This window comes from Lagenorhynchus albirostris, chromosome 11, assembly GCF_949774975.1.
Source record: "Lagenorhynchus albirostris chromosome 11, mLagAlb1.1, whole genome shotgun sequence".
In the NCBI taxonomy this organism is placed as follows: domain Eukaryota; kingdom Metazoa; phylum Chordata; class Mammalia; order Artiodactyla; family Delphinidae; genus Lagenorhynchus; species Lagenorhynchus albirostris.
In genome coordinates this window covers 99,790,833-99,861,654 of record NC_083105.1, presented here as the reverse complement: position 1 = coordinate 99,861,654, position 70,822 = coordinate 99,790,833, and the positions used below count along the sequence as shown (strand labels likewise).

General features: G+C 50.8%; 1 protein-coding gene across 1 annotated transcript; it reads left to right on the top strand.

The window, feature by feature from the left end:
• Positions 1 to 36,070: 36,070 nt before the first annotated feature.
• CCND2 (cyclin D2) lies at positions 36,071 to 66,919 on the top strand. The gene is made up of 6 exons (XM_060167166.1): positions 36,071 to 36,098; positions 39,356 to 39,590; positions 41,353 to 41,568; positions 44,122 to 44,281; positions 52,731 to 52,879; positions 61,582 to 66,919. The coding sequence occupies exons 1-6, from the start codon at positions 36,091 to 36,093 to the stop codon at positions 61,729 to 61,731; spliced, it is 918 nt and encodes a 305-aa protein (XP_060023149.1). The 5' UTR covers positions 36,071 to 36,090; the 3' UTR covers positions 61,732 to 66,919.
• Positions 66,920 to 70,822: the final 3,903 nt, after the last annotated feature.

The following is a 70,822-nucleotide window of genomic DNA, read 5'->3' as shown; positions in this document are numbered from 1 at the left end:
CCCCTCGCCTTCCCCACCTACATAGGGTAAGTGACCTCACCGGCCCCCAGATAAATGTCCACTCTCTTTGGGGCCATCTCACTCGGTGGCCCTCCCCGCTGCTTGGCCTCTCTCATCCTAAGCTGCCTCCTCTGCTGGGCGCCAGGCCCAACGTCTAGCCACTCTCTTTCTCTTTATCTTCCTTCTCCTTTATCTGGCATTGTTTCTTTCTCTGCCCACCTCTGTCAGACGCTGGCCTTGTCCTTCCTCACCCCTCTTCCTCACTCCCTCGGCCTCCCAGACTGAAAGGAAGATCCTTTAAGGAAAGCAGATCGGCTCCTGACACACCAGAGGACCTGGGAAACAGACCCAAAGGACATGAGGCTTTGGGGTCTGAAACCAACTGGCAGAAACTTACACGTGTTCATCAGACCTGATGGGACCTTGGAGTAAAGTCACTGGTCAGAGTCCCGGAAGCCGGGGCCGGACATGCGAACTGTGGCCTCGCTAGCGTCTTAAACGGTGGCCTAAATGGCTTTGATTATGCGCCCCGGTCAGTTTTTTAAATTGAGCAGTGCCTTCAATATATGCATACCTACCTACTTCTAAGTCCTACATTAAATGAAATCGTCAATTGTGGCAAAGAACGCTAGTGGTCTCCCATGAACCATTTTCCATTCTTCTACGGTATTGAAACCCCTAAATTTTAGCTGGACACATAGCCATCCACAATGAAGACTGTACTTTCCATGCCCGAGAAGTTAGGCTTAGCCATGTGGATGAAGTTCTGGCCAATGGAACTGGAGGGGAGGGGACGGCTAAATTCGGGACCCTGCCCCCCTCCCCCCCACTTCCCACAGGCTGCCCCCGGAGCACGGACTTGGTAACAAGCCATCCTGGACTTTGTGGAGAAGAAGGATAAGATCTAGCAAAGGCGAGGCAACAGAGGAGGAGCCTGGAACTCTGGACAGCCTGATGGAGCACAGAACTCTTACCAGCCTGGGCCATCTGCCTCTGGACACTTCCACTTAACCTGAGTCCTGCTGTCATGCACCTGAACCTACTATGTTGTCCTTTTATAATAACGTTGTGTACATCATTTTACGTACACAAATATACGCTATGAGAAGGATGATAATTTTGACTTTTATTTTTATTTATTATTATTATTATTGGCTGCTTTGGGTCTTCGCTGCTGTGCGTGGGCTTCTCATTGCAGTGGCCTCTCTTGTTGCAGAGCACAGGCTCTAGGCGCGCGGGCTTCAGTAGTTGTGGCTCGTGGGCTCTAGAGCACAGGCTCAGTGGTTGTGGCGCACGGGCTTAGTTGCTCCACGGCATGTGGGATCTTCCCGGGCCAGGGCTTGAACCCGAGTCTCCTGCATTGGCAGGCGGATTCTTAACCACTGCGCCACCAGGAAAGTCCCGAACTTTCTATTTTAGAAAAAGTTTAGACTTACAGAAAATTTGTAAAGACAGTTCACAGAGTTCCCATATACCCCTATTAGTTAGCTTCTCCTATTACTAAGACCTTCCATAGTAATGGGATTTATGAACAAATACTGATACACGATTACTTTAAAGCCCTTGCTTTACAATGGTATTTTTTGCGGTTGTTATTGGTTACACCGCGTAGCGTGCGGAGTCTTAGTTCCCCGACCAGGGATTGAACCCGCTCTACCTGCAGTGGAAGTGTGGAGTCCTAACCACTGGACCGCCAGGGAAGTCCCACAATAGTATTTTTTAAATAAATAGAAGTTTACCATTTTCTCCCTAACCCACACCCCCTGTGTCTGGGCGCCCCAGGAGGGGGACCATTGTTTAGGCCATCCCCTCTGAGTCCCCTCACTAGTCACACAGCTCAGGAATAAGGCCCTGAGAGGGGACACCAGGTGGAGGGAGGCCAAGAGTGTGAGGACTGAGCACACGCTGAAAAATGGAGCGATCAGCGGCACGAAGGATCAGTCCAGAAAGCGTCTTGGAAGTTGGGTTTGGCAGGGGGTGACAGGGACTGATGGAGAGAAGGGTCTGGCATTTCCAAAGCAGAGACCAGCCCAAGTGCAGACTGACCCCAGGGGTGGCAGGCGCAGAGGCAGATGGGGTGGTAGTGAGGTAGAATCTGATTTGCATAAGGAACGTGGCCTGGGCAGCAGTGCAGAGCTGGGCTGAGTCAGGGAGGTGGGTGATGGACTCCTGCCCTGGGTCTCGGGTACTTTCCTTCTCCAAGAGCCTGTCTGAATGAGATATCATCTCACACCAGTCAGAATGGCCATCATCAAAAAATCTAGAAACAATAAATGCTGGAGAGGGTGTGGAGAAAAGGGAACCCTCTTACACTGTTGGTGGGAATGTAAATTGATACAGCCACTGTGGAGAACAGTATGGAGATTCCTTAAAAAGCTACAAATAGAACTACCATATGACCCAGCAATCCCACTACTGGGCATATACCCTGAGAAAACCATAATTCAAAAAGAGTCATGTACCAAAATGTTCATTGCAGCTCTATTTACAATAGCCCAGAGATGGAAACAACCTAAGTGTCCATCATCGGATGAATGGATAAAGAAGATGTGGCACATATATGCAATGGAATATTACTCAGCCTTAAAAAGAGACGAAATTGAGCTATTTGTAATGAGGTGGATGGACCTAGAGTCTGTCATACAGAGTGAAGTAAGTCAGAAAGAGAAAGACAAATACCGTATGCTAACACATATATATGGAATTTAAGAAAAAAAAAATGTCATGAAAAACCTAGGGGTGAAACAGGAATAAAGACACAGACTTACTAGAGAATGGACTTGAGGCTATGGGGAGGGGGAAGGGTAAACGGTGACAAAGCGATAAAGAGGCATGGACATATATACACTACCAAACGTAAGGTAGATAGCTAGTGGGAAGCAGCCGCATAGCACAGGGAGATCAGCTCGGTGCTTTGTGACCGCCTGGAGGGGTGGGATAGGGAGGGTGGGAGGGAGGGAGACGCAAGCGGGAAGAGATACGGGAACATATGTATATATATAACTGATTCATTTTGTTGTGAAGCTGAAACTAACATACCATTGTAAAGCAATTATACTCCAATAAAGAAAAAAAAAAAAAAAAGAGCCTGTCTGTATTGTTTTGAACCCAAGGCTCTGTCTGTTCTGCTGAACTCTGTGTGTCCTGGTTCCCCATTGAGACAGTGGGGTTTTCCTTGACCCTTGGGAATCCATGTATCTGGAGGGCGGCCACAATCTTGGAGAAAAATCACAGCAAAACCCCCCTTTTCAGGACAGGCCACGAGAGAAGAGCTATTGGCAGAATCAAGGCCTATTCTGACACATATACAAGGAATGTGCCCACGGCATACACCACACATCCCTTACTGATGGCTTCTGTTCAAATTCCGATTCCCAGGTTTTCTGTGACTGTGCAGGGAAGAGGCCTGTGGACTGGGGGAGGTCAGGAAGCAGAGATCCTGCGGTCCCCTGCATCTGGAGAGAAATGAGCCCATGGACTTGTGCCCGGTGGCCCAGCACCCTGGCCTTCAGCTAGGCCTGGGTTATAGAAACAGGCACAGAACAAGGTCACAGATAGTCACAGGTGGAAGGAGCGTAGGACACACGATATGGTACTGAAACGACTTCTTTCTAGCCTGTGCGCAGCCCTGAGGATGGGACTGGGTCCCTTCCTTCTGCATTTCCACGTCCAGCTCAGGGTCCGGTGTGCAATGCGTGTGCTGAATGAGTTGTCCATGCAAACACACTAATCTTGGTCACAACAGAACCAGCAGGGGCTTGAGTAGCCTGAGCTTTGGGTCTTATTATTCTTTTCACCGCACCAAGTTACCGAATTGCTCCTGGACCTCGGTCTGGCTGCGTTTTGTTCTGCCAGCCACTGTGCTCCTGCACCCCACGTACAACCACACCTGCTCCTCTGGTGTTTCACCCGGGCCGATGTGCTTACAGAGCTCACAGAGAGCGCCGTGGCCACAGGGCCGTTGCACAGCCAGCTGGTTAGCTTCAACCAGGCTGAACCCCTGGCTCTAGCAGCCTTCTTAGAGAAAGGAAGGTGCACACGGGGACAGACAGTGTTGCTTAAGCCCTTGACACTCAGTGGGGCTATAGTGCCCGGAGGATAAAAGCCAAAATCTTTAGGGTAGAATTAGTGTCCTCCATAGTTTTTATGGAGCCCCCGTCTCTCCAACACCGACTTCCACACTCTCACTCTAATCCTCACTCTAATCCCCCACCTCCCCAAACATCCACGGCTCGGTCATTTACTATTTGCCATTCCTCACACTCAGCGTTTCTTGTCCCCAGACCGTGGCTCAAATCCTGCTGTGTCTGGGAGTGCCACCCCCCGTCTCTCCCTACCAAAATCCCACTGTCCTCCAAATTCTGAATCAAATCCCTCCTTCTCTCAGCTTTCCCGATTCCCTGCCCACCTGCTGGGATGGGGAGTCTCCCCATCCTCTACGTTCCCAGGGCCCCATTCATCCCCCAGTGCTACAGTTAGTTTTATATGTGCGTCCAGCCAGAGACTCTGAGCTGTGGGGAGTATGGAGGCTGGGACCTTGGTTTCCTGTCTCTTTCACCCTCATCTCTACACCGAACCCAGGAGATGCTCTTGGTATATCCTATGCTGAGGGTGGGGGAGAGTGGCCAGCAGACTCCTCTCTGTGTTGGAAAGGCAGAGCTTCCTTATTTGTCCACACTCTGAATCAGACCATCACAAACGGGCCATCTCCCCTTTAAGCTAGGAGAGGCCATTACTGTGTGCAGGAGGCGATGTTGGATCTTGGGGACCATGAGATCAAGCAGAGATGATGTGAATCATCCTGACCCATGGCCGGAGGATCAGACCCAGGGGGAGAAGCCTGCTTGGAACCCGGCTAGAGGAAGTGGCCAGTCCCACCCTTGGGAAGGACCACCCATATTGCCAAATGGGCAGGGGGACAGAGTTACGGTTTCCCAGGAGGCTCAATGGACCCAGAAGAGAAGCGGAAGCCAGGCCAGAGATCATTGCGAACCCACCCGGCCCCTCTTCCTATCCCATGGCTCTGCTCTCTTGGCCACTAGAGACGGGCAGGAGTGACAGCCTAAGGAAGAGACCTTGGGCAAGAGGGTCTCCCCTTTCTGGAATCTCCTTCAATACCCTTGTGAAGATGGGCTCCAAATCTCCCACCCGAAATTTTATTTTTAACCTGGAACAAAGCATAGAGAGCTAGCATCCTTTGTAAACGTGTCCACCCGGCACAAACACATGGTTTGTCAAATGAATGTTTAAAACTGCTTCCTCTTTGGAAGGGTCTCCCCACAGCAGGTCATGAGGATTCTTGTCTGTCAGGCAGGGTTTGGGGCACCACCTCCCCTCACCCCCCGTCTACCTCTTCCTTCCTCAGAGGCTCTCCAGAGAAGCACCCCGTGGCCCTCAGAAAGTCACGGGGCTCAGAGCATTGGCACAGCTAGCTCCCAGCAGTGGCTTTATCCCAGCATCCTTCATGCCACCCCTCCCCCACTTCCTCTGTGCCTCCCCACCACACATGCCGTTGGGATCCTCACATGGAAGGTTCTTTGCAGCTCCACGGGTTCCGCAAGCAGCTGCTACTCCCCTCACCTCCTGAGTGCCAGTGATCTTCACCTGACGCAGCCATGACCCTTGGACGTGGAACCAGCATCATCAAATTCACCTTCCTCTTATCCTTCCAAGGGGGGTGGGGTGGACGGGCTTCCGTGAAGCACGCAGGCTACCCAGCGCCCACCCACCAAGCAACGCTCTACCAAGAGCAAGGAAACAGCCTGGGATTGCACTCTCCCTGCTTCCCTGGGAAGGGCCAGCTCGCTGCCTGTGGACGACACCAGCTTTCCTGCTATCACCCCTCATCTGTCAGATCGGAGCCCTAGAGCACCCCCACTAGCCTATGGAAGCTAAGGAAGAACTGGCTGCAATAACACAAAGTCAGGAAGAATCTCAAACCCCTTCCGCTGGGCTTTGGAGAACTAGGTGATCCTTTCCTTGCAGCTGATTTTCCTGAATCTATTGAATATTAAAATGTGTGGTACTCAGCTCTACCATCCGGGGGGTACCCCGTGGAGGGGACTTTCCAGTTTTTTCCGTGGACACAAATGTGCTCTCTCTCTCTCTCTCCCTCTCTCTCTCTCTCCCTACCACCTCTATCTGACCCCCCCCCCAGCGTGTCCCAGTGTCCCGGTGTCCCAGTGACTGGTGTCACAAAGCAGGCCATGAGATGGAGGTCACAGAAACATTTGCCTGAGGTGTGACCGGTGCCCCTCAGGGCTCTGGGCTTCCACGGTCAGCCCTCCGGACACAGTTTTACCCTCCTAGACACTGGGTAGCAGTTTTTAGATCCTGGCCTGTGACGTCAACGGGCCTCTCATAAAAAGGTCCATGTCCCTTCTGCAGGACACAACATTTTAAGACTGATTTAAATAGCACATAACATGGCTTTCAAAACCAAAATGTACAGTAGTGTCTACCTGGGGCCACTGAGCCAAGGTCGTTGGCGTCACTGGCCCAAGGAGTCCCCAGTACTTGTTTCAGTCCCTCCGCTGGCCAATTGCACCCCAGCCCTACTCCCCCCTGGGGTCCTGGGGGGATGGCTTTGCTTCTCTGGGCCTCAGGTTATTCATCCTGGAAAGGAGCAGGATGGGCCAGTTTTCCCTCCAGAAGGAAAACTCAGTAATGATGAGAGGAATGACGATGCTAGGTCTACCGTGTGCTTGCTCTGTACCCTCCATCTCTTTCCTTTAATACACACACACACACGCCTGTATAACTCTAGCTGGTAAAGGGCTTCACCCTCAAGCCTCTTCCCCATCACTCACCTCATTTAAGTTTCACAAACAGTCGATTTTGCCCCCGAGCCCATCCACACTGGCATCCCCACCCCTGCCGTTAGTGGTTCAGCCCCTCCTGGCGTTTTCCTGAAGACTTCCCATCTCCGCTGCGGTTCGCCCAGCCCGCAATCCCACAGCTTCCAGACAGAGCCCGGACCTTTGGGGAAGCTTAGAACGCCCTGCGCACAGGCTGCCAGGTAGGCGCCACCGGCGTTTATTATTGCGCGTAATTGTCCTGTTATCCTGCCTTTTTTACAGATGAGGAAACTGAGGCTCCGAGAGGTAAAGGCTGTTGCACGTTTAGCTGGTCAGGGGTGCAGCCGTGAGCGGAAGCCAACTCTTGCTGGCTCCAAAGCTGTCCCCTTCCTTGCCGGCCGCTTCTCACTCCCCTCAGTCACTTACACTCCCTGGAGGCGCCATGATGTTTAAAGCCTCTGGTCTCTTACAGGATGTTCTTTCGGGCTAGTGCGATACTCACACGTCTGCCCAGGAAACTCCTATTATGCTCCACGTTCTTGCTGAGGCACGTTATCCTCTGTGAAATCTCCCCAGACCTCTTTCCGGACGTAGCATCCCCTCCTCTGGTTAATGCTGTCCCTTTCATCCCTCTGTTACTCCATCCATTTCATCACACAGTCATCTTTTTTTTTTAATTATTTATTTTTTTAAAGAACTCTTTATTTTTTTTTAATTTTTTTTTTTTTTTTCCTTGCGGCACGTGGGCCTCTCACCGCCGCGGCCTCTCCCGCTACGGAGCACAGGCTCCGGACGCGCAGGCTCCGGACGCGCAGGCTCAGCCGCCATGGCTCACGGGCCCAGCCGCTCCGCGGCATGTGGGATCCTCCCGGACCGCGGACCGGGGCACGAACCCGTGTCCCCTGCATCGGCAGGCGGACTCTCAACCACTGCGCCACCAGGGAAGCCCCTTTTTTTTAATTTAAAAAAAATTTTTTGTCCGTTCCACATGGCACGGGAGATCTTAGTTCCCCGACCAGGGATCGAACCCGCGTCCCGTGCATTGGAAACGTGGAGTCCTAACCACTGGACCTCCGGGGAAGTCCCACACAGCCGTCATTGAACCACCTGTCAGCCTCCTCTCTGCCTCTGTGAGCATTTGAGGGTGGGGACCAGGTTTTGTTTGTCATTGGACCCCTAGCCCCAGGGAGTACGTGAGCTCACACATACTGAACAGTTTTCCAAGTGCTAAGTGCTTTACATGGACTGTCTTACTGAACTTTCCCAATGACCCTAGAAGATATCATCTTCTCCCTTTTACAGATGAGGAAGTTGAAAGTGAGGGAGCGGTGGCACCTGTCAGATTTTAATCGTGGAAATGTATGGTTGCGGAGGTACCGGGGGATTCGTCCTGAAGCTGGGTTTCGCCATGCATTGTTTTCACTTTACACATTGTGTGTTTGGGGGTGGGTATGGCAATGACGAGGACTGACGCCCTCCCTGGGTGCCACTTCTAGAGGGAATCGGCCGTGTGCCCAAGGTCACATGGCTGGGAAGTAGCAGAGTCAGGATTTGAACCCTGGTTGGAGGGTCGGAGGACCCCTGAGATGGGTGCCGGGGGCCGTTTAGTCCGAGGTCACCAGGTAATGAGGCATTAGTGTGGAGTTTACAAGAAGAAACCCAAAGGACTCAATTTTTTCTAGCTTATAGATTAATAGGGGAAATAAGTCATTAAAACGTACATAGTGACACCTACAAAAAGGACACACCCAGCAGGTACACAAAACTAGCAACTGGGCAGAAATCTGAGCGTGGAGCTGAGCTGCTATGGGGTGAGGGGAGCGCAGTGAGTGGCTTGGTTTCTGCGTAAAAGGGCGTATGAATCAAAGTTTTCAAGAGGAAGAGGAGCCGGGCTGTCCTGCAGCGCTGGCCCTACCTACCCTGTGGGTTCCGGCTTCCTGACACACGCAGATGGGGCTCAGAGCCAGTGGTCTCAAGAACCCTCCCAGCCACGCTCATTTATGATTCTGGTTTTGTTTTCAAAGCAGAGAAAATACTGAACACACACAGCACTCAGACTCTCCTCAATTCCTGTGATTTTTAAAAGATTTCTTGGAGAACAGCCCCTCAGACATTTCCACGTGGGTCGTCTGTCTTGAGACTTGTTTGTGGCCAGGTCTCATGAGGAGTCACCTTATGATGCGCGTTGAGGAAGGGGAAGTAGGATTGAGGGCATGGTCTAGGGGGGATCTCTGTACACCAGGAGCAGCACGTGAGTCCGTGGTCTTTTCAGGAGATTGTAGCCAAGCAACAAGCATCTTCCACTGGAGGAACACGCAGCCCAGACAGGCAGGCTGGACTCAGTCCCCCATCTGGTCTCGATGGGCAGTGCACACCTGGAGAGTACTCAGACCTCTCCAGCATCCCACACGCAGGCTCTCCAAGCCCCACCCTGCCCCCACTCAGAGCGCCCCCGCCCCCCCGCTACCATTTGGCCGTGCTGGGAGCAGGCGGCAGTGCCCAGGCCTGGCAGGCCTGGCACAGGAAGGGCTCCGACCCCACCCCACCCAGCTCTCTACCCTCCAGCTGTCGCTCCCCCTCCAAGCCCACCATTTGGCAGGTGTGGCCAACTCCCACCCCAGTCCGGTCCAGCAGGCATGGCTTAAGCTTCCACAGAAGCTCTGCCTTTCCTGGGGTTTGGAGCAGCCCGGCAAGCAGGGAGGTGGGTGTTTTCACCAGCCACGGTTCCAAATGCTGCTGGCTTCAGCACCCCCTCTCCTCCCACGGCTTCTGGCAGGGCATGGTCACTGCCACGACAGGGCCCTGGCAAATCCTGGCAGGAGAGGGTGGGTGGCCCATTGTTTGTTTCTATTCCTCACCCGTCGCTCTCTGAAACCCAGAATAGCAACCATCACACTTAAGGGTCACTTTCAACCTCGTCAAGGACTTTCTAAATTTTATTCCACTTGATCCCCATGAGTTCCCCAGGAGGTAAGCAGGATAATTCAGATAAACCCCTTTTGGCCAAAGGAGAAGCAGAGACCAGAGCGGGGTGAAATGACTTGCCCAAGGTCTCACGGCTGGTTCGCTGGCATGGAAGCCGTGGAGCCTTCCCCAGGCCACATTGCCACTGCCACACCCTTTCCAGGTGGCACGACATACTCCCAGAGGTCACGGTGAAAATGTCTTTGCACTTTTCACAGCCTCCCTTTTGCATAAAAGAACCTGGAGGTGTAGGGAGCTCTTGCGGGGCAGCGGTGGGAAAGGACATCACTCTTGGGCAGCCTCACCACGTCTGGGGCCCAGAACCCACCCTCCGTTTTCTCCCCAACTTGCTGGAGACATGTGCTTTGTGATCAGTTCTGTATCCTGGGCAAATCTTTTGATCGACATGAAAAGCCCCAAAGAAAGATGCTTTGTCTGTGTTTTTCCATAGGAGTAATGTAAGCTTCAGAGAGTAAAGGAAATTAGAAAACTTGGGAAGGAGGAGGGCAGAGGAGGAAGAGATGCGCACGCGTGTGGCTGCAGACAGGAGTTTCTGGGCTTTGCTCCATTCGTGCCCACCTCTTGGTAGTTTCTCGTGTGGTGGACTTACTAACTTGACCCCGCCTGGCTTGAGAAGAGAACCCTCCAAAGGCAAGAGGCTCATTCCTGAATCCACAGAACCAAAGTTGTGGGTCTAGCCCATCCCTAAACTCCCCCAGTGGTGAGTCTGAACCCTGCTCTTACAAGTTTCCAGAGAAGGAGGTATCTTGATCAATTCCCAGGTCTCTAGGCGCTACTTAGAGTCTAACCTAAATCCTTCCTGCTGCATTTTTAAAAGACCTTCGGATCTCTGCAGAGGAGAGAGCAGGCAGGGTAGCAACAGGCAGGAAATGAAATCATGAGGCTGGTCATTTCCCTCTTTTCTTTCCTCTCCACTCCCCTCCTCCTTGCCCATCCCCCCACTACCCTCACCCTGGGGGCTGCTTGTCATATGTTTCCACTGTGATGAGCAGCTCCCGTGTGGACAGTTCCTTTATGTGTTATAGATTTTTGCTGTGAGCCTTCGGGCTTCTCCTTGCAGCCCTGACAAGGGAAATCCCATAATGAAGGATTTCACAGAGCTCGCGGGCTGAGAGAGGCTTTTCTCTCCATCTGTCATCTTACTTCACGCCCTGACCTTTCTGTTCCCATGCAGGGCGGTACCAGGAAGAAGCTTGGGCTGGGGAGTGAATGTCTGGGTTGGGCCGCGGACTGGGCAGTAAGTGAACCAAAGCAAGTAAGCTGGGGTCGGATGACCTTGAAAGGGTGCATTAAGGACCAGAGCACATCCTTCAGGGGTGTGGATGGAGGAGGGTGGGGTGAGGAGAAGGGTTTAGAGGAAGGAGAGAGGCTCTGGTGAGAAGGAGGTCCTCCGTAGAAGTGGGACCACGGAACAGCCTAGGAGCCCCTGGCCAGACACCCAGGGAAGCCACTTTTGCCAAAGAAGCCAAGGCTTTGGGCTCCCCCAAGTCCGGGTTTAAATGCCGCCTCCACCCCTTGCTTGCTAGGACCTTGGGCCAGTCCGTTACCTTCCCCAAGGTTCATTTTCCTCATCTGAAAGTCAGGGGTGGGGACTCAAGACATCACTGGCAGATGGAAGAGGCCACTGTCTGGAGCTCAGCCTGGCCCCTGCAGGCGGGCAGCGTGTAAGCAAGGATGCTGGGCACGCTTTGGGGGAGGATAGAACCTCAACACCTCCACCTGGAAGATCATAGAAACCAGAAACCCCAGTCATGGCCTCCGTGCAGACAGAATACCCAAAACCCACCCCCTTCAACGGGGCCTCGGCCCCGGACAAGCAGCGGTGGGAAAGCAGCTCAGGGCTTTGATGACAGTGAAAAGGCCACCTTCCAACCAACTTTCCCATGTCGGGTCCAGACGGAGGCTGAAAAAAACCCGTCTCCAAGGCTCCACCACCAAATACCCGCCCGGCCCTCTGCTTTGCAAAGGCCAAAGCCTTCGAGATGCACAAGGATCGTGATTGTCTGCAATGCTGGTAACATTTCATCTTTCCAAGGACCTTGTTCATTTATCAGGGTTCTTAAAACCCTTTTGTTCCTAAGCTCGTGGTGAGCACAGAAAACATTCTATCTAATATCAGAGCACAGCTGTTCCCTGACAGACAGACTTGGGGAGAAAACCCTTAAAAAAAAAGAAGGGGGGGTTATCCCATCAGGGACAGAAACATGGGAGAAGCAGCTGGAGCAGCGGCTGCCTGACAAGGATACGCTGCGGGGGGACCTTTGAGAAAGTCGCCCCCAGCGACCGTGGGCCCCCGGGCTCTCAGCACCGAGACAGAGGCCAGGTCCCAAGTCGGGGCTCCACCTCCCGTAGGGTTCCTGGCAGTCGCACCCAAGGACCCAGCCAGGGCCCCTAAAAATGTTTGAAGTAGGTGTGGAGCCTTGAGTAACATCTTCTTAAGGGCCAGTGTGGCTGGAAAAAAAAAGCCTAGTGGAAAACTCTGTCCATCCAAGGCCACAGACAACCAGGAAATATTTTCTAAAAAGGGCTTTGATTGCTCCTGAAAGCCCAAGACAGAGTAAGCAGGACCAGGCTAAGGCGGGGACGCTGTGACCTTAGCCGTTGGCCGGGGGAGGTGGGACAGGTCCAGAGTCTAGGATTTATTTTCAGCTCTTAATGATTTAGTCGGAAGTCGTATAAAATTTCATGAATTCGGACAAAACAAAAATCACATCCGCACTGATGAAATGTCTGAAGAGTCGAAGTTGCCTTAAACGGCATTTTATTTCATACATCAAAGCCATATTCTAAAAGGGAAAACTGATAAAGTTCATCAAGGTGACTTTCAACACTGAAAATTACAGTTGCCTTGTAATCGATACTAGTATATTACAGGTGGTGTCATATATTAGTATACGACAGAGTTTAAATGCTGGTGCTGGGTGACCTTGAGGAAATGTCTCAGCCTCTCTGTGCCTGGGATTCCTCAGTGGAATGAGAACGAAGGCACCTACTTTACAGGGTTCCTGTGAAGGCTACAGGAGGTTCTCTAAAAAAAAAGTGTCTCAAAGAGGGTGAGAATCTCTTGAGCCTCTCCTTTTAAAAGGAGAAGCTAGAAGTTTAATGAGCTGGAGGTTATCATGGTGCTTTGCTGTTTTCAGGAATCAGGTGGTCTCTGCTGGACCACTCATTGGATCCCATAACATCTCCAGACATGAAGGTCATGGGTCAAAGAAGCTAAGGAAGTATAAAGGCATAGATAACTGTGATCTATAATTATCATAAAGTATTTTTCTTATGTAATGTATTCCCTCTCATTCAGCAAACATCCTCATGCAAGAACTTTGAATGAGCAGCTGATCATTCTGCCCGATACCTGCAACCCAACCTTCCGCTGGGTCCTTATTCTAACAAATCAATTGCGAAAGAGTGACAGACAGACAATCGGGGAAATTGGATATTAAGGAATTATCGTTCACTTTTTTTAGTTGTGATCACTGTATTGTACATATATACGTATGTATGAGACGGTTCTTCTGTGGGTACACTTGGAGTGTTTACAGATGAAATTGCGTGATATTTGGATTTGCTTTAAAATCATCTGTGCAGCAGGGGAATCTGGGGCGAGGTATGCATAAAAGAAGATTGGCCGTATGTTAATAATTGTAGAAGCTGGGTGAGAGCACATGGGAGTTATTTATATTATATTCTCTACCTTTATGTTTGAAAATTTTCCATGAAAACAGGAAAAAGCAATACCAAAAATACCCAGAAGGGGATCGATGATTACGCATCCATGACAGCAGCTGAGGACCAGGTAGAGAGTCCTAACCAGGGACGGTCGGGTAGTCGGGATGCAAAGAAGGGGCCCAGTCATGGGAGAAAGCTGGAAACTGGATGGCCTGCCGCAGACAAAGCCTTGAGGCGCCACCACGTCACTTAATTTCTCCAGGTCGCTGTGGCATCTCCTTTAAACGGAGGAGATAAGACCCAAGTGCCCTTTTTAGCTTGAACGTGATATGATTTTTGAGGATTTCAAAATCAAGTACACTTCGCCAGATTTCCTGAATGCAACAGACAGCTCTCACTTTCACGTGAGTGAAGCCATTTAAAATGTGTCCGAATTGCTCTCAGTTTAAAGATGCACGGTGGGAGAGTGTCTAGCTCAGCAAGAAATCTTTTGGTAAAGTGTGTACCTTCTTCCCCAATTTATTGGCTTCTGATGTACTTGTTACAGTAAAAGGTCCATTGGCCAAAGCCCACAGAGTTTGGAGAAGTTCTTCCAAACTCCATTTCTGGCAGCTGAAGGATAATTTTTTTTTTTTTTGCAGTACGTGGGCCTCTCCCGTTGCGGAGCACAGGCTCCGGACGCGCAGGCTCAGCGGCCATGGCTCACGGGCCCAGCCGCTCTGTGGCATGTGGGATCCTCCCGGACCGGGGCACGAACCCGTGTCCCCTGCATCGGCAGGCGGACTCTCAACCACTGCGCCACCAGGGAAGCCCCTGAAGGATAATTTGGAAAAAAATCCTTTAGGTTTCAATTCTTGTTACAAAAAACCTCTCAAAGCCAGGCTTTCCTAGCTTAGCCAGCGCGGAGGAACAAATGCCGCCTTCTTGGTGATCTTGGCGAGAGGCTTCTTCTGGCTCGAGGTCACCACCAGGCACCAGGTCTGACTGCCCAGGACAGAGAGGGTAGAGACCAAGTCCAGTCTACACGGATGCCCGGGCATCTTCTGGAAGGTAAATTTTCAACATCAATCCTGTAGGAGCCAGTTTTGTCATATGTCCTCCTACAAGTGGAGGACAGAAGAAAAGGACGGCAGTTAATAAAATGTTTTGGATTTTGGCTGCGTCACTCAGTCAACTGATGTGCGCTGTCTTCCTGAAAGCCTCACGTTTCTCTTTGCTACTATAGACTGTTCCCCCGCAGCACTTCTGATGCCAAATCTGTGGGTTTTATCCCCCAACCAACCAACTCTCCAACTCTCTGGACACCAACTGGGTGTCTGACAGTTCGATACAACTCTGACTGTGACCACCTAGACTTAGCGCACACCCCGAAGGTGAACAAGACTTCCCCACCTCAGATGCCGGTCACAAGTCCCAGGTTGCCACTGGGACTCCTGACCAATCGGCCATAAATTCAGGGGTTCCCACGACCCCCTCCTCGGGTTTGATCATTGCTAGAACAGCTCACAGAACTCAGGAACAGTTTACTTGCTATTACCGGTTTATTATAAAGGATATTATGAAGGATACAAATGGACAGCCAGAAGAAGAGGTACAGAGGGTGAGGTCTGGAAGGAACCCAGGCACAGGACCTTCTGTCCCCTTGGAGCTGAGATGCACCACCTTCCCAGGCGTGATTGATTACATCATTGGCCACTGGTGATGAACTCAGTCTCCAGCCCCCTCCCCTCCCAGGAGGCAGGGGGATGGGACCCAAAGTTCCAACCCCCTAACCATGACCTTGGTCTTCTTGGTGACCAGCCTCCATCCTGAAGCTCTCGAGGAACCCACCAAGAGTGGCCTCATCGGAACAAAAGACACTCTTATCACTCAGGAAATTCCAAGGGAGTTAGGAGCTCTGTGTCAGCAATCAGGGACAGAGAACAAATACATATATTTTTATTGTGTCACGGTCACCTTGAAGACTTGGAATAAAATTTTCTAGGACTCTGCCTGCAAGCCTCTCACTTCTCCCAAGAAGTACCTGATTTTTGTCTAGCAAGGGCTCAACGCTATTTTCTCCTCTCAAAAGCACCCGAACTCACGGATTACCAGAAAAGCAGACTAGATACGTCTTTGAACAATCAATTAGCCAATGTTTCTTGAGCAACTACTCCGCAGAGGCACTCACTAGGAGCTATAGGAGGTACCAAGAAGGTCCTTGATGTGGTCTTGTTGAGGACAAGTTGGACGCAAATCCCAGACTCTCATGCCTGACTGGGGTTTCGACACTGTGGTCCAGGGCCAGCTGGCTCCTTAGCTACCGAGGACTGGGGCCTCGGGTTCCTCCTCTGTAATACGGCAATAAGAACACCGACTCGTAGGGCTGTTGGGAGGATTAAATGAGATAATCCCTGGACACAGTGCCTGGTACATGCTAGGTGCTCCGTTAACTGTCTTGTGAGCCTTTGAGAGATGCATTCGTGCAAGAAGCTGCTATGGCCAGGAGACACTGTACCAGAGAGGCAGCAAGACATCAGTGCCCAAGGCCAGCTGGATGGTAGGGAGGGTACGTTTGCTGTAAGAACGGGGTTTCTAGGGAGAGAGGTCCCGGGACTGACCAGGCTGGCTTACAGAGTATCTGAGGCTTTTATCACCGGAACGTCTGGTCTGAACCTCAGCCCACTGGGGACCCCTGTTCTGAATGAACGTGGACTGGCCTGGACCTCAGAGTACCTAGGCTTTATACCCCTGGAACAGAACTGGGAATTCTACGGGTTGGTCAGGAAGGGCTTCATGGAGGAGGTGCCCGTGCAGCCAAGGCTTCAAAGATGGGTAGGGTTTCAGAAGGCAGAGACATGAAGAGGTCAGCTTCAGGGTGGCCCATGTCCTGTCTCTAGAGGCCCCTCCTCTGGGCAAGGTCCACCCTCTGCCAGGGTTGCCAGGTTGAATTCCTCTTTCTCCCTGAAATCCCACTGGTGCTGCCCAAACAGAAACCTACTTTTTCGTGGCTGGCTCTTGGGAGAGCTGCTCCCCACGTCCCCTCGTCCACAGAACAGCCCTTCTCAGATCTGAAGGCTGAGGTCGTGCCAGCCCTTCCCCCAGGCTTTCTCTTCTCCCGAGGACCATGTTCTGCTGGTCTCCTCGAAGCCACGACTCGTTTTGGTGCGCTGCCCAGCTCAGGGGTGCCAACCCGCCAGTGGGCTTTGAGGTCTTCCCTGGCAAAACCCCAGGCTTGTGGCTGCTGTCTCATCACCCTCCCCACTGCCCTCCATCTCCAGAGCTGCAGGGGCTTGGCCATCCCTGGCACCCCTTCGCAGTGCAGCTCAGAGACTCTATTCTCAGAACCCTGGCATCCCACCCCCGGCCCTCGCAGAAGATTTCAAGGGAAAAACAAAACCCAAACTGAGGAATGTCTTCCTATTTCATCACAAAATATAAGCAGTGAAGCATAATCTCAGCTCTGCCACTTACCAGCAGGGTGAGCCTGGGCAAATGACATACCCGTTCCGTGCCTCAGTTTCCCCATCTGTTAAACAGGGATAATAGCGCCCCTGCACGGTGTTGTTGTGAGGACTGAACAAGTTACTATAAAAGAAGTATTTGAACGGTGTCTTGTGCAGAGTGAAGGCCCTATTAGTATACAGTCTGGTTGTGACCGTGTGGTTAAGAGAGCAGAGAACTGAATCAGGCATCCCTGGAGATATCACTTAACCTCTCTGAGCCCCAGTTTCTTCATCTTCTTTTTTTTTTTGCGGTACGTGGGCCTCTCACTGCTGTGGCCTCTCCCGTTGCGGAGCACAGGCTCCGGACGTGCAGGCTCAGTGGCCATGGCTCACGGGCCCAGCCGCTCCATGGCATGTGGGATCCTCCCGGACCGGGGCACGAACCCGTGTCCCCTGCATCGGCAGGCGGACTCTCAACCACTGCGCCACCAGGGAAGCCCTCTTCATCTTCTTAAAATGAGGATAATCACAGCACCTACTTCACTTGACTGTTGGAGGACCAAAGAGATGCTGCCCGCTAATGGTTTTATGTTAGCGCCATAAATGACATGTAGTAAGTCAGATAAAGGTTTATAGCATAAAAACAAAGAGAAGAAGAATCTTGAAGGAAAGAAAAAAAGAAAGGATGATCAACCCTGGCTAGAAAAGTAATGACGAAACTCAAGAGAGATGTAAAAAATGCCTGCAACTCAGCCCCCCTCCTCCCCCAAGGGAGTGGCCTCATCCCCTACATCCTTACATCCCCTCGCTGGGCTGAGCCAGGGGTCTTGAAGTAAAACCAGGGTTCAATGAACAGCATGTTTAAGCATGCCTGCCCAACGCCCAGGAAACCAGGGGAGTAAAAAGAATCCTTCGAAGGATTTTCCTGTACCTGGTCAACACACAGACCTCCTCCATCTGGGACAGCGGCTGCTGTGGGTGCCACAGAGAGTGTGGACCTGCCACGTGGCTTTGAGTACTGTGGTCAGGAACCCGGGCTTTGCTTTTGAAAGACTGTGGTTCAAGTCCATGATTCTGTCAGTTACTGGTTAAGGAATTTGGGCACATTTCTTCCTCCTTTCTAGCCTCAGTTTCTACCTTCCTAAAGTGGGAATTATGAAAAGTACCTCACCGTGGAGCAACGAGAAGTAAACGAATTCTTCCTAAGATGCCCAGCACGCTGTCTGGTAGCTGTTAAGTGCTTCATGAATTTCTGGATTTCTCAAACCCCTGAAGATGGCAGGGCATTCCATTCAGGAAGTATTTTTGGGGAAAATCTGCTCTCTTCTTAATTTTTCCGGTTGGGGGTCAGGAGAAGAAGTGTGTGGCCATGGCCCTCACCCCCGGAATGCTTCTGTACAGCCAGCGTCACTGACGTGTGTGCCCATGCTGCTTCAGGGTCACGGTCCCCCTCTGGCTGCAACTGTCATTTCCATCACTATCAACACAGCTCCTTCTGCAGAGATGTGAGCACGCTGACGTTTCTTCTGGCCGATGGCTTCTCTCTGGCCTGTGATTGGTACCCCCGAGATTCCACTGCGGTCCAGGCATGCCAGCTATGTCAGCGTGACTTCAGCTGTGTGTGTCTGACATCCACATGGCCCCGTAGAAGGCAGGCTCCAGCAGAAGGTTATTTGGAACGCTGCTGAATGTTTGATGGCTGTCAGGTTATCATTTGGGGGTTAGGCCATTAAAGTCACATCTAATGTTTTATGGAACAAAGGAGATAAACTGCCTGCTGAAATTCATGGGGCATGGAGAGAATTTTTACGGATGCAGACACAGCAGCAGCTAAAAGTAGGAGGGTTCCCCCCCCCCAAAACTTTGTAGTTTCAGGACTTCCCTGGTGGCGCAGTGGATAAGACTCCGTGCTCCCAGTACAGGGGGCCCGGGTTTGATCCCTGGTCAGAGAACTAGATCCCACATGCATGCCGCAACTAAGAGTTCGCATACCACAACTAAGGAGCCGGTGAGTCACAACTAAGGAGCTCGCAAACCAAAACTAAGACCCGGTGCAACCAAATAAATAACTATTTTTAAAAAACAACAACTTTGTAGTTTGTCTTCCACGTGGCTATTTCACTTGAATTCAAAGCAGAGACAACCCCCCAAAGTGAAGCGGAGAGATGCTGCAGTAAGAGATTCACTAAAACTGGGGCTGCGGGGTCACTTAGAAAGAATGTGGACCCATCTGTCTGGTTCCCATCATCCCATCAGAGAGCTGTCTGCTCAACCTTCAGCACGCATCTTGAACAGAACTCCTTTTCCGGCAAACTGAAATCCCTCCTGGGTGCCTTTCAGTCCATGCCTGCGACATCCTTCTATCCCTGCGCTGCCTGGAGGTGGTCTGTGCTTGTGTGCTCCGGCCACAGCAGTCAGTTCTTGGCCCTCTGAGAAAGCGGGCACTTTAGTTCCTGGGCTATGTCTCCTTTGCTCAAAGCATCCTTCCCCTCCATCCCCACCGTTATTCATCCAACCAAATGGCCTAATGAAGAATCCAACCAAATGGTAGGCACATTTTAAGACCATGATAGGAAGATGGGCAGACCAAGCATCAGAGCCTTCCCATCCTCCACGACTGGACTCAAGTGCCACCTCCTCCATGCAGCCTTCCCAGTCATCCACTCAACTGAGCCCCTCAGTCTCCCTCTTCCTGCACTTCCGTAACACTGAGGGGATTCCTATCTGCCTCACTCTTATATTAAAAGGAAAGCTATGTGTGTACATGTCTGCTCCCCTATAGACTGTGAGGTCGTATTCTCTATCTTGGACCTCCTTTGAGGTCACAAAATCAAGACCTCAATATTTTTCTCCTCCCATGGACAACTGAATGCACGAGGAAGCAGAGTACGATGATACTTAATGGCACATTATTTATAAAAGCAAAAAAAGTGGTGAGGGAGGACGCCCAAATGCCCATTAATTGTAGGAAGTGGTTACATTACGATACATTGTAACTATTAAAATCATTCTGTACTTACAATGAATGAAGCAGATCTATACCAACTGGCATAGAAAGACTCCAGAGATTACTGTTCAATGAAAAAAATCAAGTTACAGAACAATATGTTTGTCATGATCCTACTTAGATTTATCAATTCTGATGATCAAAAAACGAAAACCGGGCTTCCCTGGTGGCGCAGTGGTTGGGGGTCCGCCTGCCGATGCAGGGGACACGGGTTTGTGCCCCGGTCTGGGAGGATCCCACATGCCGCGGAGCGCCTGGGCCCGTGAGCCATGGCCGCTGAGCCTGCGCGTCCGGAGCCTGTGCTCCGCAACGGGAGAGGCCACAGCGGTGAGAGGCCCGCGTACCGCAAAAAAGAAAAGAAAAGAAAAGAAAACCAAAAAGTAAAGATCTCTCTGATGTGACTGGGAAGGTGGTGGGTTATCTAAACATGTTAGGAAAGTGAGAAATCATTAAAACATGAATTATACATACCTAAACATTTATTTGAAGTGAATGTACCTTTATTTACAAATCTCTTGATGTCCATTCAAAGCCGATTTTTTAGCGTGGGTCTGATGATGGAGTTCTCCCTCATCTTTCCTGGGCAAGCCACACCCATAAAGCACTGTCTACGATCGCTAGTTTCATTTTCTGTGAAGTGGAATGAGAACTTAAAGACACGGATGCAGTCATTTGAGTGCAGGTCCCTAAATTATGGTACCTAGAAGCTGCGTGTCCTATACAAGTTGAATAAGCTCTGTAAGCCTCCGTTTCTCATTTGTAACACAGGGCATGGTAATAGTAACCGTTGGTAACCGAGAAGAAAAAAGATGATTCCATGTTCAATGCCTTTTGCTCAATAAGGTTTAGCTAATGTATGAGGCATTTTACTTTCGTATTATCTTAGCAAAGTAAAAAGATGAAGCAGCAGCAGGGGACCACCCTATTTGGGACTCTGGCCACCTTCTCGTTCTGCCTCAATGATACTGATGAACCTAGTGGCAGGTCAGGAATAAAGATGCAGATGTAGAGAACGGACTTGAGGACATGGGGTGGTGGGGAAGGGGAAGCTGGGACGAAGTGAGAGAGTAGCGTTGACATATATACACTACCAAATGTAAAATAGATAGCTAGTGGGAAGCAGCCGCATAGCACAGGGAGATCAGCTCGGTGCTTTGTGACCCCCTAGAGGGGTGGGATAGGGAGGGTGGGAGAGAGGCTCAAGAGGGAGGGGATATGGGGATATATGTATACATATAGCTGATTCACCTTGTTATACAGCAGAAACTAACAGAACATTGTAAAGCAATTATACTCCAATAAAGATGGGGGAAAAAAAAGTGAGAATACTGAAGATCAGAAAGGAAAAAAAAAAAGACACTCAAAATGCAGAGTTACCAGAGGGGAGTGAGGATTTGTGATATGAGGCGCAGATGATACGCCAGAACCGCGCCAGGTAGCACGGCAACACAGAGCTTGGGGAAGTTAGTCTCTGCTCCAAAGGACATGACAGTCTAATGACAAAGTGTTGTATATACACGGGAAGGTAATAATAATAAGTATCGGTTAGGATATTTTCAGTTGCAAATGATGAAATAAACCTAGCAAAGTAGCTGAAATACTAAATTTTTTAATTGGCTCAAGCAATGGAAAATTCCAGAGGTCGGAGGGACTTCAGGAGATACTTAATCAGGCCTGCAGCTCTAGTTCTCTTTGATTTTTCTCAGCTCTGCTTTACTCTCTGTGTCAGCTTTGTTCTCAGGCTGGCTTCCTGCTAGTAAAACAAAACAGCTCTAGCAACTCCAGGCCTCACCTTTGAGGCCACATTGTCAAACTTCAGCCCTGAAGGTCGCTCTGGCCTAGTCAAGTTCGTGTACCCAAGTCTAACTCCATCACTCTGGCAAGATGGATGGGATTATGTTCATCAGTTTGGGCCAATCAGGGCTTACCCCTAGAGCTGGTGATGGAATCAATTCACATTTAGCCTCACAACCACCCTAGGAAGTAAGTGCTACCAGCATCTCTAGTTTGTAATTGAGGAAACCGAGGCCCACAGAGGTTAAGTAATTTTCCCAAGGTTGCACAGCTTATAAGTAGTAGTGTCGGGGTTCCGATGTTGGCCCTCTGACTCCAGACCTCGCATTCATAGCCACTAAGCCATAGGGTCTCCCAAGGCATAAGTCCCAAGGTGGTGCCTGATGTGTACTTCAGACAACACTTGCTGGGTAAATTGACAGGAATGAGCAGCTGGCCAGGCTGAGCTGGTGGAGAAGGCAGGGCTTGAGCAAGGTATTAAGCAAGGGTGGGAAAATTAGATCAAGTAAACTGTCAGAGACAGGAATCATGTTATACCAGGGATAACAAAGGCAGTGGGGTCAGACAGCTGCTAAGTCTGCCATTTACATACAAGCTGAGTGACCTTTTCTAAATTATTCGACTTCTCCGAGCCCACAGGTAAAATAAGAAGCCACCAAAGTGAATCAAAGGTCCATGGCGAGAATCTACAGAGACAAGAGGGCAGAGAATACAGTCCTGGAAACCCTGAAAGGGACCAGTAAGAGTCCAGCCAAATCCTATGGAAAATGGAAAGCCTGTCGGGAGGTTAGAGTAGGACGTCACAACTCATGGACTCACTGTAGAGAGAAGTCTACAGCAACTATTCTACAGCAAACCTACCGCTGCCAGCTAGGAAACAGGAAGGAGGGGGATCAGGATGAACCCTCAGGAACTATTACATGAGAACACCCTAATAGCTCCTCACTATCACGCAACTCTGGAGCTTGACGGGACAACAGACAACATACGGTATAATCCGATTATCTTACAGATAAGAAAGGAACACATCTGAACACATATATGAGGCTTGTAGATGAAGTGCCTAGTACAGGGCCTGGTAAACAGGAGGTGCTCAATAGACAGTATTTCTTATTAGTTTTTGAAGTGACTTATCCAACGTATCAGAAATAGGTTAGTGACCAAAAAAGATGAGAATCCGTATATTTTAATACCCAGTACAGTTCCTTCCATTACTCTTAGCTTTCTTCTTCTACGGCACATTCAAGATGAAGGATGCTAGGTACCGCTAAAAGAAGGGCAAAGAAAGAAGAGTTCTTTAGCCTCTCTCTCACCCAAAGCCAGCAACCCTCCTCAGTACCCAAGTGGGGGAAACTATCATGGAAGGAAAATGTTGGAATAACTACTAGGCAAGGGGTTTGTAAACCAAGATCATGGATGTTAGTCTGCCATTAACCAGCTCAGTGATATAACCAGCTTGAGCCCCAGCTTACTCATCTATACAGTTAGAGATTTGGAAAAAAAATCATCTCAGTTTCCTTCCAACCCTGAAATTCTGTGAAAGTAGGTTCTGCTCTCGCAGTTGTTCTACACTGCAGTAGATTTCCTTATAAGTGAACATAATTGAGTTCTAGGGAAATTTTTATAAGGCAAAGCCACATAAAAATTGAAAGTGAGAAAAGACATGAGAGTTGGCTTCAAATATTTGGAGCACTCTCTAGTCACAAAGGGGTTAGACTTACTTCGTGAGGCTCCAGAGGGCAGAAATAAGCACATGGAGTAAAAGCAACAGAGGCAGTTTCCTGCTCAATATAAAACAAATCTTTTTTCATGTATTTTGGGGCTCATTTATTAGGGGCATATAATGTTTATAATTGTTAGGTCTTCCAGATGAAGTAACCCTTTTATTGGTTGTTCTTTTTGTCTCTAGTAGCAATTTTTGTCTTAAAGTCTGTTTTGTCTGGTGTTAGTATAGCCACTTTAGCTCTCTTTTGGTTAGTGTTTGCATGATAAATATTTTTTCATCTTTTTACTTTAAATTTATTTATGTCTTTGAATCTAAAGTTTGTCCCTTGTAGATAGCATATAGATGGATCATGTTTTCTTGATTCTGCCAAACAGTTCCTTTTGATTGAACTGTTTAGTTCATTTACATTTAATGTAATTACTGTAAGGTAGAACTGACACCTGCCATTTTGCTCTTTGTTTTTTATATCTATTATGCCATTTTTGTGCTTCTATTTTCCATTGACGGATTCTTTTGTGTTGAATAGTATTATCAAGTGTGTCGTTTAAATTCTCTTATTGTTTCATTTCCTTTTTTTAAAAAAAAATTATTTTCTTGGTGGGTGTCCTGGGATTACAGTTAACATCTTAATATGCAAAAATTTTACTCCAGTACAGCACTGTTCCCTCTCACTCCTTTGTGCTATTATTGTCATACAAATTACATCTTTAAACACTATAAGCCTATCGACAAAGTTTTATAATTATTGCTTACTGCAATTGGTTTTTAAATTAGATAGGGGAAGAAAACTGTTACCAAAAAAGAAACTACATCTATATTGCCTTTTACATTTACCTATGTAGTTACATTTACTTTTTATTTTGTACATTTTATTTGTGTGGATTTGACTTACTATCTAGTGTCCTTTCACTTAAACCACAAGAACTCCCTTTAGTGTTTCTTGTAAAGAAAGTCTGTTAGCAACAAACTCGCAGTTTTTGCTTATTTGAAAACATCTTAATTGCTCCTTCATTTTTGAAGGATAATTTTATCAGATACAGAATTCCTGGTTGACAGTCTTTTGCTTTCAGCACTTTGAACATGTCATCCTACTGCCTTCTGGGCTACATGGTTTCTGATGAGAAGTCAGTTGTTAAAATTATTGAGAATCCTTGGATGTGATGAGTTGCTCTTTTCTTGCTATTTTCAAGATTCTCTCTGTCTTTTGAAAGTTTGACTAATATGTGTATAAATGTGACTATCCTTGAGTTTAATTAGAATTTGAGCTTTTTGAATGTGTAGAGTACTGTTTTAAAATAAATTTGGGGAGTTTTCAGCCATTATGTCTTCAAATATTCTTCTATCCCTTTCTCTCTCCCATCTCCTTCTGGAACTCTCGTTGCATGTATGTTGGTATGCCTGATGGTGTCCACAGGTCTCTGAGACTGTTCATTTTTCATCATTTTTTTCCTTTCTGTTTCTCAGACTGGATAATCTCCATTGGTTTATCTTCAAACTGGCTGATCCTTTCTTCTGCTAGTTCATATCTGCTGTTGAGCCCCCTGCAGTGAAATTTTCATTTAGTCATTATATTTTTCAAATCCACAATTTATGTTTTATTCTTTCTAATACTTTGTCTCTTTATTGATATTCTCTATTTCTTTCTTTCTTTCTTTCCTTTTTTTTGGCCATTCCGCATGGCATGCAGGATCTTAATTCCCCAACCAGGGATCAAACCCGTGCCCCCTGCAGTGGAAGCATGGAGTCTTAACCACTGGACTGCCAGGGAAGTCCCAATATTCTCTACTTCTTATACTTTATTCAGAGATGGTTTCCTTTACTGCTTTGAACATATTTCTATTTAAATAACAGATTTAAAGTGTTTGTGTAGTAAGTATAAGATCTGGGCTGCCTCAGGGATGATTTCTATTCACTGCTTTTTTTCCCTGTGTTTAGGCCATACTTGTCTGTTTTTCTGTGTGTCTCATAATTTTTTATTGAAAACTAGATGTTTTAAATAATATAAGGTGGCGACCCCACAAATCAGCTTCACACACACACACACAGAGCAGCGTTTGTTGTTTTTATTGCTGTTGTTATTGCTGTTGCTTGTTTACTTAGTACCTTTCGTGAGCTAATTCCATAAAGTCTGTATTCTTGGTCATGTATAACCACTGAAGTCTCTGTTTCGTTTTCTTCATGGTCAGCTAATGATTACATAGAGATTTCCTTAAATGCCTTGAACCAGTGTGTCTCCTAGACTTTGTCAAGAGATCCAGCGTGTGTGGGTGTGTGTGGGTGTGTGTCTGTGTGTGTGTGTGTGTGTGTGTGTGTGTGTTGGGGGTGGGGGCGTGTCTTCAGCAAGTGGCAGACAGTTTAAAACTCTTAACAATCACTTTCTGTCTGCACAGAGGCTCAAGGTCCACTGGTAGTGAGTAATTAGGGCTTTCTCAGGTCTTTCCTGTGTACATGCAAAGCCATGCACATGCACGTGACCTTCTAGATTCCCAAGAATATGTCAGAGCTGTTCAAAGCCCATATAGACAGCACATTTCCCAGTGTTTCCTTTTACTTTTCTTAGTCGCTTCTTGTTAGCCCAATGGATATCACCACCTCAGGTAGTTGAAATGCTAAACAATTGCCGCTGATTGTTTTGGGCAAACACACTGGGGATAAGGCTGCTCACAGAGAGCAACCTCTGAGTGAGGTCAAATAATGACAAGCTTGAGAAAGAAGCTTCTCCAGAGAACTGATAGATAAGTCAAATAATGACATTTCTCTGCCCTGAAAAAGGCAGAGAAGTTTGGAAAGGTGATAGGACAGAAGGAAAACCTACTTGGAGAGGCAAAAGTAACAGGCAGTGGTGGTCTGGTAAAAAGCAAGGCAGCCAGTCCAAAAGTTCAAAGTAGGGAAAATCATTAAAACAGAAACGATGAACAATAAGAAGTGTCCAAAGCCATTCAGAAAACAGAATACATTTGTGAGTCACAATAAAATACTGACAGAAGAAACGAGAAGAATGGGTAAATTATAACAATCTAGTTTACATGAAAATAATCCACGCAAAGTCTTAACTTCTTTAGTTTTAGAAGTGAGGGGTGCTATTTCAGTCCCAGACTGCCACTGACAGGCTGTATGATTATGGGTATAAATGAGATGCTGTTCCTTAGTTTTCTAAGGAAGAACTGGAGTTTGTTTTCTAAGCTTTAATAATTTCATACAGTCTTCCAGATTTTTAGAACCCGTATCTATATATCACTTCTTCAACTTACTTAATTTTTAAAAAATGGATTCTTTTTTTTAAAACTTAAATACCATTATAATATTTGTGAAACTATGAGTTTGATATGTTGCTTTTTTTTTTCTGATACTCATTAAAATAAACCTCAAAGCATTTAAATACAAATGCTCCTCCACGTACCAACTACCTCACTTTGATAAATAATGGATTCGATGTGTAATGTTCTTTCCACTTCTGTGACTGTGTAGATGCGTTTTCCCTTGTCCCTTGCATAGGTTGGAAGATTACTAAGGTTGGAAGATTACCTCTGAGTACATGTCTCTCTGAGGACGAGGTAACAGGAAGTTGAGAATTAACTGGTTTGAGATTAAACCATGTTGGCAGAAGCCACCGAGTAACTGGCTAATCGTGGTGTAAACGGTGGGTAGAGACACCCCAGAGCCATGATCTGGTACAGAAATGTCCATACTTTCATAGAGTGTATGAAACGCATTAATAATTCCATGGACTCCTAGAGCTGCACTGATTCTGAGAGTAGAGTTTAACAATAACAATAACTCCACTTATCTTTATCTCAGCGCTTAATAGCACGCCAAAGCACTGTGCTAAGCACACTACAAACATTTATTCCTTACACCCACTGTGCTATGGATATTATTATCCCAATGTTACAGAGGAGGACATCTAGGCTCAGCGTCAATAAGTGACCCATCCATCTCCTTGGAACATCCCTAATTAGTTACTACTATAGGTCCCTTATTTGATTACTAAAGGTAACCCTTGCCATGTTGCAATGGATTACGGAGGAAGCTCTTTAAGTGAGCAGAAATACGCCTCTTTCTAACGTTTCATCAGAATCACTCGTTTTGTTCCCTGGGGGCACAGAACATACATAAGGTAAGACCATCCACAGTTTAAGTCACCCAACCTACAGGTGAGAAAATGGAGCGTAATCTGGGGTTTCATTAACAAAGCCAGCCTCCAGAAGACGGGATAACCATTTTCTCTTTCCTCTCTAGACTCGTATGTCCTCCGTGGTACTGGGGGATGCCTCACTGGTACCAGGTAAGTGGAGTGAGAGAAGCCAAAGGGTGGTCCATGGCTGTGTGTGTTTTCCTGTGACCCCCTTGATGATCTGCAGGTTTCTGAAGTTGTTCCGAGCCGCTCCAGCTCATTAGTGACACACTAAGAAAGATACCACACTTTGAGATGGATGTCAATGAGCTAGTCAGGACCCAGAGGAGGGTAGCCCGCTGATGAGGGGCCAGCATCCAATAAAAGAGCTGAAGAGAAATGGATGAAGGGACGGCGCCCGCAAATATCTGACCGACTGTCAGTACAAACGAGGGAGATAGCTAGTCCTCTCGTGTCCCAGTGGCCAGAGACAACATATGTGGGAAGAAATTGCCTGGAAGCAGGCGGTTTGGGGCCCCTGACTAGCTTTCCATGACTTTGAGTAAGTCATCGAACCCCTCTGTCCTTCAGGATCCTAATGGCACATGGTTCTTGGGAAGATCCTATAAGGCAAAGCACCTAGCTCAAGGTCCATCAGTAGTAAGCAGACACACACCAGTGATGCTGAGGGAGCGTCATGCTCAATAAGAAAGAACATATAAACTTAGAACAGACAATGGGGATAACTTAGAGGACGTGAGTTCCTCATCAGTAGAATATCTGAGCAAAGACATCACTTTTATCTGTCAAGGATGCTCTATAGGTGTTCCTCTGTGATAGATGGGGGTATGGACTGGGAGACCCATGGTTTCCCTGACAACCTTAAAATGTGGTAATCCCATAAGGGTCTTGCCCCAAGTTACACAGCCTATGGCATAATGGGGACTAGATCCCACCTCTCCCAACCCCAAGTCTAGTGCTTTCTCCATGACCCTATATACCACATGTTTAAAAAAATTATATAGAACACTGTCCAGAAACTCTCCCAAACGTAATTGCTTATTAATGACTACCAGTTTCTCTTTCTCAGTAGCCACACTTTTAAGAAGGAAACATGTCTACAAACATATAATTCTATAAAGCAAATAATTTACACCTAAGTGGATTTTGGTGGAGTACAAAGAACCCCAATGAATGAAATGTGTCACATGTTCAAAGCAATGAAAAGTGAGGGAGAAAAGTGCGACAGAGCAGAAAGCTTTCCTTGCTTACTCCCAGCTATTAGGACATGCCAGAAAGCAAGGAGGGATATCTTGTCTAAAGATTGCAATGTTCTCTTTTCACCCAACAAGCTACCTGATGCTCCATGAGTTCCATGTAGCTCAGAGTAAGCCTGATTGAAAGAGGCCCACAGTCTCTAAGCTGTCCCTTAGTCAGACCTAAAGAAGGATCTGCAAGTTAGGGTCCGTCCAAAACTCTATGTCGATATGTGCTGTAAGGGGGATTGTGTTTGACTTATAGGAATAAGCACTAGGTTAGTTGAACTTTTGTGCTGAGATTTTCCACATATATGTGGAATCTAGAAAAATGGTACAGACGAACCTATTTGCAGGGCAGGAATAGAGACACAGATGTAGAGAATGGATATGGTCGGTGGGGGGACGGGGTGGGATGAATTTGGAGATTGGGACTGACATATATACACTACCATGTGTAAAACACATAGCTAGTGGGAACCTGCTGTATTGCACAGGGAGCTCAGCTCGGTGCTCTGTGGTGACCTAGATGGGTGGGATGCGGGGGAGGTCCAAGAGGGAGGGGATATATGTATACATATAGCTGATTCACTTCATTGTACACCAGAAGCTAACACAACATTGTAAAGCAACTATACCCCAATTACAAAAAATAAACAAAACAAAAAATCTAAAAATAAAGCTACCATATAACCAGCAATCCCATTCTTGGGTATATATCCAGAGAAAAACTTGATTTGAAAGTATACATGCACCCCAACGTTCACAGCGGTACTTTTTACAATAGCAAAGACATGGAAGCAACCTAAATGTCCATCGACATAGGAATGGATAAAGAAGAGGTGGTACATATATACAGTGGAATATTACTCAGCCATAAAAAGGAATGAAATTGTGCCATTTGCAGAGACGTGGATGGACATACAGAGTGAAGTAAGTCAGAAAGAGAAAAACAAATATCGTAATATCGCTTGTAGGTGGAATCTAGAAGAATGATACAGATGAACTTATTTGCAGAGCAGAAACAGAAACACAGACGTAGAGAACAAACGTATGGATACCAAGGGGGGAAGGAGGGTGGGATAAATTGGGAGGTTGGGATTGACATGTATACACTACTATGTATAAAACAGATAACTAATGAGAACCTACTGTAGAGCACAGGGAACTCTATACTCAATGCTCTGGGAAGGAAATCCAAAAAAGTGGGGATATATGTATATGTATAGCTGATTCACTGTGCTGTACAGCAGAAACTAACACAACATTGTAAAGCGACTCTGCTCCAATAAAAATTAATTAAAAAAAACAAGAAATGGAAACATTGAAGCTATCCCCAGGTCACAGCGCTGGGACTAGAATGTGTGCGTTCTGACTCCTAGGCTGGTGCCACTTCACCACCATGGCGCCAATGACAGGGACAATGTTTTCTGCATCTATTTTAGGAGGCGTCTGAGCTTATAATCAGAGGTCTACCTTCTGCTCTGTGAACATCTGGGTGATTCAGGACAAGGAAATGATCCACTGTGACCTCAATTTCCCTAACCAAAGGAGTGAAATGCTGATCAATAGTCTGTCAGATTCAGGGAGGGGTCATTCTGAGGAGAAACAGATGCTCTGGGAAAACCAGCTACTCAAAGAAAGGACTTCTCGCAGTCTGATGGACCAAGAAGGGGTTTGGCTACTTGAAAAGGACTGACCAAACCCCATACATGTAACCCAGACATCCATCCAATCAACAAGTTCCAATAGTTTATTAAGAACAATATTCAAGAATAATTTAAGAAAAATAATTTTAAAAACGACTATGCAATCCAAGGAATAATTACTTGCCTAGACTGAGTTTTAAAGAAAAGATAAATTTCCATGCCCCTGCGTTAAGGTAGGTGGTGTAAGATGGGTAAAACATGGCATCTTATTCTGTGCCTTTTGTTCTATGTTTTATTATTTTCTTAAAGCATTCATGTATAGGATGTTAATTCTTTCCCAGGCTTGATCCCTAGACAACGGGCTTGTTAGGGACAGGGACTGTATTATTCAACTCTTTTTTCTTCCTGCCAGCCTTACAAAACACTCACTGAGTGTCTAACTACATACCCACGACATCCCCGATGCCTAGCACGCTGTGTGGCACCTGGTAAGGACTCAGCTTGTATCAAATAAATGAAAGAATAAAACACAAGAGCCAGAGGCGATCTCCAAAGCACAGAAACCCCTGCATGTTTGACTCCTTCATTAAAACCATTTGAATTTTACCTTACAAATCTGAAGCGTGCCCCCGACATGCTCTGATGTGTCTGTGCAGAGACCTGTGATGTTATCAGTTTAGCACATATGTGATCGCTCAGCATGAATACCTTGATGAATACTATATAGAATTTCAAGTGCAGACTCCCAGACACAGAAGGCATATTCTGTGACGGGCCAAAATGTCATGAGGGTCCACAGCCCATTCCCCTGTTTCCAAGCAAGACTACATCTAATCTATAACAGAGAGCCAGGCTTCCCTAAATCTGAAAAGAGTTCCACTGAGTGAAACATACAGGCAGCCTAGGTAAAGTCTTAAGTGTCTAAATGGAAGGTCAGACCTTGATTTCTCGAGGTAAAGTATGGTTTTCATCCCAAGTATAGCAGATTTCACTGGAGTTCGATTACCAACTTACTTAACTCATTTGCTAGATGACATAAAATTGCGGGTAATTACACTACAAAGAGTAATTATCTGAATAATTTCCTTGTACAAAGGCACGTCACTTGGAGCCTTGGTCTATATTATGTTAGGGAAATTTTAAATTAGGTACACCATTTTATTTAAAAAAGAGAAACATTAGAAGAATATATATTCAGAAGTAGGGGGTAGAAAAACTTGCTCTTCACCAGTTTATTGGAATTATACAAAAGGGAGCTCATGGGCTGCTACCTGAAACAACTAAATTTCCTGAGTTTAAATGATTTCAGGAAGACCTCACACACAAAATGGCTGTCCAGATGTAATGCATGATCTAGACTCCCCTCTCTCTCAAAATATTTCTTTAAAATGATATTTCATGATCCTGAAATAATTGGTGACTGTGAGATGCCAGATGTAAGACATTTCCTCCAAAACCTTACGTAAACCCATACCATTCGCTTTAGAACATCTTCCTTGACACCAGGAAAGGCTTTAGGTCCTGAGTTTGCATTAGCTAGACTGACCGCCTGGCTGCTCTCAAAAATGGAAACATATGTGGGCACGATGAAGGTAGGGATTTGTAAATTAGGCAAAGGAATTTTCCTGTTCATTTTTAATCCTGTGCATTTTGTTCTCTTCCCTTAAGCAATACGTCTACTAAATTTTGGTGACTTTTTATTTTCAAAAGCACAAAATTGAGCCCTTTTGGTGTTGTTTCCCAGGACAAAAACCTAACTTCAGAATCCATTTCCTTACAATTCGATCACAATTGTTAAAGAAACATAAGATGAAGGCTCACACACACTCATTGGAAGAGAAGACAGCGGAATTACTATCATCTATTATCATCATCATCATTATTACACAGGGCTTGAAGGAACACACCTCTATATGTCATAAAGAAAAAATTATTTGGTTTATAGCTGATGGGACCACAATGCAAGTGTGATTTGAGATGGCTAACAGCAGAAATAAATTAGGATTTTCTGTTCTAACTTCACCTTCCACATAAACCCCTCTCCTCTGAATTTGTGCTTTTCTAAGTTGTTTACACAATGCATAGGCGCAGACTTTGTTTCAAGTTCATGTAAGAGCAGATGCCCTTACTTCAGGCTGAACAAAAAGGAAATGCATTCCTCCTAGGAGTCTAAATCCATCCTAGCTTGGATTGTCTAGCATACTTATACAAACTTCTTGCTTTCAGGTCAATCCTAAAATAGAAAGAACATCTCTCTCCAGAGGTGCACATTTTAAAGATGATAAAACTTTAAAAACAATCTATTTCACATTTCAAATGAAAAATGCCAACCAAAGACCACCAAGAAAATAATTTTAGAAAAATGTTCACTCTCCCTCCTGAATTGTGCCACCGGGGAAAAAAGCCACAAACAACAACAAAAGCAACCCAAAACCTCAACAAGAAAATTATGTCTCCGGTTTTTATTAATGAGTTTTTTAAAGTTTGGAGAATATGAATTTAGGGTGTTGTAGAGTTATGCTATAAACTATACTAACAAATGCCGGCCATCCTTGTGTTTAAAGGCTGAAAAATAAAATATGAAATACGGACTATTTGTTAGAAATAGTTTACATTGCTTCGATTTGGTTGTAACTAATACACAGCTGAATAAAGTCACAAAATCGAAAGAATATTCAATCACACTAGGAAAGTGGACATTTTAAAGGCAAATGAACGTTTGAACTCGGGCAAAGTGTTTATAAAAACATTTTTAAGTTTTATAAAACAAATAAAAATGACTATTGCTCCAGAAACATTTCTGGTAGGGGTAGTCTTGACATTTTACTAGGGATTTAAATCTACAAAACGTTTAACATGACCTCCCCGAACTTAAATGTCTAAAATGAAGCAGGAGTAAAATTTAAAAGACATTTGTCTTTTTGGTTTTTCAAACACTTCTTTGGTTCCTTCCCTTTTCTTTTCCTTCAATAATTTATTCTGTTTTTCTACCTTTGTACATACAAATCAAGTGTCCATCAAATCAGGCACCAGAAAAGCAAGCTCTCTTAAATATAGTTCACTCAGACTGACCTTCCACAGCAAGTATTGACATTTTCATTAATTTTAACTCTTTTTCCCCCCCAGAAGAAACAAAACAAAGTCTCTTGGGTCAGAACAGCAACCATTAAACGAAAAAGAAATAAATAATAAGTTAAAAATAGAGGGAATGTGTTAAAACGAAGGAAGAATGGTCATAACCAAAGTCTGTCATCTTCAAAAAGAAACAGTTCCACACTTCATGACTGATTCAAACAGAAAGCTTCTCCTTTACATTTGAAACAAGTAATTCCACCTCACAAGCACATTTTCAAAGAAGCCCCTAGCTTTCTGCATCTGATTCTTGCAACATTCTCTATACCTCATCGAGGTAAAACCCAGTTCACATTGACTATTTTCCTCCCAAAGAGTCCCACTGAGCTTCTTGTAAATTTCAGTATCAACTCAGCGTTATCACCGTGGGTTTTAAGAATGGCACACTTCTGATATCACCCCCCCGACTGAAAGATTAAAAAGACTTTGCCCACATAGAGGGGAAATGAAGGTGCGCGGACTCACTCTGCAGCTGCAGTGTTTAGCTCTCGGGGTCTAAATGGTCCTCCACGAGCACGGACACCCTGGGGGTATCCAGCGAGTGGGAGGGGAGTCGCCCTAAACGCTTGCCCATTTATTTGTGGAACTCTTTGGACGGGCGTTATTTCTAGACGGATTTGCTCCTAACACGGTAAAATTCGTCCAAAACTGCTTCTACGCATCCTCGGGAGATGGACTGTCACATGTAATTTTCACAAAGTCAGCCAACCCAGCTGGTATCGAAATAGTGGATGGGGCGGGGGGACCAGGGAGGAATAAGTCGCGCGTAAAATACTGGCGTCCAAGTAAGTGCAGAACTCATTCCCGAGCAACAGAAAGCACACCCACGTCTCCCCCGCTGGAGAGACGGCGGAGAGCTAGGTGGTGGCGCGTCGCGACCAGCAATCGCGATATTCAATCTGACGTCGCCAAGGAGCGCAACTGGACGGCAACGCAAAGCAATCAGCTTTTCCCGGAGCTGAGAGCAGCTCGCGATTTCAAAGGGAGAAAACTCAGCTCCTCGTGGTGGAAGGTGCGGGGGCGCGGCAGGGAGGGCCTGGGAGGGGGTCGCCATTTGGCTCCGGGCGGGCGCGCGCGGCGGTCCCAGCGACCCGGGCGGCCGGGGGCGCGAGGCCGGAGCGCCGTCCGCTAGGGGCGGGCCACGCACCGCCGCCGCCCGCCCCCGCCCGCCCCCTCCCCCGCCGCTTCCTCTCGCTCTCCCAGCCCCTTCCCCCCACGTGTGGGTGACGTCAAAATTCCGCGAAAAAGCCGCGTGGTGGCTCCTCCGGCGGAGGCGCGATTCCGTTGCCCAGCGGGCCCCTCCCGGGCGCCGGGGGGAGGGCGAAGGAGCGAGCCGGCCGGTTCCCTTTCCTCCCGGAGGCCGAGCCCCACCGACGCCGGGGGGCAGATGCCCCCCGCCCCAGATCTTACTGGAAAAGTCACTTTTATAAACCGAAGACACTTCCAGGGCTATTTTCGGCCGCGTGAGGCAGCTGAATCAGACAGGAAGAGGGGGAAATTTCGGGTCTCTTTACTTTTTATTTTTTTTTCAAGGGAGGGGAGGAAGATGCGAGGGGGGCGAACGGACGGCAGGCGTTTCTGACCCACGCCTGTCGCATCTGCCGCCCGAGGCACGCAGCCCGGGTTCAAGCTCGGACCCAGGGAGGGCGGCTGGAGAGCGCAGGCCGGTATCCCCGCAGGGTCTGGGCGCCCCAGGGCTGCCACGGGCCGAGGGGCGGCCGTGCGGGGTCCCGGAAGCGCTCTCACACCTGGGTCCCAGTGCCTGGCGCGGGGAGCCACCCGGCGGCTCGTCCCCACCCACCTTCTGTCTCCTCGAGCTCCAGTTCCCGACCTGTCCCTCTTCCTTTCGCACATTTTTCTAATTTGCTTCCACTCCCTTCCCACTCCCTCCCGTCCCCTCCTTCTGCACCTCCTCGGCTTCCTTCCTGGTACTCCGGCCTCCTAGAGCCGAGACTCGGACCCTTGGCCATCTACTTTCAAGCGACCGTCGGGTTTTCGGTTTTGACTGGCCGTCCATCCCTAAATGGAGAAATACACCGCTCTGCTCTGGGGGGGAAGTTAGGGGTGGCGGGGGCGCCTGAGCCCGAACTCACTCCCCTCCCCCCACCCCGCCAGAGCGCCCCTAGGAGGACGAAGCTTGCAGCCGACAGCGGGATCACCTGGCTGGGCGGCATCCGCCAGGTGAGCTGGGGCGTAAGTGTGCTTAGCGTTGCAGGTTCCTGCAGAAATGTGCCTATAAACACCCTGCACCTACAGGGGTTTGTACACTTTCCAACCGAAACTCCACAACGCGAGGGGTGGTGAGCCGGCCAGGGAGGGAATAAAAGTCCAGTAAAACTGACGTTCGCTAAAGGTTATCATTGATCCTACAAAGGGAAGGAGGTGTTTTTTCCCCCCCTTGAGGGGTTTAAAAGGAATAAGGAAGAGCCAATATTTTGTTTTGTTTTTTTCCCCTACAGTGACCAGTTTTGACTTAAAAGCCGGAGCACAGACGTTTGGTTTTTTTCTCTAAACCTAAGGCTACACGCAAAAGAAAATGCGCAGGTTTGTCCAGAAGGCAACGTGCCTTTTCCCGCGTGCGAGGAGGAGTGCTTTTTAGCAAGCAAAATTAAAGTTTTAACACATGGTCGGAGTGGCGACCAAAAGGGAAAACTCAGTTTCCAGTCCAAGCCTCGCGGAGACATTCCTGCCAACCTCCGCACCCTCGCACGCCCCACCCCGAGCCTTGGAGCCTGAACCACTGGGGGACGGATTCGCTGCGAGGTTGCTGTTCGGGAACAGTCCGTAATCGGAAGGGGAAGTCAATGGGGAACTTGAAGGGGCGAGCCTGCCACGCGGGGAGCGCCCGCACCCGCGGGTCTGGGTGGACGGAGAGGGCGGCGGGGAGAGGGGCATCCGCCCGCGCCCCTCCTCTTCACAGCCGTCTGTCCCCCGCCCCCCGGCCCCGCTCCCCGCCGGAATTTCTCCGTAAAGCCAGACGGGTTTGGGGTTAGGGGGAGGGAAGGGGAGAGGGGGCCCCTCGGCTCGCCGCTCCCGAGACTTGAGGCCTCACCACCCAGGTTTTCTCCCCAGGGTGGGCGAGGCCCGGAGGACGACCACCCGCCTCTTCCCCGCCCCCAGCTGCCCCTCTTCAGGGGACCCAGGGCTCGGGATGCTTTCCCTGCAGGGAGGTGGAGAAAAGGCCGTGCTGGGTTAGTTACCAAGTGATGTCAAGAGGCTGGGAGCCCTCGCCGGCTTCTGTCCTTGCCTGTCGGGGCAGATTTATACTTTAAAAATACCTCTCTCGCCCACACTGCCCCCCACCCCCTACCCCTACAGCTTTCTTTGATCCGCTCAAAGGTGGCTGAGCTGAAGTTTGAGTAAGTCCTTTATGGGGTTTTAAAATGTTAAGTTCACTTATTTATCCGGAGTGACTCAAGGCCTGAGTCGGGAAGTCCACGTTGACTGAAATCAAGAGGTGATTGTTAGGCACCCGCTGTCTTCCGAGGAACACCGTACTCGGCCCCGACTGTCATCCGCCGTGCGGGACTGTTTCATTTTGAGTTTGCAACTTGGGTTTTTCAGCGAGCTTTTTTTCTTCCAGAAAGCTAATGGCTTCCACCGCAATTAGACATTCTCCTCGCCCGCCCCTTCCCTCCCCTTTCTTTACATACAGTCGATTGGATACTAATTCCCGAGGCTATTGATAAGGTCGCCCGCGCCCCGGCCTCTCCCCAGCCCTCGCCCGCCCCAGTCCCCGCTCTCCCTCCGCCCTCCCTTCCTTGGCTTCCTTTTGATGTAGCGGGGAACGCGTCCTACTAAAAAAAAAAAAAAAAAAAAAAAAAAAAAAGTAATCTGCCCGGTAACAATCAGCGCGCAGTAGCAGGAGACCCAGAGCTATTGGCTATGCAAATAGAGGGAGGGGAGACGGCGCCCCAAACTCTTACTCACCCTTTTAAAGCGATATCCCCCTTCCACCCACCCACCCACCCCTTCCGCCCCACCCTCGTGGAAAGGGGCTGGCCCCGGGGCCAGGGTTAATCGCTCGCACCTCTGGTTTATGCGCTGTCCGCCCTCTTTATTCCACCTCCCCCTCCTTTCAGGGAACAGAGCTCACAGCTCACCCAGCCCCCCGCCTCCCCCCGCTCGCCCTCGCGCCCCGGTTCGGGCCCCCTTTCTCCGCGAGGGAGGTCCTGGGCCAACCGCGGTGTCTCTCCAGGGACCCTACCCACGCCGCGCTCGGCGCACGTGCCAGCTCCGCCAGCGCGCCGCGGGCCCTGGGCCCACTCCCTTTCTTCCCGGAGCGAAATAGCACAGACGGGCAGGGTGGGGGGTGGCGGGAGGAAGGAGGTGAGGAAACGCCATCAGATCCCCTCTAAAAGCGGCTTTGACCCGAGGATGCATTGGAGCACGTGTCAGAGCCGACCGCACTGGCTGCGTCTCCACCGTAGTTCCGCTCGCGGGGGGAAAGCCCTGGCTGCGAGCGACGCGTGAACCCGGAGGGTCCGCGAGGGTGCAGGCGAGGGACCCGGGGTGGAACTCTTGGGCCTCGGAGGAAAGGAAGGGGTGGTGTCGTTGGCGCCCGGGGAGAGAGGGGGAGCCAAACCTACCCCTCTTTCGCCCCTCTCCCCTCCTCCTCCCGGGCTATTTCCTAGAAAGCTGTATCAGTGTGGCCACGCTCCGCGCAGGCACCTCGGGCGGCTTGTCAGCAGAGGCAGGGCGAGGAAGCGGGTTTTTCCTGCGTGGCCGCTGGCCGCGGCGGAACCGCTGGTAGCCCTGCCCCCGGCCTGCGGCGGCTCGGGGCGCCTCCCCGCGTCTCCCAGTGGCGCCTGCGGCGCCCCAAGAACGGGATGGTTTCTGCTCCTGGGTCACATTCTATCACGTCGGAGAAGCGCCCCCTCCCTCCGGACACTCACCCCTCCCCACCAACACATCTGCGGGGGGGCGGGGGCGGGGGTTGGAGTGGGCGCCGAAGTTCTGGTCCCTTTAATCGGGTTTTGGAAACAGCAACATGATCAGGAACATAAATTTCAGGGACATAACCTTTTTCTCTGGGTATGCGAAGTTGCTGTTTTCTCAGATCGCCCTCCCTCTTTCTCACGTAAGGGATCTATTTCTCAGTTGTCTGAGCCCACCTCATCTTCAAGTAATCCACCCGTCATTCCTGGATCTTAAAATACATGGGCGGTAGTATTAGGATCAGTTTTGAAGTAGCCAGAGTCGGAGGGTCGTATTTTGGCAGGATGCACCTACAGAATGTGCGCAATTAGAGGAAATAAGTAGGAATCGGTGGGGTTTTTTTTTTTGTGGGTTCCCCTCTCCGAGGCCCCTGGCTTGCGGGGCTGCATAGAGGGAGAGGGCCTCGGAGAGCTAAGGAGAGGGGGCCGGGGGGCGGGGGACCGCGTTTGAAGTTTGGTCGGGCCAGCTGCTGTTCTCCTTAATAACAAGAGGGGAAAGGAGGGAGGGAGGGAGACACTGAGAGGAGGAGGGGAGGACCGGGAGGGGAGGGAAAGGGAGGAGGAACCGGAGAGGGGGGTGAGGCGAGAGGGAGGAGAAGTAACTGCCCAGCCAGTTTGCGTCACTGCCTCGGAGAGCAGAGAGCAGAGCGAGCTGGGGAGAGCAGACAAGTTTGAAGGGGAGGGCAGGCAGAGTCAGCAGCCCCCGGGGCGCTCCTCTCCCACCGCCCATCCCTTTCCCCTCTTCTTCCCCAGCTTCCCTCTCTGCCCTTCGCTATTTCCCCGAAAACCCCTTATTTAGCCAAAGGAAGGAGGTAAGGGGAATCCTCTCCCCTCCCCCCTCCAAAAAAACCCCCAATTTTCCAGTCCGGAGATCGCAGGGGCGCGAGTGGGCACCCAGCTGGCCATGGAGCTGCTGTGCGGAGAGGTGGACCCGGTCCGCAGGGCCGTGCCGGACGCCAACCTGCTCCACGACGACCGCGTGCTGCAGAACTTGCTGACCATCGAGGAGCGCTACCTTCCCCAGTGCTCCTACTTCAAGTGCGTGCAGAAGGACATCCAGCCCTACATGCGCAGGATGGTGGCCACCTGGATGCTGGAGGTAGGTCTGCAGGCAGGCGCACCGTCTGTCCCCGCCCGGACCCCAGACCCCACGCGGGGACCCTGAACCTGCGAGAGGGCAGCCTCCGCGCCCGCCTCCCCGCTGCTGCGCGAGAGGTTACCCCGTGCCCTCGGCGAGACGCGTGGCTTCCTTTCTGTTCCTTGCGGGGTGCAAGATTAACGGGGGGAGAGGGGAGGAGGGAGGAGGCAAATCTGGGAGCAGCGAGGCTGTCCCGGGGCGGGGGTGGGGGAGCATCCCGCGCGCGGTTGCCTGCCTGTGGCTGCCTCCCCCCCCCCACCCCGACCTGTCTTTTGCGAAGCCGAGGCTGCTTTAGGTGCCTTGAAGAAGGGAGTAGGAGCGGGAAGCCGGGACCCCAAAGTTAAAAAATCAGCCCCCCCACCAAAGGCCAGGGCAAATTCGTCCTAGCCTCGGGTACCCCCCCCCTCGCCTGTGGTCGCGACTCCGCGTTGGCACTAAGGGGGGAGGGCGGAGGGCGGAGGGAGAAGAGAAACGGGGAATTCAGGAGCCCCGGAAGTCACACTGAAGAAACGTGTGTTTTCGGGGAACCCAAAAGAACCACTTCTTTCCCCTCGCTCCGAACCCTTGCGGAGCGAGCCGTGTGCCCACGTCTGCACGGCTCCGGACCTGCCGTGGTTTCGCCATGTTGCTTTGTAAACTCGGGGTGGAGAGGCTGGAACGCGTCGCCCGCTCCCCCTCTCACCCCACTATCCCGGCCCCCCACTTCTGATGGCGCCTTCGCCCCCGATCCCCCCCTCCCTCACGAAGGTTACTTACGTTTCGGCCTTCAGTTTCCTGGGTGCGGAGAGCTGGGTGGGGTGGGAGGGGGGAGGAGGTGTGTGCAGGGGCGATAGCGGGTCCCCCCCGAAGGAGAGGCCGGAGCCCCCCGCGCCTCTCTCCGGCGGCTCCCCGTTCTCGTCTGTCCCCCAGCTCTTCGCCACCGTCCCCGGCCTCTGCCCTTGTGGGCCGCGGCCGGACACTCCCGCCGCCGCGCTCACCCCTGCAAGTTTCCCCCTCGGTATCCAAAGCCCCAGGGGTCGCGGTCCAGACCTTCCCGGCACCCCAAACCTCCGTTGCGGGTAGCCTGGGTCCTCTGTGGGGTTTTCACGGCGAAAGGTCTTGTCTGGGGTATTTCCTCGATTTTTAATTATTTTTTGAACCCGTCTCCCCTGCCCCGACTCCGGCCGCCCAGGCTGCGCGGCGCTGGCTCCCTCCGCCCTCCCCCCCGCTTCCCCACCTCTCCCCACCCACCCCCCCAAATGCGGCGCCTGGGCCGCGGGGACTCCCCCCGACAATTTTTTCAATTGTCGGGAATGATAGAGCAGGGTCTGGGGGTCCGAATGAGACCAAGAACGAGACCCCCGGAGCCTCCGGAATATTTTTATTGATTTTTTGAAAAGATGACGAAATCCAAAAAAGAGAGTGAGTGAGTGCGAGCGAGCGGAGCGGTGAGCGGCCCACGGGGGCGGCGGGGCCGGAGCTGCTGCGCCTTCGGCCTCGGGGTCCTTAACCCACCTCTCCGGTGAGTTTTTAGGCTCCCGGGGAGGACCCCAGCGCGGATGGCCATTCAGATTGACCCCAATTTCCTCGCCTTCACTCTGATCGCTTATTCTACTCCCCTCCCCCTCCCCCCCGACAAATTCAATATTTTTGTCGTTTTCCTAGATTGTGCGGTTTCCCTTTTTTCCTCTTTTCCTGATATTATGGTCTCCCCCCACCCCGACCCTGTCCCCTCGTGTCATAGGTCTGTGAGGAGCAGAAGTGCGAAGAAGAGGTCTTTCCTCTGGCCATCAATTACCTGGACCGCTTCTTGGCCGGAGTCCCAACTCCGAAGACCCATCTGCAGCTTCTGGGGGCCGTGTGCATGTTCCTGGCTTCCAAGCTCAAAGAGACCATCCCGCTGACCGCTGAGAAGTTGTGCATTTACACGGACAACTCCGTCAAGCCTCAGGAGCTGCTGGTAATCACTGCCTCCTTCCCCCCTGCCTTTCTGCTGTCCCCTATCCTAATAATATACTCTGATGCCGCTGCTCCCAGAACAGATCCTTAGGACCCCAAATTACCCATCCCTGACGTTTTCACACTTCTGGGAACTCTTTAACACGACGCTCCTTGCGTTCCTACTGTGTGCGGGGCTCTGTACGAAGTACCGAGACTCCACCCATGAATAACGTCCTCACTCAGGGAGGTTTGTGTTGGTGAGATTCATTTGCAGCCGCTTACGTATGCAGAGGAGGCATGAAGCACAGTGATAAAATATTTTAATTAAATTCCAAATTTTCAATCGCGGAATTCCGAGACAGAAATCAACCTCTCACATGATTCTCAAATACACGTGTGGCGTGTCTCCTAAGAACCGGGAGTTCAAAGGTAGGTCTTAGGCACCTCTTAGAGTCTCAAGATACCCACACATAGTAGCTGTTCACTTAAATACCAGCTCATTGGCTTTTGAGCAGAGTCAAATAGGGCCCTTTGTCAGAGGGTTGGGAGGCCTGAATTCCTGTCTCCGGTGGGGCTGTTACCTCTACATAGACACGGGGTCCTGTCTGGACTCTGGTTTTCTGCCCGCAAACCTTTTTCCCACCCGATAGGACTCTTGGCCCCTGTAGCTTCATACTTGAGACGGCCATGTAGCAGCAGCGTGGCGTTGGTTGGGTGGCCCCAGAGGCCCACCTTCAGTGATCTGCACAGCCTATCTCCCAACTGTTTGGAAAAGGGGCCCCCTCTTACCACCCCTCCCCCTCCCCCTCCCCGCTGGCCAGGCCGGCACTAAGTCCACAGGGCCCGGGACTGGCTGCCTGAACTGAGCTCTTTGTGAGAGGCCTTCCTCCCTGAGGCTGTGCTGCCACCTAGCGGCAGACATGTGCAAGGATGGGGAGGAATCTCCGAGAATGCAGAGGGGCATGAATGACCTCACCTTTGAACAGTTGCCAGATTTCAGCTGCTTCTGGTTTGGTCCGAGAGGCCCAGAAAGGTGCTTTCTTCTAGGAGATCTGCTTCCTTTAATAATGGTACAAGTCGAGTGGTTTATACTCGCATTCCCCCGTGAGAAGGAGAGCTGGAATTGCAAGCCATCTTGGAAGACACTGACTGTTCAGTAGTCTGTCTGGGTTTTCACCGCCAACCTCCCGTAAAAAAACCAAGGCAGACTTGAAGGCAGGTAAAGAGAGCATGGTTAAAATTGGGATCCAGTTATATTTCTCACGGGAGACGAGGAAAACGAATCTTCCTTTTGCTTCACTGTTTCAACATGATGGGGGACTCGGGTATGTTTCAGAGCACCCCAGTTTTTTTCCAGGGGCTTGCCAAGCTAATTTGTACTGCTGCAGACAAACCTGCCTTTTTCCAGTCTCTGTCTCTTTATCCCAGAAGTTGAGAACTGGAGGAGTCCTCCTATTTTACCAACAAGAAAGCCGAGGCCAGGGAAGGGGAGGGAGTTGGCCCAGACCACACAGCCAGCCGGTGCTGTGGGTCGCAGGCAGAATAGGGCTCTGGTGGCCGGCTTGGCAGGCGGAAGACAGTCGGTATCTTGGGGTGAATGGGGGAACGGACTACACTGGTAAGCTGGTCGCTCATTCTGCTGATGACGATAGATCGATGGGCCTGTTTTTCCCTCTGACTGCACATAGTTTTAAGGCTCTCTCTTTGGCTTGTTTCCCTTTGAGCACAATTCCCCCCAACGTATCCCAATAAGGGAGAGAAACAAGGTTTTTCACTAGGTGGGCTGCTGGTGAGAGGCCTACAAGAGACAGGGTTGCACAGCGCCAGCATTTGGGCTGCGGGCTTCTATGACCTTGAACAAGGACCTTCACCCTGCCCTGAATCACCTCCAGCTGCACAAGGGGGTTGCCAGTGACCATGAGGTCCTTCAGTCATGGTAACAAAGGCTGGTGAAACATTTCAGTGGAAGGGTGCCCCGTGTCTGAGTATCATTTCCCAAGATTTCTGCATTACGTGTCATGGGGAAAGTTTTAGCAGCAGAGAGAAAAATGGTACATTTTGGCACCAACTACGAGCAAGCTAATTGGTTGCCAAGGATTTGGGCCAAGAAACCTAATTTTGAGCTTTATTCTGTGTACATCATTTTTCCACGAGGATTAAAAGGACCATTAATCTGGTGAGAGAGATACAATAAATTGCTACGAAAGGGCTACAATGACCTTGGCGGTATCTTACTGTAGATTCAACCTTCTGGGTGGGCGGGCAGAAGCATCCCCGGGAATGGAAGTCAGGGTTGGGTGTGGGTCGGGGAGCTGGAGAGGCAGAGAAATAGAAGAAGGTACCATCTTGGCAACAGCTACCTGGGCGCTCATTATTTTCAGTGGAGCCTGACCTTTGAAGCCTGAGAAGAGCCGTCACCCACTTCAAAGCTTAGGGCCACTCTGATAAACGGCCCCGCCTTCCAATCTAATGAGAATCCTTCCGAAGACTGGTCTGGATGCCAAGCCCCCAGTCCCGGATGCCAGGTCAGCCTGTGGGCTTTATACTCTTCCCTTCCTCCCTCCGTCCCCAGGAGTGGGAGCTGGTGGTGCTGGGCAAGTTGAAGTGGAACCTGGCGGCCGTCACCCCCCACGACTTCATCGAGCACATCCTTCGCAAGCTGCCTCAGCCCAGCGAGAAGCTGTCTCTGATCCGCAAGCACGCTCAGACCTTCATCGCTCTGTGCGCCACTGGTAGGAGCTACTGGAGCCCGGTGGGGGCCTGATGCTGGGGAGGGCTTTGGGGGGGGGTGGATTCAAGGAGGAGGACCGCAGCCCTAACTTCCAGGGATTGGGGGGTCGAGGGGAGGGGGTCCCAAGTAATCTAGAGTCCAAGGTTTCATTCCTGGGCTGTTTCTTCCTTCCTTTATCTCAGCTGGTATATTTTCTCTCTCTGCCAAGCTCATAAATGGTTTATGAGGACAGGTGTGGTGAGGGGGGGAAAAAAACAGCGCCTGTTAAAATATTCTTTATGGTGTCTAAAGTGCTCTTTGAAGATTATATATACTGCCCTCTGGTCGTGTTTCAATCTTTCATCTCTGGAGGAAAAGGATGGCTTGGAGATAAGCCCAAGAGGAAATTTGGAGGGGGGCGGGATGCAAATATAGGTCCGAGGAACGCTGTCAAGATAAATACCGCCTGCCCTGATAAGTGGTCGGGGAGGCCAGAGGAATTCTTTGGCTGCAGGGCATTTACTGCCTTCCGGCAGCTCCTTCTGCAGGGTTCGGGTGAACATGTGGGGTTTTCAGCAAGGACTGCTTCCTGCGCCTGGGCTCTGCTGCCCTCCCTCCACGTGTTGGGGTTTTGACTGCAGCCTTTTTAACGCTGCAACTGCTTTTTCACGTTAAGAGCGCTACACCCACCCCATTGATCCCGCAATGGATACGTAGTCCTCGTTGGCCCGTTTGCTTTGCAATTAACTGATAAACTAAAGGCAGTGGTTTGATACTGTCTCATCACACTGAACTTTGGCCAGTTTCCGCCGTCTTCCCCCTCCCCCCATCTTTTTCCCCCCACCCCTAACGGTAGTGGCCATGGGAGAAACTCCGGACCCATCGTTGGCCAGGGTGGAGCGTCAGGAGTTCATATTTTCACAATCAGAAGTGTTAGGGAAAGAACTTGCTTGGGTGGACCTTTCCCCCCTGCCCCGGGGGAGAGGGCGGGGTTCACGGTTGCCAGGAGCATGTACTGGAATTGCAAAGGTGGGCTTGGGGCTTGACTTCTTTCAGTATCTTGTTACGTGTTAAGATGAGCACGTTATCTGCAATGTAGCATACGTGCCCTGTTCACAGTCAAAAGGTCGGGCTTTGCTACTTAGCAGCCCGCGACCTCTCTGAACCTCAGCCTCTTCATCTGCAAAATATGCCTATTGACACATGACGCTCCTACAGCCTTTTCAGGTGGTTAGGAAAACGGATATCAGAAGAGAGATGATGTACAAGGAGGTCCTTTGTCAACCAGGCAAGGTGTAGGCGATGTGCTCTGGTACCAAATGTGAAAATGTCTCCGATTCTGACTTTTACTGAGTGGATACAATGACTTTCCTAACCCTAACCCTGCTACCCCCATTTGAGTTTAGCAGGACGCCGTGCTCAGCCTTTGTGGGCTCAGATGCAGGGTCCAGCCCCCCCACTGTGGATCCCAGAGCAGGCTTCCCGTCCCTGAGCTTCCCAGATCCAGGCCCAGCCTCGTGGAGTGTCCGTGCCCTGTGCCCTTCCTGCAGCCCTGGGGGACCATTCTTTGCCCGTGATTCTCGCTGCCCTGCACACCGTAGCCCTTCTTCTGCTTCCTCCCCTTCTGCTGTCTGGCCTGGACCCTAGAGGTCAGACCCTCATTGACTTGTCATTTTGTCTCCCAGGCCCCGCTGTCCCTTCCTCTCCATTGTCATGATTCACTGTGGAGAAGGGGTCAACCAGCCCTTTTCTCTCTAGGACAGCTGACCCCTGACCCTGCGCTCCCCCATCGCCCAGCTGTCGATAGCCAGTGCTCTGCTCTGACCTTGTCTCTTGACGGACGTATCTTTTGGGGTCCATCTGCCCACTCCCCCTCGCTGATCTCTGACTCGGGTCGGGAGGGTGGGCGGAGTGACCCAGGCCAAAAGCAGATCCCCGGATTGCCTAAAGGCCCACGCTCTAAAATTGGGGATCCCGTCCGCCACTCCTGGCCTTCTTGGCCAGGTCCTTGGGGCAACTGCCACGTTTGGGGCCCGAGGAGGGAGCCTGGGATTCAGGGGCAGGGGATAGAGGTCTGAGGGGAGGCGGAGGAAGTCGGGAAGACTGCCCTTTGAGAGAGGAGCTAGCGTGGGGCAGGGGCAGGGAAGGATGGGAATAGGAACACCTCCAGCTGGGTACTGAGTGCCACGTGTGGACCGCTCGGAGCACAAGGAGGGTTTCACACGTTTCTGGGTCTAGAGGGGATGAGCCTGTCTGAGAGGCATTTCTTTCCCTGATCTGCCCTCGAGTGTGTCTGCATGGCCGAGTCACGTGGCATCCCGCTGCCTGGGGTTTTAGGGCCGTGGGCCTGACGGAGTGAAAGCCAAGGGGCTGCTTTTCTTGAGGGGACCACCTTCCGGCTGGATGAGATGCCTCGTTCTGGGGCCAGGGCGTGTGAGCAATGGGCGCGTGCCCGGGCCGGGCCGGCAGGTAGCCGGCACGAGTTACAGCAGCACAGGTCCTGCTCCGTTCCGTCCAGGGATCCCGGCCTTTCGGGGGCAGCCGCGACCCTGGGGCTCTGTGGCTAGTTGAGGGGGAAAGCTGCTTGTGAAAGAGCTGGCGGTGGTCCCGCAGTCCGTGGAGAGTGCCTGTGTGTGAAAGGGGAAGACGCAGGCAGGGCAGGGCTGCCAGTCCTCCTTCCGGGGGCTTGAGGCTTCCCATGGTGGCGAGACGGAGAGAGGTGTCCTCTTCCCTTCCCAGCCCTGAACAGCCTCTGGGGTGGAGACTTCGGCTGGTGCCGGTCGGTGGAGGCCATGGGGTGAGGGGAGCCCTTCATATCTGCCTTCCCTAGAGCCTTGGACGCTGGGCAGCACACTGTTCTCAGCATCCCCCTGGTGCCGCTCTGATGGCAGCGCCCCCAAGCCTGCCAACGAGGAAAGAGACCATTGGGATGACTCAGGATCCCGCCGGCGTGGGGGAGATTCCTGATGCATGACATCATGCTGAACAGATGATTCCAGTTAGTTTAGAAGAGCCAGTGGCATTGAGTTTGAACTTGGCGCGGGCGGGGGTGAGGGAGGGGGTGTTTAGCCTCCCTTCCCACGGCACCCCGCATCTCCCTCTGTGCCTAGGAGCCCCCCACCCCGAGGTGCTGCCCTCAGCTATCCAGGCTCCCTGCCCAGCGGGCCTGGGCCCCAGGGATGGCGATACCCCAGAGCTTCCCCGTCCTCCTGGCTGTACCTGGACGTGTCTCGCGACGCTTCATCCCTGGTTTACAGCCGGACAGTGGTGGCCCAGAGAGGGTCCACGACTTGGCCCCTGATACAGAAAGGGAGGTCTGCCTGGGTGGTTGGAAGATGGAAGGAAGGATGGAAAGCCCTTTCCATCTGCGACCCTCTGAGTTCCTCCACCGAGGAGCGGCCACGGGGCCCCAGGGAAGTGGACTGTTGAACGGGAGTCTCAGTTCTTCCACACGGGCAGCTTGACAGGGCCCATCTCACTTCCCACCAGGCCGTAAGGCGCGTGGGGAGCAGGCTGAGGGTCCTCGTCCAGCTCCCCACCGGCTCCGGCCTTTTAAAGGCCCACCTGAGGCAGGTTGGAGGAGAGGGAGAGAAGGGCATCCCTGGTTCTCTTCCCCTCGGAGCGAGCGCCTCTCGCCCCCTAGTGGTGAACAGAAGCACAGTGGTCACGCTTGCCGGTCAAGGCCTCGGCCACCATAGTCAAAACAACGGGGATAAAGCCAGCCCCAGGGCCGTGTAATCTGTGGTTTCAAACCCGCTTAGCTCAGAACGCTTCCTTCAGTGAAATCTTAACTAAGTTGATGAACTGTGGAGCAGCTCTCCTGCCCTTGTCCAGATTAAGGAGCCCAGTGGGCCCCCAGGAGGTCCTTGGGTGGTGAAGTGTCTGCAGGATCCCACAGGGGACTGGGGCCACAGACGGGAGGCGTTCCCATCTCCTGGACTCCTGAGCCAGGGTTCCTTCCTTTGGCCTTTTCTCCCGCCTCTGATGGGAAAGATGGCCGTGGATTCCCAGTGGGGCGTGGGCGGTGCCTCTGAAGAGCTCTCTACCTGCTGGTGAGTCTCAGAGTGCAACGTCCAGATGCCTCTCTCCATCTTAAGCCCAGGCCCGGCATCAGACGTTAGACAAGTCACTTAACCTCTCAAGATTTCATCGATTCACCCGTAAAAGGGAGTGTCTTGAAGCAGGTGAATTTCACCTTGTTCTTTGCTAATTCCTTGCCAAGTAAGCAAACAGTAGGAACACTGCCTGGGCTGGTCGGTGGAGAAGGTGGAGGTCAGGTCAGGGCTGCTGAGCTATGGGACCTGTTCCTTGGTTCTGGGTGACCCCAGCTGAATGAATAGTCCGACTTCTCTCTCGTTCCTTGCGTGCTTGTGCCCTCTTTCCATCCCCCTGGGAGGCCTCAGCTTCCCCCACTGCTGACAAAGCAGCAGGAGGCAGTGGGGACGCGATGAGGCCGGTTCTGCGAGAGAGAGAGAGAGAGAGAGAGAGAGAGAGAGAGAGAGAGAGAGAGAGAGAGAGAGAGAGAGAGAGAGATCTGAGAGCCTCAGGGCGGCCAGAGCAGAGCCCTCGTTCTCCTGGCCTTGCTGTGCAGGGCCTGCTGTTTCGCCGCATCCCTGCAGGTGCTGAACAGAATCGCCGACGGTCAGCATTGCCCACCCCGATCCCACAGCGGGCCCCTGGGGTAGGGATAGTGGGGTGATGACAGCAATGCTGCTGGTGGGTGTCATGGGTTGTTTACTGAGAACCAGGCCCTGTTCTCTTAGTTGCATCCTCAGAAGTACCCTATGAGAGTCTAATTATTATCCTCATGTGTAGGTGGAAAAATGGAGGCTCAGAGAGGTCAGGTAACTTGCCCACCTTCACGCAGCTGGTAGGTGGTAAGGTCACCAGCCTCCGTGGCCTCCACCTTCCAGTGCTTGGAGCTGCTTGGCCCAAACCCTTCCCACCCCCTTTTGGGGAATCCTCCTAAGTGTGTGTCTCGAATGCTCCTATCCTTTCTTGGAGACATTTCTTTAGAAGTCACCTAGCCATTTAGATCATATGTCCCATGTCTTGGGGGAATCATCATCCCATGTCTTGGGGGAATCATCATGGTGCTGCCTGGAACAGGGAGGAACACGTCGTAACTCGATCAGAACGGGTCCCTGCTCAGCTAATTGCCTCTCACTCTGGGGGGCGGGTTCTTATTAAGTCACACACACTTTAGCTTTCCAGGTGGGCAGCTGAGGATGGAGATAGACCCTCACCCCTGAGCACACCTTCAGCACCAACATAGAGCTTGTCGGCGTTTTTTGACCAAGAGATTCAGAGATTTGGGAGAGATCGTTACTTTGTATTTTATTTTTGCAAATAGCGTTTCCCCCACTGGATGGTGGGGACATTTACATACATCTTTGTATTCTCCTGATATCCCCACGTGCATGCATGTTGATGCATTTCTATTTACGTATTTATGGACAGTTGCAATCTTGATCATAGCACGTGCTCATGAAGCCTGATTTTATTTTTGCCCCCTCCCTCAAGTAAATATCGTGAATCTATCCATCCAGTTCCGTAGCCAAAAGTTGAAGGTTTCCAGAAATGGCTGAATGGGTTGGATGGAACTTTCCACAGGTGAGTGTGGAGGTTAGTTAACAAGAGCTAGTACAAGGACACGACCCTTCAGATGTTTTATTCAGGTGTTTTTCTCTCTGCCATTTCCCCTACCAGCAGAGAGGGGGTGTCCCTGGGTGTGGTCTTGGGGCAGCCCCTGAGGCCATGCAGAACTGCTCGATGGAGAGAGATGTCTTGTGACTTTGCTGCCTGGGGGAAGCCGTGCTGTGTTCTAGTGTCTCTTCCTTATTCTTTTCCTTGAGAGTCGTTTTTACTCCAGAGCCTTAAGTAAAAAGCCAGTTAGAGCCGGAAGGCCCCGAGAAGATTAGCCAGCCTACCTTCTTCCAACTTTTTGGACCTAAACCATAAAGGAAGAAATACATTTTATAAAGCAATTCAGGATAACTGTCAGTATACGTCAAATCGATACAAATGTTTCTTAAGACAGTATTGACTCTCACTACTTGCATTACTTCCTGATACTTTCTATGCTAACATTTTGTTCAACTCAACAACAACAAAAAATGCTGGTCACCACCTACAAACGAATTTCATGACCCTGTACTGAGTTGCAGGTGGAGGTTAGAAAAACTAGTTAGTTCGCTGCTCTAGCTCTACCCTCCTCATAGATAACTGGGACTCCAAGGGGCTGGGAGGGAGGAAGTGACTTGCCCAGGGTCCCACGGGCTGGACCTGGCTTTGTGGGAGAGCCGGGCAGTTGTCGGGGCCCTAGAGGGGGTCACTGCCCTGCTGCTCAGCAGCGCCAGCCTAGCTTCCCTGGCCCTGCTGGTGCTGCCCAGAGGCTGCCGTGTTCATGCAGCCCTTGCTCCCCAGTTCTGGGGGGCGGGGCAGGGGACAGTGTCCCTCGGCATTTTCCCACAAAACGAGAAGGGAGGTACGATCCTCTCAGCAGCCCCAGGACCATCCATCCGCACGCCCTGACTGCCAGGATTAATTCATTTGCTGGAAGTGGGAGTTGGGTTTGCAGGCAGCGGGATGCAAAGATAGGCGTGTGTGGGCTCTGCTTCCTGGGCTGAGGCCTGGGGCAGGGGGGCCGGGGATCCCCTCCTGCCCTGCCCTTCCCTACCAGCTGCTCCCACCCGGGGCCTGTGGGGGCCCAGGGCCACGGGCTGGCTGCTGCCTCTGCATTGTGAATGTCCCCGGGGGGAGCTAACAAGGTTACTGGGCAGAGAAACACTCCTGTGTGACCCCATGCGAAGAGACCTACAGCAGAGCGGGAGGCAGGGAGGCTGGCTTCGTCACTGTCCGGGGACAGAGAAGAGGCTCTGGACGAGTTAGAGCACAGCAGGCTTTGGGTGGAATGGCGTAATATATATACATCCCTCGAGAGGTGGAGATGGTGCGTGGGCTAAGAACAGAAGACCATGGAGAAAGACAGACAGACGGCCAGGCCTGCTGTGTTCATGGGATTCGGCCAGGAAGGGAAGGGTGTGTGCCTGGTTGAGCAACCCAGCGCAGTTTCTGAGGACGCCACTGACCTGATGTGGACAGTGGGGTCACTGATAGAAGTGCGTCCTTGGACTATGTTGATAGAATAGCAAGAGGGGGAGATAGTAGGTTGAACTGTTTCTGTAGGTTAAACGCGGTGCTTATGCTGGGAATGGAAGCGTGACCCACGTCTTCCCTCTACAGCGATCCCCCTCCCTCCAACTTTCCACTTCTACATGCAGTGAATTCACTGGGATGATGGCAAAACTAGAGAGAACCCTTTGTGGAAGAAGCGCTCCACTCCGGGGCTGCAGTCAGGGTCAGGGACAAAGCTCTCACCTCTTTCACCTATCAGCACAGGACAGGGGGAGGGCAGTGGAGACTCGGACAGCTTGGTTTCTCATCCACGACGTTAAGGTACTGATGGTACACAGCTTCCGTGGCTGACGGCTGTATCACACAGGCTGTAACGAGTCAGGTCCTGGCCGTGTCGGCAGGTGGGAGCCCTTAGCAGCAGGAGCAGGGCTAAGGGGTGTGTATCCTTACCTCCCTGCCATGGACAGCGGTGGCCGATTTGGTTGCCGGCCCTTCTGGGGGACACCCCCCCGCCCCAGAAGAAACTGGTGCTTGGGCTCCCAGGCTGGTACATAAAAGCATCCTCTGTAGTTGCTCTTGGAGAAATGGAAAATGAGGGGGTTCGAGCCCATCCAACGTATCATCGTTTTTCCACTTGTCTCTAGCAAACCACTCTTTTTTTTCCCCAGCAAGAAAATGGGATCTTCAGGCCTCAAAGCCATAAAATCTAAAGCAAGTCGTTCCTCTGATTAGGACGGCTAATGGTGGGAGTGTGATTGACTTCCTGTCCTCTCTTCTAACGTTCTGAGGGCCCTTGACGCTGGGTAGAAGTGGGAAATTGTGTGAAACTTGCCCCCCAGCACCCGCCCCCCATGGCTGCTTCTCCCACTTTCCTTGCATGGCCCATGGGATCTTAGTTCCCCAACCAGGGATTGAACCCGGGCCCCCTGCAGTGGAAGCATGGAGTCTTAACCACTGGACCACCGGGGAAGTCCCGTCCTTTTCTTTTTTTTTCAATCAAATCATCTCTTTTGTTCTGAGCCGTCTCAGTCCTGATGCCTGTCCAGAGAGTACGGCAGAGTCACGTCAGGGCTGTCGTCGTCCTTCCTAAGATTCACCTGCTCGTACTTCCCCCTCCTTCGAACATGTGGAGCCCTTGGCTCGTGTCACTTGTGTGGCACGTGGGTTATCTTGTCTGTACTGGTCTCAGACCTCCCTGTTCTACTCGGTCTCCTCCTTTTAAATCTGGAACTGCCACGGTCACGGGCAAATAAATGAAGGGCGTCTCGTGAAGGAAAGACTTAGGAGAGGATGCGTCCGTGGGGGTTCTGACCTTCCGCCTCTCGTCCTCGCAGACTTCAAGTTCGCCATGTACCCGCCGTCGATGATCGCAACTGGAAGCGTGGGAGCCGCCATCTGCGGGCTCCAGCAGGACGAGGATGTGAGCTCGCTCACGGGCGACGCCCTGGTGGACCTTCTGGCCAAGATCACCAACACCGACGTGGTAGGTGGCCCCCATCCATCCCCTTGGCTGGGACCAGGCCTCTCTTTCCTCAGCTCGGGGAAGGAGACAGTTGGTTCAGTGAGGAGGTGGCCGAGGTTCTTTGTCCGTTGGTTTCTGTTTTCTGAGATCGGCACCCGCGGTCATACAGAATTCAGCAGGTGAGGCCCCACATGCCATCAAACAGAGAAAAGAGCTTCGCAAGCAGAGACGAGGGGGGAGGGAGGGCTGCTGACCAGTTTCCTGTGTGGCCCGGGCTTCCCCATGGGCCTGACTTGTCGCCTGTTTCCATTTATGTACAATCCGCGGCCTCTCCTCCGGCGTGGAGCCTTCTCGCCTGCTCACGGGCGCTGAGGCTGGCAGGCAGGGCCCGAGCGAGCCCCTCCTGCACCTCAGGGCTTGGGAGACGGAGGGGCCCCCACCGTCAGGAGGCGTCCACCTCCACAGACCTCTCCGCCCCGCCTGCCTCTCACTTCCCTTTAGTTCAACGTGATGACGGATTAAAAAGCGCTTTAAAAAGAGTTAAGTGCCGTACAGATGCAAGGAACTATTATTAGCTATAGATTTTTCCATTCTGGGTGCCCTGTGGACAGTGCAGAGGCTGGAACTCTGGTTGCCAGCATTTGGAGCTCCTTAGAAGAAGAGAGGTTTGGGGGACAGCCCAGGGTCCAGGGAGGCTCTGATTCAGCTAGCTGGAAATTGTGGTCCTGAGAAGGTTGATTCTGCGAGGTCAGAGAGGGGGAGAAGCCGGGGTCACCGGCCTGGGACCAGAACCTGGGGGCTCTGACGCCCAGCCTGGGAACCCTGCATTCCTCCCTCGCCACAGCTCCTGGGATCTTTTTGTTTGAAAAAGGCCTTTGGTTTAAAGCCACTCGAGAGAGGGGTGTCAGCTCTGAGGCCCCTCTCAAGTCACCATGGAGAGACTCAAGAATGCAGGGGAACTTTGTGATGACCCCCTCTAGATGGTCAGGGGGATTCTGAATGCCCTGCTGTGGGCATATATTGACTTATAAGGGATAATGTGGTTTACAGGCCTGGGGCCAGTGCCCCCACCAGGGATGCTGGGCAAAAGGGTAGATGTCAGCACGCCTAAGACTGCAGGTGGCTGGCCTCCCCCCCGACCCCCCCCCCCAGATTTTGCCTCGGCCTTCATTACCATCTCAAGGATGTGGCACAGGGAGGGGTTCTCCTCTGAAACAGTTCTTAGAGATGCTTTGCAAACGCTGGCTGCAAACAGGCTTCCGAAGCGTGGTTTCCAAAATGTAGATGGAAAAGACCCTCCAGTGCAGCTTCCTGGGAAGAATGCTCTTCGAATCCTCTAGAGGCAAATCTTGGACGGAACTTAGCATTTATAGAAATGATATGCTTCCCTCCTTTTCTGAATATCTTCTATTAAGGCTGCCTTGCCAAAAGGACTCCCAACCTGCTGAAGACCAGCCCCTCCTCGACCCCCGGGGACAGAAATGTCAGTGACAAGTGTTTGATTCCCCCCACCCCACCCCCCGCCAGCATAGTAACCTCCTTCGGATATTTCTAGATGTGCCCTGACGGGCCGATTGTCCCACGGGGTCTCCAGCTCTCTCCCGCATCTCTCTGTCACCCGTTACTGTAGGCTTCAGATGGACAGAGGTCGCTCCTGGGGTGCCAGGGGAGCTCGTGGGCTGTGCCTTGCTTTTCAAGTCCACAAACCAGTCTCTCGTTTCATACGGGAGACGCTGCTTGCCCCTTTCAGATACTACGTAGCCAGGCCATCCTAGTCGCTGTCAGACTGGGTCAACTAGACACAAAGCTGGCTTAGAGGCTCCTTCTAAAAGTCGCCAGCTGTTGGACGTGCACACATCTGCCTCGTTCTCACCAGTCGGCCCCGGGCTAAACGTTTTAATGTGAAAGACCAAGCATGCATGTACCCCTGTTTCAGAGAACAGTTGGAGAGCTCAGGAAGTTCCCAGCTTACCTCGGGTCCCCAGAGCCGCATCCCACTCTCCCTGGGGACGTCCTCGGTGCCTCAGCTGTTGTGTGTGCCGGACGTCGGGCGCTGAGTCCTCCCACCCATCAGCCTGTGTTCTCTGGAGAGCTCTCGGGCAGGCTGTCACCTTGTGAGCGAGGCCCACGAACAGGCAAGGCACAGACAGCGTGGAAGAAGGTGGGGGGTGGGCGGCACACGGAAAATAAAAGATGAGGTTCCTGTCATCAAGGAACGTAGCGATTGTGGGGCGAATCCACGGTAAAGCACGTAAAACCCCAGCAAATGAAGATCAGATGAGTGGACGCTAAGCAGGTGTTTGGAACTAGACGTGCAGTAGGAAATCAGCCCTCGGGAAGGAGCTCTCCGGGCCTAACGTAAAATGCAGAGTAGAAGCCATCACTTGGTGGTTGAAAATGTCCTTGGGATGGAGAAAGAAACTGTGGTATGTGCGTGCGTAGGACATTATTCAACCTTAAAAAGAAATGAAATTCCGATACATGCTACACTGTGAATGAGCCTTGGACGTGCTAAGTGAAATAAGCCAGACACAGACAAATATCGTGGGATGCCACTTACATGAGGTCCCGAGGCCCCTAGACGTCGTCAAATCCGTAGAGACAGAAAGTGGAATAGAGGTTCCCAGGGCCCCGCGGGTGGGGGAGGGATTGTGTAATGGGGATGGAGTTTCCGTTTGGGAAGAAAAGTCCTGGAGAGGGTGGTGGTCTCACGACACAGTGAATGTACTCAGCTGACGCTGTACACTTAAAACTGATGAAGACGCTCAGGGCTGGGTGGTGTATATATTGCTACAACAAAAAGTTGTAGATACCCGCATAGACGTACAATGTCCTTGGGCCACACTGAAGTGCCCAGGGGTTTGCGTTGAGCCCCCCTCCCACAGGGAAGCCCAGTGCCCAGACCACCTTCTGCCCTATGGGCCCCAGTGCACGGGCAGATAAGAATCGGGACGTGCCGGCCTTTGACCCCAGAGTCCCTACAGTTGTGTGCTAGCCCCGTGCCCCTTGCCCCTCGCACCTAGAGACCTGGGCCAGCTGACGGTGTCCTTTTTCCGTCGATTGTCAGAGATATGACTGTAGAAAGAGGATCCCCTCTTCCTCCCCTGAAACAGCCAGAGCCATGTCTCTGGCTCTCTGGCCGGCGGCAGAGAGCTTTGATAGGAGGGACCCACGCGGCCCTGAGAAAGCTGCTCTCTGTTGTTCGCTCTGGTTGTCAAAATAAACCGGGACGCTTCATTCCAAAGAGAAAGCTGAGTGAGAAGCCTGACAGTTTTACAGGGAATAGTCTCAGAGGGTGGTGTATTTTAAGTACTCTTTCCTTCTACTCCTAAGTGTTGCTAAAAACAGACACCAGCCAGAGAGGCCATTCTGGCCTTGGGGGAACGTCTACCGGGGTTTCCGTTGCCAAGGGTCCGCTTGCGAAGGGGGGGACCGACTGGGCCACTTCCCTGGCAGAATCGGGGTTCCTCTTCCGTCCCCTCGGCATCCTGCTAGAGCTTGGTGCCAGCCTTTATCTCCCTGTTCACTTGTATATAGACTCTTTTGAACGAGGCCCAACTTTGACTCAGCCTTTTCTCCAGATCCCCTGGCAGAGTCATTGGGGAATGATGGAGGGAGGGCGGGGGAGGAAGGAAGGGGGACAAAGGCTGGGCAGGTGGGTTTCAAGTGTGTTTCTAGTGCTTTGGTCTCCCCAGGTCTTTTGGAAAAGCTAGATAGGTCTTCACATTAACAATATGTCAGGGTCCCCTGAGTTTTACCTGACTTTATCTTAGAGCAAGTCACTTTGTTTTCACGTGACACCATTTTCCTAAGTCACTAATGAACAAGTAGAATTGGGGCTCACGGGCCATGAAGATGGGAACTTACTGGAAGGTATTTAACAGGACAGGTATAGATGGGAGTCGTCCTGTCATTACATGTATCCTTTTCTACCTAGATTACACCAAAACTCTCTGTTGCCTTCTTTTTTCTTTTCTTTTAAAGCCTTTATTGAATTTGTTACAATATTGCTTCTGTTTTATGTCTTGGTTTTGGGGCCAGGAGGCCTGTGGGATCTTACCTCCCTGACGAGGGATCGAACCCACATCCCCTGCATTGGAAGGCTAAGTCTTAACCACTGGACCGCCAGGGAAGTCCCTTGAATTCTTAACTATTGCCCAGGAAGATTCCAGGCCATCCCTCCCCTAGGGTCATCCGCAGCGCCAGGGAAGACTCGATAGTGACTGCATGTCAGAACCCCAGGGTCCCCACCCTTGCCTTGGTCCCCGGAGCCCTCACAGCACACCTTCTTCTGAAGGCTCCCGTGTCCCCGAGACTGTCCTTTGTGCCCCGAACAGGGCCTGTGGTCAGAAGCCCGCAGGAGAGTCGCTGGACGGGAAGCCGGGGGCGGGACGGCAGAGGAAACAGAAACGGAGGCCGATGCTTCCCGCCCCTGCTTGAGCTCGAGTTTTGCCGCGGGCCTCATTTGGTATTCAAGGAAATAAGCCCAACAGGCTGTGAAGAAAGGAAGAATGAGATAGTTTCCTAAGTTGTCTGTGCCTGAGTTGGCCGCGGGTCTGGGGCTCATTCAGCCCTTTGTGCCCCTGTTGAGTGCAGTGCGTGTGTGGTGACAATGCCGTGATGCAGTGACACTGGAGGCTGATGGTAGCAGTTCCGCAGCCCATTCAGAGGGCCGAGGAGGGTGCGGGGCGCGGGGCTGGAGCCAGCACGCGGAGGAAGTCGGGCCGGGGAAGGAGCCGGGCATCACAAATGCCGCTGTCAGGGCTGCGGGCCGGGGGTGGGGGGGGGAGGGGCCGAGCATCCTCGGGCTGGAGGCCTGCCCGACCCCCAGCACTGGAGTGCCACCTGTCCAGGCTGACAGACGAGCATTATGGCTCTCCCTCTAAGCAGCTTAATTTGGGGCATCTCGGCACAATGGCTGGTGCTTCTGGAGGCTGTGGAGAAGCAGAGGGCCCGGAGCCCCGGCGCTTGCCGTGCGCGCAGCATCTTTTCATCGGAGGCGCTGTCGGGGGTTTTCCAGGCCACTTGGGCTGTGTCTCCCTTTCTCGGAGATTCTCTGCTCTGTCTTTCCCTAGAGCCCGGAAGAGGCGGAGAGGTGCACAGGGAAGACAGTTCTGGAATTGGAGTCTCGCCCTTTGAAGGCCAGGGATCGTTTTTAACTAGGTGTGATTGGGGGAGGAGCCAGCTTCGGGTCGGCTCCCTAGCTGTGAAGTGGGCGCAGCTGGCTGTTGGATCTCCAAAAGCCCCCCAGAGCCCCCAGTTCTCAGATCCTGTAAGGATCTGTGTGTGTCGCCTTAGAACTCCGCCCGTGGACACATGGCCATCACTCTCTCCAGCTTCGCTTTGGGTTCCCTTCAGGCTCTGCAACTTGTCCCCCCTTCTGTTTCCTTCTCTGAGCTTGGCCTCCTCCCTTCCTCCAGATCACCCCTCCCACCCCAGTCCCCCGGCGCTCTCCTACCCACTCGGGAGACTGGGAGCCCCTCTGGCAAGACCGGGGCCGGGTGGACTGAGTGGAGGGGCGTGTCTGCTGAGGTAGGGGCACCAGCCCGCCCTCCCTCGGACCTCACTTTCCACCAGCTCACAGGAAATCCACACGCTCTTGGGAAGCCCAAGAAGGACTCCTGCAATCCTAAAGGAAGGTTTAAAATGCAGGGAGTGAGCTCTATTTTCAGGAAGAGGGATGCCGATTTCTTTCCTGCCGCTGTCAGAGTAGAACGTGCAACATCCTTTATGCAAGACAAGCTCTTGCCCTTAAGTAGGTTTTCATCTAGCCGAGAGCGAGAGGTCCCCGCAGTTGAAACTCAGATTAGGACAGCCAAGTCATGAAGCAGTGGAACCAGGGGAGGGTTAGACGGAGACCCCAGCGCGCTTTCCAGCAATGAGGGACACCATTGGCCCACCGAGAGCTTTAGCGCCCTGCTGTCACAGCTGAGCCTATGGGCTTCAGGGTCCCTCGTTTCTGGGGGAACTGCTATAGTCGTCCCTTTTCCCTTGGAGTAAGAGATATCAAAGAGGAAGAGCTGACCATAGTCAGGAATGATTTAGATTGAAATTCAAGTGGGACTGGAAAAATCAAGAAAGGAGAGTTTGTGTTTTATGTGAAATCTTTCTTCATTTTATTCGGGAAAGCTGTTTTTGGCTGGAAGTTACATAAATATGACATTCGACGCCTGTGCTCTCTTGAAGTCCCGTAGAAGTCACTGCCCAGTGTGCCTAGCCCTCCCTGTAGGCCTTTCTCAGAACTGTTCCTTTAGGGTCTAAGGCTGCTGGGAGGGAAGTCCAAATACCGGGAACAGTAGGAACATGGGTGACCCAAAGGGAGACTGTCCGTGGCCCCGAATCAAATTCCTTAGCTCTCCAGAGCCCGGTCTCCCTGTTTGGAGGACCATCCATCTCGGCTGCTGGTGTGGCTAAGGCAGTGATGGTCACGGCATCCTGAGTTTGTCGTATTATTGGGGTGGCAGATGTGCTGACCCAGAAATAGAGCCTTGGGGAAGGAAAGTCGGACAGGATTGGCCAGGAGCTTCCTCAGGGACAAGCCAGAGGAGTTTTGACTGTCGCCAGTTTTTACGTTGTTAACCTTGTTCTTTAAGATTAATTGTTTGAGATCATAAGGCTTTCGGGTCCGCTAGTGCCTTCCGCTGAAATGCAGGCGCCCTTAGAAGCATCCTGCCTTTAGCCTTCACCACCGAGCACCTTCGTGAGTGGCGAGTGACCAGAAGCACGGCCACTGCAGGACGGGCCTTGTTGGAGGAGGAGTGCTGGACGGGCAGAGCAGGCAGTGGGCGAGGCCCGTCAGCTTCTAATTCACCAGTTAGGGGGTCAGGCAGGTTAGAGGACATGACCAGGCGAGGCCACAGGCCAGTCTGAGAAACGTTGTTGGGTCCTCAGTGGCCAGTCCCTGGCTCTTTCTCATTGGGGACGGAGAGCTCTGGGCCGGGGTACGTCTGCCCTGCCGGACGCTCCATCCACTGTACCCGCTGCTGCCCGCCTCACCTGTCCTGAGCAAATGCTCGTTCGTACCTCGTTTCAAAGAAATTCAGGAATTCTTTCACAGTCCAGGATGGACTTCTTTCTGTTCATAATAAATGATTGTCGCGTGTTGAACTTAGCACTTTGTCCAAATGATCTCAGTTGGTCCTCCGTCTGTGAGCGTTTCCTGAGCCTTATTTTACAGGTGGGGAAACTGAGGTCAGAGAAGGAAGATAACTTAACGGCTGCCCGCAAGTCTGGTGGGGCGACAGCAAATACCCCTGCCTTCTAGTCACTCTTAATTCATTGCAGGTGAAATTTCATCTCTGCCCTTAGTGCTCGGTCTGCCATTGCTCCCGATCTTGAATTTCATACAAAGCTGAGATGGATGAGAGATGAGAAAGGAATGGAAACGGTGTTCCTGAGAACCCCAACTTTATTTTTAGATCTTGGGAAAATAGAGATAACGCTTTGGTGCTCGGCAGACAGTAACCGCTGGGTAGTTGCACGGTGAAACAAGCACAAGGGAAACGTACATTAAACTGTGGAAAGACCCAGGCAGAGTGGATTTAACATATTTTCCATGTGTCTGTGCTGCTTCGAGGGCACAGGAAAGCAGGCTTGCCAAGGAGAGATGTTGGGAAATAGCTCCTAAGAGCAATTTCTTCAGCTCACCTCCCACTTGCTACTACCAACCACCATCCCTCCCTAGTGACACCCACGAATTGCCGCTGGGTCCCATGCCACCAGCTAACAGAAACATCTGCCTGAGATCAACACATGGTGCATCTTCCCTACCAAATATAGACTAATATCAAAGCAATGCTGCAGGGATTTTTTTGCCTATTCCCAAATTAGACGGCTCAAGTGTCCAGAATTTTGAAAACATTTCTATGTTGTATTTTTATGAGAGTTAAGGGAACGGTAAATAAGCGAAAAACAGATTGCTTGTTTTTAAGCGGTTCCGCAGTCGCTATGAGGATCAGTGTAGTTCAGTCCATTCTCTTCTCTATCCCTTGGGTAGTCTAGTGCGGTCACACTGTCTGTACGGCTGGCCTTCCCCTTTTCCTTCTCACCTCCCAGTGTCCCCAAGCGGGAAGCATCTCGTTGGCCCTTGGATTACCAGGCACCGTGTGGCCACAAACAGCTGCTCATCTTGGCCAGTGGTGCTCAGGTCGTGTGCATACACTTCACCTGGGCTTCTGCTAAAATGTAGATTCTGATCTGACTGGTCTGGAGAGGAATGAGGTTCTGCATTTCTTTTTTCTTTTTTTAATTAATTAATTAGGCTGCATCGGGTCTTGGTCGTGGCCCTCGGGATCTTTCATCGCAGCACACAGGCTTGTCTCTGGTTTTGGCGTGTGGGCTCCGGAGCGCAGGCTCAGTAGTTGCGGCACCGTGGGCTTAGCTGCCCCGCGGCCTGTGGGATCCTAGTTCCCCGACCAGGGCTCAAACCCGCGTCCCCTGCGTTGGAAGGTGGATGCTTAACCGCTGGACCACCAGGGAAGTCCTAGGTTCTGCATTTCTAACAGGCTCCCAGGTGGTGCTGATGCTGCCGGTCCGTGGACCCCACTTGGAGTGGTGAGGTTCCGGCACCGGAAGGATGCATCTCCTGTACATTTCAGCTTTCTTTCTGCTGGAAAGCGAGCGCAGACTCAGGCGGGGCTTGAATCATGTGTGTTCTCTTCGTCAGTTGCTCTGCGTACTGTTGCCTTTGCTAACAGCTCTGGTCTGGACCGTTCTTCCTCTAGGATTGCCTCAAAGCCTGCCAGGAGCAGATTGAGGTGGTGCTGCTAAACAGCCTGCAGCAGTACCGTCAGGACCAGGGCGACGGATCCAAGTCGGAGGACGAGCTGGACCAAGCCAGCACCCCTACAGACGTGCGGGATATTGACCTGTGAGGATGTCGGGCAGGCCGAATGGGAGAGAAGCGTCCAATCTGCTCTCTCCTTCTCTCTGGTTGTGTTTTGTTCTCTTAATGTTTTAGGATGAAACTTAAAAAAAAAAAAAAAAAAACCTGCCCCCACCTAGATCATATTGAAAGATCTTTTAGAAGTGAGAGATAAAGGTCCTATAAACACGGAATCAGTAACAGCATCTGGTGCCTATTTGAAGTACAACAGAAGGGAATCCCGTATATATGCGAACAGTTATTATTGTTTGATGATGTTAAAAGTCATAGTAAAATGCTTACAGGAAAACCTGCAGAGTAGCTAGCGAAAATGTATGCCTGCACTATGGGAACAAATTAGAGACTTTTTTTTTTCCTGTTATGAACTAGCATGTATGTACCCCTGGTAGGATACTTTCGAGGAATTGCAGATGCCACTTATGGCAGGATTAGATTGCAAAGCAATGAACTCGAGAAGGAGTTAGAAATAAGGAGGGACAGGATGGGGAGGGAGTTACAAAATAATCTCAGTGCGATCGAACCGTTTTGGATGGAGAAGCGCCCTTCCTCCCGACCACCTGTTTGTTACTAAGTCAGGAGCGTTGCTGGGCCTCTCGTGACAGCTCTCGCTGTCTACAGTAGCTGCTACCTAAAAGAGGTGATGTTTGCCCGTTGGACACAGGTGATTGGATCCTGGGGTTTCACGTTTTTCGACATCTTGCTTCTTCTTCCAAACATGGTTCGTTGCAGACACCACCCAATTTTTATCGAAAAGGGGCAATCTAGCTACGGGCCATCCCCAAAACTCCTATGAGATGGAGGCAGATGGAGCCCGAGGGTGGGATCTGGAATGGAAACTTTTCTCCTGATGTGTTCAAGAGAGTAATGTGACCTTGGCATCCCTCATTAGGAAACAAACGAATTCTTTGGTGCTGATTGGCGTGTCTGGTCCACAGGTGAGCGTTTTGGTATAAACCATTCCATTCGAAAAGCACTTTGAAAAATTGTTCCCGAGGGATAGATGGGATGGTTTATGCAAATCATGCAGAGTAGATGCCTCCCTTCTCCTCCTGTGCCCCCTCCCCTCCTGCCCCCAGTTGGGTTGCTGTCCTGTATCTGACACTCTCTGGCATCCCCACCGGAACTCAAGACACACCCTCTTCCGCTGAAATCCCCATCACAACATTCCTAAAAACAAAGCTCTGTTACCATTTTGGTGGCACAGAAGGATCTTAATTCCCACCTCTATACTCCTCCTTTGGACATGGAAAAAAGCGTTATTGCTGGTGCAAAGACAGACAGCGGGTCATCAGTGTGGCATTTCGTTCCCGTTTCCGTTTTTTTTGTTGATTTCATTGCAAGGTTGCATTCAGCGTACTTGAATTTTTTTTCCTCTCCACGTCTTAGAGGCATTCAGTTAGCAGAGAGGTTGAAGCACCAACTTTTTTTTTTTTTGCACAATTATAATTGACAGGTAATGAAGCTATTAAAATATTTGCCTTTTTAAGTAAAAATAAAAAAAAAGATCAGAACAGGGCTACTCTGAAGAATTGTTTTATACACAGATTCTGCCTTGTTTCGTAGTATAAGGGTTTAAGATGGAGAAAAATCTAAGGGTCTCTTATTTTTCATTTTATTATGTTCAGTTTTTTATTATTTTTTTTTTTGCGCTGCTAAGAAGCTGAGATCATTCATTGTTATCCACGTTAACAGTACCTATAGCTGTAATGTTTCACCGAGTGTGCTGCTATCTTATAAACAATTTTATAATATATTATTTTCCCGCTTAAATTTCCAAGTCCTGAAGTAGATGGTTGAGATAGGAGTTCTTCGTACTGGAAAAGCCCTTCCATACATAGTTTGTTTTCTTCTGGTAGCGTATTCATGGATTTTTTTTTTTTTTTTTCCTCTCTGGTCACATCCTTCAAAGACAGAGTATTCTTTACCTCAGGTGTACTGGACAAAATCAATAGCTACAAAAGAAAATGGTTCACATTTTTGTTCTCATAATACCTCACAACCGGACAGTTTCTGCTTGGGAGCCCATTAGTCAGGGAAGGCAGAAGGCGGGGAGGAGGCTGTGCGGCCCCTCCCAGGTGGCAGGTGGAGGATTTGGCCCCAGGGTCTCTCACGCCCAGGGACCTCTTCCGTGGTGAAGGTCATCAGGCTTCCATTCTGACTCTGGTATCCTCATCATGATGGAAAAAATGCAATTGAACCAAGGGATTTCCCCTCCCCCGCAAGGCTGACACTCAGCACAGAGGTTGATGCAGTGGAGTAGGTACCACGTGGGTACCAGCGATCAGGACACAGACTAGAGAATTCCAGCAGGCTATCTGGAGAGTCTCATCTTGCAGGCCTTTCTAAAGCAGGGCTCTCATCTGCTTTGGGTCCTTTCATCTGGAACGTTTCCCCTCTCTCTGGCCCCTTCCCGGATACGGGCAGCCCCCGTTCAGGATGATCTCGGAGGGTTTCCTAGGTCTGAACCTGCAGCAGGTAGGGTTGCTACGGCAACCGCTCCCACCTGTCCGGCCTGCGGCAGGCAAGCGCAGCCAGGTCCTTGCTAAGTGGCACTAAATGGTTTTCAGGTTTTAGATCGTGCGTTGAATTGGCATGGTTGGAAAGATGGGTCAGATGAGTATTGGATTGGTGGTCGAAGGGAGGTAGGGAGGCTGCTTCTCTGCAGAGATATGCAGCCCCAGATGCGTCAGTCTCCCTTGAAGTGTGTGAGAAGGGTTCAGGACTTGGTGAGTTACATGACCCTGACATTCTAGGGATTCCTGGTGGGCCAGTGGGTGCTGTATCCTGAGGTTCTGGAGAGGAAGGCTGAGCAGCCTGTTTTATCGGGAGCACACTTTGCACAGGCCACTCTTCTAGGCCCTGAGGGGTTCCACAGGATGGAGGAATGCATGGACCCTAGAGTTCTTGGGAGTCTTGGAACCTAAAGAGAAAGCCAGGTACAGATCCCTTGAACAGTGACCAGCCGCTAAGCTCAAGGGGAAGCAGCAAATGAGAGAACCTGACAAATAAGGAAACAGGCCAACAGACTCCCCCAGAGTCCTTCACTTTCCACTTTCCCTGGAGCCCCCAGGGGGCCGCTGGGGCCTTCTGGTTTTTTCTTCTTCCCAGCCCTGGAGCCCCCAGGGGGCCACTGGGGCCTTCCGGCTTTGTCTCCTTCCCATCCTCAGGGCCTAGTGTGATGGGAGGTGTAGGGTTGCTGGTGAGGAGCGCGCCAGGTAGTTTAGCTTTTCTGCCTGCTCTCTCCTTAACACAGAAGAAGGGATCCCGGCTTTGCTGAACTGGCTTATACCCGCTCCCTGGATTGGTTTCCTCGGTAGGAGTTTTTGTCCCAGAGGAGTTCACTTCTCCCCATGCATTTTTTTTCTCTTTCCTCCCGCTAAGAGGGTTCCAAACCTATTCTGGTCTTTTTCTACCTTGTTGTCTTTCTCTCTCTTCTTTACTTCCTCCTCTGTATGGTTTTTTTTTGGTGGTTTTTTTTTGGTTGTTTGTTTGTTTATGTTTTTCTCCATCAGTGGGAGCTAAGTTGTTCCCCTCACCTGCCAAATTTTGGCCAAATCCTACGGGGGAAAATCCTTGTATGCCAAAAATATATGCTAAGCATAATTCAGTTCCATGCGGGTTCATGACAGCCGAGAAGCCTGCAGGCGGGGGCAGGGCACCGATGCCTCAGCAGAATGCCCCCCCCCCCCAGGCTGAGAGAAGGGGCTTCTGTCCGGGGAGGCTGTCCTCTGGAACTGCCCCACCCCACGGAGCGGCCCACTGCGTCCCCCAGCCGGGTCCCTGTTGGGGCGTGTGCTGCAGCGGAGGCCCGGTTCGGCCTCCTTCAGCATCCGAGTCGGGCACGCGTGGCTCCGAGGGGACGCCACCTCGGCTGCGGGCATCGGGGGCTTCCCTTGCGAAGGGGCTGCGGACGGTAGCAGGATTGGATGACTTTCTCGAAGAGGGCAGGGGCATTTTCCCTCCACGGGCCACAGGGGTCAGGGCTGGGAGAAGAAATAGACTCGCACCTTATCTCATGTAAATAATTTTCTAGCTCAAGAAGAGAATATTGGTAGAGTGGAAATGGGAAGTAAGAATGGGGGGGCAATCTGAGTAAGCCAGCTGGCTTCTAAGCCAAAAGGATTCCTCTTTGTTTATCTTTGAGACAGTCCGACCCTGAGAATAGCTTTAAAAGGGAAATTACTGCTGAGACGGTAAAGTCCCCTTCAGCCAGCAGACGCTCTGTAGCTTCGGGGCAGTTCCTGTCACCCGTTGGTACAAAATCGGGCCGGGAGATTCGAGAGGACGTGTATGGCTTCCTCATCCCACTTGGCTTTTCATGATTCTGGATTCTAAATGACCCAGAACCGTCACTTCAGCCAGGACCACCGTTCTGTATCCGTGTGTCTCTGCTTTTAGACTTGGCTGGGCTGTCAGACCCGATGCCTGGCTTAGGTTTCCAGAAGCCATCGGCAAACAGACACACGCATGCTGGAGCTGCCGCATTTATCCCTTCGCCTGCAGCCTACTTTGGGGAAAAAAGTGCCTTACTGACTGTAGCCATTACAGTAGCCAGTGTATTTTGACAGGTGCCTATCCTTTAAAAAAAAAAAAAGTTCTCGTGGTTTCTTTTGTTTTCTTTTTTAAATTGGTTGTATTTCTTACTGCTGGCCAGCTCTGAAGTCCCCGGCAGATCACCAGGCCATTGGATTTTTTCCATTATGTTCATTACCATGTACCTCAGATCTCTCTCTCTCTCTCTCTCTCTCTCTCTCTCTCTCTCTCTCTCTCTCTCTCAGTTACAGTTTCTCGTCTTGGACTTTCTTTTATTATTATTATAATTTTTTTTTTTTTTGCTTTAAAATGAGTGTGATGCCATATCCCGTCAGTTTTATTCTCTCACCATGTACTCTGTAAGAGGTGTGGGTGTTTATTTGGTCGGCATGCGAGCAAGTGCTGAAGTAGCATGATCAGTATACACGGAAGGTTTTTAGGAAGTATGGGAGAAAAATGTTGTATTGGCCATGATGGTGACATGGTATAGTCAAGCTGCCTTTTCAGAGGTCCTATCTGTTCAGTGTTAAGTGATTTTTAAAAATAATAACCTGTTTTTCTGACTAGCTTAAAGATGGATTTGAAAATGGTTTTGGATGCAATTAGGTTATGCTATTTGGACAATAAACTCACCTTGACCTAAATTCTCTGGCTCTTTTGACTTCTTTCTCGACCAGCAGTCCTCAGCGTGAAACACAACTTTCTTGCGTCAGGACTCTGTTGGCTGCAGTTGGTGCTGGGGTAGAATGCAAATCCTAACCTGGAGGGTCGTCTCTGTGTGTCATTGCAGTGCAACCAATGGATGACCTTTTTTTTTTTTTAACTTTTGGGTCACCCGTACAACCCTCTTAGAAACCAGAAGCCTCAGGCCACCTTCAGAAGGTGGGTCAGTCACTGCTGTCCTGACCAGACCTCAGGTGCTAATCTTCTGATTATTGCCAGCTACTCATTCCTGGGTGTGAGTATCTCCTGGCTTCCGAGGTGGCCGGCAGGGAGGGGAGGGCGTGTCTCTGGAGAACCCAACCTCCGCAGCTTTTCCCGGTTGCCTGCAGCTCTTCCCGGCTCCCACCTGCTTCCTGACCCTCCCTCTCTGTATCCCTCCTGTGAGGACTGGACTCCCACTGCCTTGGTTGGAAGGGTGGTGAGGTAGAGCCTGGGAAAGGGGTGGGAAAGTCCACACTTAAAAAAATTGCCCGTTGCTCCCCGACCTCAGCAACTCAGACCAGCCTCTTTCCCAAGAGTGATGAGTCATGCCCTTTTGATGTTACTATGAAAATTCATTTTCTCTGTAGTTCCCTGTCTCCTTCAAAGTCACTGAATGGATAAAGAAGATGTGGTACATATATGCAGTGGAATATTACTCAGCCATAAAAAAGAATGAAGTAATGCCATTTACAGCAACATGGATGGACCTAGAGATTATCATACCAAGTGAAATAAGTCAGAAAAAGACAAATATCACATGATAACACTTACATGTGGAGTCTAAAGAAATGATACAAATGAATTTATCTACAAAACAGAAACAGAAACTCACAGACTTAGAAAACAAACATGGTTACCAAAGAGGAAAGGTGGTAAGGAGGGATAAATTAGGAGGTTGGGATTAACATATACACACTATATAAAACAGACAATCAACAAGGGCCTACTGTAGAGCACGGGGAACTCTACTCAATACTCTGTAATAACCTATATGGGAAAAGAATCTGAAAAAAGAAGAGTTCCATGTATATGTATAACTGAATCACTTTGCTGTACACCTGAAACTAACACAACATTATAAATCAACTGTACTCCAATATAAAATTTTTTTAAATGTGAAAATAAAAGTAAAAACATAAGTGAATTTCTGTGAGAGTTAAACAATGAAATATTAAAGGAAATAAAGCTACAGAGACACAAAATAATAACCTAGTTCCTAAGGAAAAAAAAAGTCACTGAAGGCTGTTTTCCAGTTTCACTCTGACCTGAGTTGCAAGTGGGAAGATAAATGCTGGTCATGGTGCGAAAGTCCAGATGAAAACATTCCCTGTTACTCCCAAGGAGCTCCACTTTATAGGATGTTTCATCTTACAAGGACTCTGGAAATTCCCCTTTGTCTCCATCCCCCACTGATTTCCAGTGTTCTTGGGGAAAAGTAGGGATAACTTTTTTCTTGGGTTTCTGCCTCGTGGAGTCTGCTGGACCTCTCAGGAGTTTCCAAGGCCTCTGGTTGCCACTCTTAACCATCCTTGGAATCCTCTTCTGCATGACCTGCTGTCCAGCCAGTTCCCTCCCTCCCTCCCCTCCCGATCTGTTTGCCCTGCAGTGTTGGTGCCATGTCCATTAATAACACTCCAACACGGCTCCATAACAGGTTCCATCCAGAAAGGCTGGATTCTCCCATCCGGGGCTACGGGTGTTGCAGGTGGGAAGGACGCTGAAGAGGCAAGTGTTCCATCCCACACAGCTGGCTCTGGGTCAATCCATCGGCCCCTTCACAACACACTCTCAGATCCATTTCATCTTATAAGTGGAAAACCTCAAACCTGAGACAGAAGGGCCCTTTCTGCGAGTGGAAGTTAGTGATGGAGTGGAGACTTCGAAATCCCAGGTCTTTTGTTTGTGCTCTAGTGACTAACTTTTCTAACGACTTTGCAGAGATCTGGGACTTTTAAGTCAGGACACAGAGGTCACACCAAAATGAAAGTTCCAGTTGCCTTAGTGATGTTCTCAACCTGCTGCCATGAGGCGAACATTCAGAGCTGGGTATTACACCAGATCGTTTCTGCCCTGCTCTTATAGCAGCAACGGCAACAAACGTGCCGGGGGGAAGGGTCAGCACATCACAAAGAGCTGACTGGCCACAGCCAACACGCGTGTGCAGCAGGGTCTACACTGGGCCGGCAAGGAGGAGCAGAGCAGACAAAACCCGTGCCCCCTGGTTTAAGAGGCTTTCCATGGGACACAACACGCACATGCCCCCAAGACTGCACACAGCTCTTGACAGCAAACGCCGGTGCCCTGGGTGGCAGGGGGCAATTTCTGACAAGATGGGATGGTTTCCCTCAAGCAAATGAGTTTTAGGAAAACACGTGTGGAAAGATGCAGGAGAGTTTGGAAACAGAGTTTGACTTTTTTCCAAAAATAAGGGGATGGGAAGTGATTTTAAAAGTGACGGGAAAATACTCAGAGCTTGAAGAGTATGCATAATATAACGGATTTTAAACACCATGAACACAGATGTTATCCTCGTGAAACGGGATGAACTTGGCCACAGACGTCGATTCCCACGTACCTAATTCCTCCTGAGAAATACGTCTGGCCGTTCTGAGCCGATGGCTTGGGCTTGGAGGCCTCCTGCTGCCGTGGAGGGTCAGATCCCATCGGGTGGGCAAGCAAAACTGGGCGGCCTGAGGACACAGCAAGACAGCCCCGCTGATTTCCCTCGGACCGTGCCTCAGCATCCCACGGGAGCTTGGCGTTTATGCTTATCCAAAACACAGCTTCCATTGCATTGCTGGCGACTTGCCCTGGAACCCCATCGCCTTCCTCCCTCTGGCCTTGGTGGGTGTCAACATAGAGCACTTCCTGGAAAGTCCAGTAGGTGGCGCTAATGCCACAGGCGGGAGCAACTTAACAGAGAGAAGGGGGGCAGCCAGGTGTAGGGTGGCTCCTACCTCCCACAGGTGAGCGGGACGGCAGCTCCCTCTCCTGCACCTGTCAGCACTGCCACATCCTGACTCCACCTGGGAGGGGCTGGTGCCATTCGTGACTTCTTGCCATTCTTTTCAGTGTCTAATTCAGAGATAGAAACGGCGGCCTGTAAACCAAACCCAGCCTGCGGGCGTGTTCAGTTTGACTCTCATCATGACTTACCGGCCAATGTGAGATGAGAACTTTCCCGTAAAAGTTAGGATTTTAACTCCTCTTGGGAAATACATTTCTGGCAAAAGACAGGCCTGCAAGGCAGTCAGGGCTGCTGCTGAAGACAGTCTGACCCCTTCCCCCCGCCCCCCCCCCTCACCGTGGAACCTGCTTCCCTCACTGACGTCAGCCACCTGTCCCCCAAGAAGTCTGCAGCTCTGCAGCCTGTCCCACCTCCAGCTATGAAACAGGACCCCCATAAGTCCCAGGGGGAGCAGAGCAGGCTTGGGACCCTCCCTTTACTTTTCTACCCCAAGTGAAAAAGACCTGCGTTCCTCATTAGGCTTTGTCATCTCTGCTCTGTTATCTCTTCATGGGCTGTTAGTTACCAGATAACCAGGAGCTGGGCCAGATTCCTGAACTTCCTTTGAGACCCCCGAGTCAGCCCACACTGAGGTCTGCAGGTACGCCAGCTTAAAGGGCAGCTTTTTCTCTGTTGCTTGTTTGAGGAGCCACTTTCAGGTCTCCTACCGCTATAGTCACCCCATAAGAAGATAAACCTGTGAGATTTTTGGATCTGTTGAAAAGTACAAATCCCAAGACTGTTTCAGTCATCCCAACCATCAACAATGATGACTTCTCGCCACCCCTTCCTACACGTGGGGCTCTCGGGCACTGTTTGTTCATTCAGTAAGTGA

Bases quoted from the DNA above. Each gene is read 5' to 3' on its own strand.
- CCND2 (XM_060167166.1), top strand. The intron at 41,569-44,121 runs GTAATCACTGCC...CTCCGTCCCCAG, and splicing joins TCAAGCCTCAGGAGCTGCTG to GAGTGGGAGCTGGTGGTGCT. The intron at 44,282-52,730 runs GTAGGAGCTACT...TCGTCCTCGCAG, and splicing joins CATCGCTCTGTGCGCCACTG to ACTTCAAGTTCGCCATGTAC.